This window comes from Rosa chinensis, chromosome 2 (assembly GCF_002994745.2).
Source record: "Rosa chinensis cultivar Old Blush chromosome 2, RchiOBHm-V2, whole genome shotgun sequence".
In the NCBI taxonomy this organism is placed as follows: domain Eukaryota; kingdom Viridiplantae; phylum Streptophyta; class Magnoliopsida; order Rosales; family Rosaceae; genus Rosa; species Rosa chinensis.
This window is the reverse complement of record NC_037089.1, coordinates 63,672,307-63,744,395: the sequence shown is the minus strand read 5'-3', so window position 1 is coordinate 63,744,395 and position 72,089 is coordinate 63,672,307. Positions and strand designations below refer to the sequence as shown.

General features: G+C 36.8%; 1 protein-coding gene across 1 annotated transcript; it reads left to right on the top strand.

The window, feature by feature from the left end:
* Positions 1-18,870: 18,870 nt before the first annotated feature.
* LOC112186516 (linoleate 13S-lipoxygenase 3-1, chloroplastic) lies at positions 18,871-23,277 on the top strand. The gene is made up of 8 exons (XM_024324967.2): positions 18,871-19,422; positions 19,518-19,798; positions 20,188-20,425; positions 20,538-20,867; positions 21,186-21,379; positions 21,547-21,848; positions 21,959-22,222; positions 22,338-23,277. Exons 1-8 carry the CDS (start codon positions 19,044-19,046, stop codon positions 23,092-23,094), a joined length of 2,745 nt encoding a protein of 914 aa, XP_024180735.1. The 5' UTR covers positions 18,871-19,043; the 3' UTR covers positions 23,095-23,277.
* The last annotated feature ends 48,812 nt before the right edge of the window (positions 23,278-72,089 follow it).

Genomic DNA, 72,089 nt, shown 5'->3' with positions numbered 1-72,089 from the left:
TACATGGATATTTCATAGGCTTTCAGTTAAGAGAGCATTGATCGCTCTTCCACCTAGGGATTTGTGAAAGAAGCCGAGAGGTCAAGCTATGGCAATGGACTGGGTGATGAAAAAGAAAATAACACAGCTTTTTTGAAGATGAATTGAGAGACCAGATCTAGGAGATAAGCTCTTTGATTCTACCAATTTGAGGTATGTGATTTTGTATTTTGAATCTATTGATTGAAATTATTTCTATGCTAGTAGTTATCTGATCTCAAATCTAAGAAGAATCGTGTTGAGAACTTCTTAATCACACCTTAACTTCTCATGAATTTGGCATATGTTAGAAGAGAAGTATTTGTGTTTTATGCAGATTCATTGTTCATATGCCAAACATTAATGGGATGACCAAGTTCATTCAAAAGAGAATGAATTAGATCAATTAGATCTGACACTATGTTCTTTATAGGATTTTATTCATTTTATTTTTCTTAGTTCTTCTTCAAAACCAAAAGACATGATATTTTCTGCATTAGAATGAAAAAGATTGGGATTTGTGTGTTTGTGCATGTTGGTATATCTGCTCTTAAAATAAATAATAAACTTGTGCACAGGAGAAAACATAAAGTAAGATTCATTTTATTTGGTATTTAACCTAACTATTGAATTTTATGTATTTGATCGATTCTATATTGGGTTGGTTGTTGTAATACCCCAGAAATTCGTTATTATTTTTTTAGAATTTTTCAGAATTTATTCGATGATTATTAGGACGAGCATGTAGTTCGGAGATGATGTGGAAGTATTTCAGACGAATAATTACTCGAAACATTTTATTTTCGAGGGGTCAAAAAGGTTGACTTTTTGTTTGTAGGATTTCTCTATTGACTTCCTTCATAAAAGTTGTAGAGCGCGTCAATACGAGTTCGTGGATATGTGGAACACGAAAATGGGAGTTAGTATGAGAAAGTTATGGTCAGCGGAAGTTTCTTCTATTTTTGGAATTACTATAAATAGAGGTTTTTGTTTTGGGAAATTTATAAGTTGTTATTTTTGAGAAATTCATAAGTTGTTATTTTTGGAAACTTCCGAAAATAGAAAGTCAGAAAAGCTCCGTTCTCTCTCCTCAATATTTTTTTTCATTCCGTGGCTGTATCGTACCTAATGTGTTTTAGATACCCTTATTAGTATCATTTGGAGCAAAAGATACATAAAAAATTCTATGTACTATGAGGCTTTTTCTAGTAGTGACTCGACCAATTACTGGTTGAAGCAGGTAAGCCTTTTAGGCAGCTGACTTAACCTTTTCATGCAGAAATGTAGCCAGACGATGAGAGATCCAACCGGGTTGGATTTGGCCTGAAAACAAGTTAGTAGTTTTTGGATCGGAGTAGTAGGTTTTTGGTTCACCCATAAATAGCTTTTGATTTACCGGTAGTAACATTTTTATTCACTAGAATAGCTTTTTAAAAGATAACAGTAACTTTTCTGGAGAATGAAGAAATTTTTTACTATAGTTATTTTCTACATGCAATGACAGTTTCATAAATGATACAAATTGAATATACATCGATATTTTTCTAAATATCAAAAATGCTAATATTTCTGAGGCATATACCGACCATCTCTCACGAGTCTCATCATGAAAACTTATCTCCAACAAATCTTCGTGCTTCATTGGTCTGAAATTGAAAATATTAAACATGACGCAATCAAAGTAACCTGGACTTATAACCTATAAACCCTAAATAGATAAAACAAGAGTCCACCAGAGAATATGAGAAAAGCTCTCAATTTTGATTAATAATAAAAATATGAAAAACCTAAATGGTTGCGGTCGTTTAAAATTGCTTATGAGAGTTTCTATTGGGACCTCCAAATATGCTCACTTGACCTCACTCTATTATGAATTATTAAATGACATATATAACCTACTATAAAATGACTATTAGGGACAATAATTATTTCAAAAAAATGGTTATATTTATTTTCTCTAGACTTTCCAATTCAATAATATTAGATTGCATTCTTTATTATTTTCCCTATCTATTTTCATTTTCTAATTTCACTACATACTCATTAAAGCATTCGTATATATATTTATTAAGAAATAAAACTATGATCAAGATAAAAATGTATGATATGCATATTGAACGCATATTGGTCACGGAGAACAAAATAAAATGTATTATGCCATAAATCTAAATCTATCCATTGTATTTGTAAAAAGAAGAAGAAGAAAAAAAAAAGAGCTAGCAAATAAAAAAAATAAAAAATATTTAAATAATTAATCATGAGGTACAAAAAATAGAGAAACATTAAGAAAAAATGATTAATCTTTATTTTTTTAACAGCTAAAAGAGGAAAAGTAAATAAAAAAAATCACATAATAGTTCAAGTTATTTTATTTTTATTAATTTTTAAAACTCAATACCTTGTGTTTTACTTTTTTTTTATTGGATAAGAGATTTATGTTGTCAAATTAAGGAATGGAGATGTAATTAAGATTTATAGAGTAATTAAATCATTGAAATGACTAAGTTTTTTATTATAAAGATCTTAGTTTGTTTGTAAATTAATTATATGAGTGAGGTTATTTGAGGAACTTTAGTGAGGTTTAATGAGCAAATTAAGTATTTGAAAATTTGATATGAGATGTAAAAAGCATAGAGGTCAAGTGAGTAAATTTGGAGGTTCCAATAGAAAAACTCATTGATTATATACTAGAAAAATTAACCATAGGGCTCTAAGGCCATCTCTAGTTGTAGGGGGGCTAAAATAGCCTCTGAGCTAAATTTTAGCCCTCAATAAATACTATTAGTGCAACTAGTAAGGGCTATAATTTCTAGTTTTCCTTAGAGCTATAAATTTAAATGCCCTGTTATTTGATTATTTTTCAAATATATAGTATTTTTAATTATACTACTATTTCTTCTCTAATATAATTATTTTTCTGATCAAATCTTATTAATTTTTTGGATTTGATTTTATAGTGCCACTTGTCACTTTGTAAGTAATTATTCATATTCTTGATTAGATTTTATATACTCTTATCCCTATGTCATCTTCTCAAAATTTTCAGATAGGATTTTACGTGCCACGTATCAAGTTATGATTCCTTATTGAGATTTTTGACTAGATGATCTGGTCATTAGACTGCATACATTGGTGGTGGAATAATAGTCGCACAGGGTGGCAAAGAAGTGGCAAAGAAGCTTCAACGGCAAAACTAAAAAACCCACCTTTTTTTTTAACCGCTGTTACATTTCAAAATGAAAAAAAAAAAAAAAAACCAACGGATACTTTTTCTAACAGCACACTGACATTAGTCAGCTACATATTTGCTTAAATCTCAAACATTGTTCTATTCAGTCATATTCATTTCATCTATCTGGGCCACCAATTTGGAGTACATGAAAAAATAGCCCAAGGTATATACAAAGGGCCACTTTTAGCCCAATCCTTAGCCTTATAGCCCCTCAAAAGCTTTATTTAGCTTAGCCCCCAATTGGAGATGGAAACCTTCATTTTTTTTTTGTCTATATCCACTCCTTAGCTTAGCTTTGGAGATGGCCTAACAACTAATTCTAAAAGCCCAAATATTAAATTCAATAGGAAAATGATTTGTGGCCTCAATGAGGCCTAAGATTTGTGGCCTCAATCTTAGATGTCATGTCATGTCATCTACACAAATCACCTATTTGTCAAATCATGCCATGTCATTATTGAGAAAAAGACCATCTTATCCTTCAAAAATCTAATGACTCTAAATTATTTTGGCTTTCTTCTAAAAAAAAAAAATTTGGCTATTTTTCATTTTTTTTTCATTACACTCATGCTTAGATTTAAACAACAATTTTTTTTTCTTCAATCAAGAGTAGAAAAAATTTCATGTAACTCAGTTAATAGATTTGCACATACATTCGATTAATAGATTTGTATAACACATGTATATGAATTCAACCTTTGTTAGGTTCCTGCAAATTTTGAAAATATAAGGTGAAAAATACATATTCATATGATTGTATTTATTCTTTTGTTCATTGTTTTCTCTTTATGTAGCTAGGGTTTAAACGTTAAATCTGAATTTTTTTTTTTTTTTGTCTTTCCCTTATATTTAGATTGCAGATGTTAATTAATGGCTGCTAAGGTGTAATTTTTTCGTACCTCTTAATTTAGACATAAGTATTTCTCAAATTCAATTAACTAATGCTATATTTTTGTGGATGAAATTAATCAATATTTGGAAAGAAAAGTTAACGTCTATTTCTTGACACATAATTCAATATATTAATGCCATTTGGGAAGAAAAATTAAAGGAAATAATTTAATTAAATGAAGAAAAATATTGATCAAAGAGTCTGTAGATATATCTCTTAAATTAATATATAATTAATAGCTGATATTTTTTTTTGTCATCTAATTAAATTCATTAATGTAATTGATTCACCCCCTAATTAACATCTAAAAGGAAATGTAGAAGGGTAAAGTTGGTGTTGAAATAGTATGATGTGGCAAGATATATTATATGGAATTGAAAATAAATTTTTATTTACTTATATGGCATGACACCTAGAATTTGAGGCCACAAATCTTAGGCCTCATTGAGGCCCTATATCATTGCCTAAATTCAAAACTAACTAGAAAACTAAAACTCAGCAGAAATAATAAAATGCAGTTGATGCCCTAAACAACCTCATAAGCCCGAAAAAAATCCATAGATCATGGCAAACCGATAAGTTTGACTTCTGGCACCGTTCCTTTCTAGAAAATATATAATAATTAGCAGTCAGACATCAAACACCAAATCTGCAGTGCGCTAGCTTTGCCTTTTCTTCGTTAAATCTGCTCAGCCATCCGTTCTACATAAAACATGTTGTGAAATTACATCAGTCATGTCCCACTCTTAGAGATTCCAAGAGACTGATGAGAAGCCAAGGCAGATGGTGCTAATTCACATTGGGCACCACCACATACCAGGTAGCTGCTTTTTATAAATGAGTCACATGTTTTCCATGGAAGAGCCGGACCTGTAGCTGTGGGAGATGGAACAAACTTATATTTCGTCCAGTACTAAATACTCAATGCAATGCATGTGTTCTTGGTCATGATAATGCATATAAGAGTTGTAATTATCCCAGAAAACTGCTCGCATGTCTCGCTCGATCACTCATTTTGCGATGCGGATTACGTACAGCAACGGCCGGTACAACGATGATCCAGCGACGACTAAAATCTATCTAGGTCGGTGGGATCGATGGAGCTAGGAAGACGACCGGCCTGCGCGATATTTGTTTTAGGGTTTACACTTGCAGAGTAGGATTAATTTTTGGTGAAGCGGTTCTTTGGATTAATTTTGGCCTCACTTAATTCGTGGACGGTGCTAGGTTGTGGAACTTGTGAGATAATAGTCATGATCTTTGACTTTTCTGGGGAAGAGTAATAAAGGCCGGAGTCAGTTTGTATTTGGGAAACACCGGCCCTAAGCCGATTCCTCAACGGTAGATAATAGATTTTACGCCAAGTTTGAGACCAGACAAAATTACAACTACCACGTCATTATCATGCCACCCAAATATGGTCCTAAACCATTTGTGGTCTTCAGTGGTACGTACCTCTATCATGTGGCAGCTCAATTTTTAATCATATAATGGATCCCACTCATATAATAAATTCATTTCTTATGTATACCGGGCAAATATTGTAGCATGCATACAAATTACAAAGCCATCCACTACGATTATTTTTTTGGCACATAAAAATTTAGGTAATAGGGAGACTTCCCTACACTACCAGAGTCAGGGCAAACCTACGACTTCAACTCAACAAGACTTATGAAACTGGCCAGTGTCCCAACCCAGCCCATTGATATGGAATTATGCATGACATTTTCTAGATTGCCCACCAAATGAGAGATTGTTGGTAGCGGGGCTCGAACTTGTGTGGGTTTACACCTCAAATCCGTCATTGCCAACTGAACCAACTCTCATTGGCTTAGCCATCCACTACATATTGCTACCTTAATTAAGGTATGTCCAGTTCGTTATGTGGTAATACGTAAATGGATATTCTAATTCTTAAATTCTTGTTTGGCTTGGAGAATAAACTAAGTGGATGAGAAAGATTTTAATGTTTGGTAATATTAGAAAAGTTATTGAAAAAGTTGATAGGAAAATTATAATTTATACAACAAAATAATAAAATATAAATAATTAATGTAAAGAAAGAGTGAGAGAAAATAAGTTTTGGGAGAATTTCATAAATGGTCACTCAACTATGACTCATTCGACACTTTGATCACTCAATTTTTAAATATATCACTTTAGTCACTCAACTATTACTCTGTCAATCACTTTAGTCACCCGAGCGGCATTTTGTCTCACTTTATCCAATCATTTAAATTCAGATTTCTCAATTTTTCACAATTGGTTAGACGAATCATTGACATTGTAGCAAATTTTTAATGAAAAAAATTAACGAAGTGACTAACTAAACAAGTGAATAACAAAGTTAAAGTTGAGTGACCAAAGTGATATATTTAAAATGTAAGTGATCAAAGTATCGAAAATATAAAAATTGAGTGATTATTTATGATATTCTCCTTTAAATTTTTTGAAAGTATGAGAAAATTCACAACGTGTTTAAGTATAATGTATTTGAGAGAGATTGATGAGAGAGATATGTTCTTATTATTGAGAATAGGAGCCCTATATATAGGGATTACAAAGTGCTAGTTCTAATGTTACAAGGAATACCAATCCGTGTAGGATTGGGAAATCTAGAACCTTCTCTCCTATTGCTACTCCTAGTTTGATAAGGCACACTAATAGCTGATTTCCTTCAACACTTTCTTTAACTTTTTATTTTAAAGGGTTTTTATCATAGGTGGGGTCTGAACTATGTCTGACCGGACTGAATGGTACCTGGACTTTTAAAATGATCAAATAAGTACCTGAACTTCCAAAACCACATCATTAAGGTACTTCCGTCTATATTCCGTTAATCCTCCGTTAATTGCAGGGATAAATCAGACATTTCACCCAAATTGACCACTAAAATGACTGTTATAACTTATAACCTCATCTGACATTTTGTCCATTTCCCTCATTTCTATCTTAATTTCCCTAAAAAAAATTGACTCTTCCCCCCAACACTATTCATGTAAAACTTTTCATCAAATTTTACCTCCAATTATTGTCTTTCAAGAAATAATAATCAACATCTCAACATCAAGTTTTCTTGAATAATTTTTGTTGTTCTTCAAAAATTAGCCTAACATAATGAAATACCAAAATAATTTTATTGTCTTTCAATAAATAATAATCAACATCTCAACATCAAGTTTTCTTGAATAATTTTTATTGTTCTTCAAAAATTAGCCTAACATAAAAATTATTTTGGTATTTCATTATGTTAGGCTAATTTTTGAAGAACAATAAAAATTATTCAAGAAAACTTGATGTTGAGATGTTGATTATTATTTATCGAAAGACAATAATTGGAGGTAAAATTTGATGAAAAGTTTTATTATGTTAGGCTAATTTTGGTATTTCATTATGTTAGGCTAATTTTATTATCGAAAGACAATAATTGGAGATAAAACTTGAATAATTTGGTATTTCATTATGTTAGGCTAATTTTTGAAGAACAATAAAAATTATTCAAGAAAACTTGATGTTGAGATGTTGATTATTATTTATCGAAAGACAATAATTGGAGGTAAAATTTGATGAAAAGTTTTACATGAATAGTGTTGGGGGGAAGATGACATTTTTTTTAGGGAAATTAAGATAGAAAGGAGGGAAATGGACAAAATGTCAGATGAGGTTATAACAGTCATTTTAGTGGTCAATTTGGGTGAAATGTCTGATTTATCCCTGCAATTAACGGAGGATTAACGGAATATAGACGGACATACCTTAATGATGTTGTTTTGGAAGTCCAGGTACCTATTTGATCATTTTAAAAGTCCAGGTACCATTCAGTCCGGTTAGACATAGTTCAGACCCTACCTATGATAAAAACCCTATTTTAAAATAAAAGTATGACGCATAAATATTGCATCTCAAGAGCCGAAGGGACATGTTCAGAGTGACTGAGCCATTGTTGACATCAAGGACGGTGTGATTCCCTGGCTGGTCAGTAGATCCAATCGGGGAAGTACAATTTACCTCAAGGTGGGACAGCTGTGTCCAGCGGCATTCCCAGCATCGATGACACGGGTTACTAGATTTTTTCCGGTCACGCTGGCTATGACCGCGCTGCATACTAAACATATATTATCACGGTGATTGCGTACCATCATCCTCGATCTGCAGAGGAATTGGTATAGATGTACGCAGATTTTTTCCATGATCTTATTTCAAAACAGAATGGAAACAAAGAAACAAAAATTATATGCAGTATGTGGAGGGATCCGAGCTCTAAGCTATTTTTCTTTTCCCAAACCGAAAAAAATGTCAACGAGAAGAGAATGACTACAGGAGGAGGACAACGAGAGTTGACTTTTCATGCATTTGAGTTGACATTACAAATATTAGCAAAACTGCAAAATATTATAAGAAATATAGTGATGCAAATAGCACATCTGCACATGCATGGTCGAGTCTGGTATGTACACGCATGACGAAACTATAATTAAAGAAGTAAATATACTACTAATTTTTTTCTTTGAATTTTTGATACCAGAGACCTCTTAGTTGTGGAACGTACGTGGTTGAAAGTTTCTTTCCGCTGGCTGGGATGTCTTTGATTAATATTTTCTGACCAGCCAAAGAGTCTATGAGAAAGTCTTTTATACTGTCCTCGTTCCAAGCTAGCTAACCTGAATTTGCCTTCTCATTTCTTTTTTAGTCTCGGTCAAACTTCAATATGAGTTGTTTGTCAATTGCAAGCTACGACACTCAATCTCAATGTGTACATGACATATTTAAAGGTCAAATATAGAATCTACCACAATTGTATGAACAGAAGTCTGTTGGCACTTTTTTTTTTGAGTTAAATATACTCCCTATACTTATAGAGTACGATGCGTATCCCGGTAGTCTCTGCTCCGAAATACCGATGACTGCAGCAAGAGGAAGCTCAAAAATTTCTGGGTTCGCCGGTGGGTTTTCCAGTTCCAGCCAAATCGCAGGGACGAATTGAGCGGAAATTGAGAGTTCATGGACTTTTTAGGTGAAATTCGAAGGTAAAAGACTGAAACGACGAAACCCTATAAGTATAGGGAGTTAAATACTTTTTTTTTTATATATCAGGAGTGAGGTAGCGAGCCACGTTGGTTTCGTTAGCAAGTTAGTAAGACACCCACCCAGTCAGTATTCGGAGCGAGGTCCACGAGAATATCCCAACAAAGCCAGACTAATCTCCCGCCTCAAGCGCACTAACCCTAAGACCCCTCAAACCTGCTGGCCACAAACTGGTGGGAGTTGGGATTCAAACTCTAAACATGGGGATTCCATACTAGGTAGCTCGACCAACCTTACCACACAAGGTGATTTGTTGGCATATATTTTAGTGTATATCAACTACATTAACAAATATTATTATTAATTTGTTGAAAAAGAAAAACAAATATTATTATTAAGCTCTTTTTACTCAAATTGACAAGTTGGACATTAGAAATTGAAAATTCTGTGCATAAATGACAATTATGAATTTCGATCAAGACCAATAATAAGTTGGTACGTACAAAAAGATTTTTGGGTAAGTTATAGACACATCAACTTTCAGAAGCAATAAATAGTTAATCTTCCATATTGAACAATAGCCTCTCTAATAGGGTTTGCTCGCGGAATCCCATCTGCGATCAAATTTTCCAAACCTGATAGCTCTTGTCATTAATAGGCTTGCAATTGCTTGCTTACTTTATGTTTTCGTTGTTGATCTGGTTGTACGAGGGATTCTGGCGTGGAACTGCTGGGGTTGCGTTGGGGATCTGTTGGGTGCTGGCAGCAGGCTGTTGGCCTTAGTGTTGAGACTGGAGTAAATCGCAAAGGAGAGGCTTGATTCGGATCCGCTTTATGGCTTTCACTTTTGTGGGTCGAAGGATGGTCGGGGTGGTGATGAACTTGATTTTTGTGCTGATAGTGGGCGTGGAGGATATGGCAATAGTGACGGCATGAAATTGGATCATTTGATTCATTTCTAGGCACGATCTGGTGTTGGTGACGAGGCAAATTACTATGACATTTTTCGGTCAAAAAATTTATTTTTGGGTATAAATTATCTATGTAGATGGAATTAAATTTTGTACAAGATAATTCAATAATCAAAGTGATTCATTCTTTAATTTCTTGAAATTATATCTCAAAGCAAATAGAGTAGCCATTGTCGCACTTTTTGTTAATCGGTGCATGTTAGAATACTTATGTTTAGTGGCGACTCCTGTTATTAATTATTACGGGACGTTCTCTCAATGTTTATTGTAATATGGGCAGAGCCTTAGGGTTTTCTGGGCAAAGTGTGGCAGCGACAGGATAGTTGGCTAGCACCGGCAACTCATAGTCGTGGCCGTGAGAAGCAGATCTTAGCATCTGCGATTGACAAAGGTTGGAGCGATCTGACTGGTTGGGAGCAGTTCTAGGTGACTGAATTTGCGGGGCGGATCGAATCGGAGGCGGCCCAGGGAGGCATAGGGAGGCCGACTTGGTGGGTTGTCGTTTCGCACCGACTTGGTATTCTGGCCTAGATAGAGCGGCGTGCATGGGCCGTGTTCTCCAGGTTGACTAGTTTGTCGGTGGGATTTGGCCGGTGTTTTCGCTAGTCGATGTTTGGCTGCAAAGAGGCTTTCATGATCTGATGGCCGGTTGGAAGGGTCGCCTGCCGGAAAGTTGGCCAGCGGCAGCAATGGCATGGCAGAGGACGTTTAGGGCTTCTGCTCACTTTGTTTGGGTTTGGGCTCGGGCGTTTGGGCCTGGGCTCTAACTTGAGCTGATGGGCTCTGTTTTGTGGGCCTTGAAGGAGGGTGTCTTGCCACCCTCATTTATCACTTAATGGTGAGGGTGGGCCTAGCCCAAGAGGTGGACTTTCTTGGGCAGTTGGGCTGATATCTGGTCCATGACCAATCGTTTGCGGATCATGACTTCTGTGGGAGTTGGTAATTATCTGGAATAAGATTGACATTTTTTCAAGCGGCTTATGGATAAGGAATTGCTCATATTTGTTTGGTAGGAAGTGGTTCTCTATTGGTACCGCAATTGTGCGCCTGGTTAATGGGGAGACTAGTAAATGATTTTGCCATAGAAGACACGAAGTTGTTCTTTGTTTATGAATTCGCTTTACAAGAGAGCTCAACTTGACTTGTAATGAGTTTACATTACTTAGATAGGAGTTTGGTTGTTTTTATTTAAAAAAAAAATAGTAAAGGCTTAAAAATATTGACGTTTTCGATCAATTAACTGCAGGGCATTAACCTTATCTTCCATTCATAGATACCTCACAGAGAGAATGAGCGCATGAATTACTTGTTGTTGTTAGACAGTGATCTGACGATTAAAAAGTGATACTAATTAATAGTCCCTACAAACTTACAACTTTGTTTGCTTATCTTATTTCTTATAAAAATTGGTCGACAAAGACAGAATATTCCTGCACGAAGGCATAAATGGTGCGCGTCTAAATCTGTGTCTAAAAATATCTGAAGAAATTCACAGACATGGGAATAACCTTGAAAGTTTAATTTTTTTTTTTTGGCATAGAAACTTGAAAGATTAATTAGAAACCGATTAATGAAATATAACCTTATGACGTACTTGTGAGTTTTTAATATTTTAAATAATTAAGTAGTGATTCAGTTTTAAGGACCTGGAATATATACGTACTGAAGACTTCTAGGGTTTGAGTGTTTGACCAATTAACTAGTTATGTTGATGATCGAACTACTGAAATATGTATAAACAAGTCCTCGTATCAGAATAACACTCGTTAGCACTACAACCTTCAAATCTTCAATGAACGACCGATTGGTCTCTCGTCAAATTTTTGACCAATGAATCGTGTGTAGTTAGCTTATTAAATATTATATTATATACGTCAACGTACTATTCAAAATGTGTGGCATATTTGTACCTCATGATAATAATACGAGAATACTTTAAATACATGTTGTGTCATTTGCGATTCTTATGAGGGGTTATTAACTATAAAAAAAAAGGTTTATGATCTATATATCAAAATTACAAGTTTAGGCGTGTAATTTTTGTATATTGCTTATTAAATTATCAAATTATTTTGGATATATTTGCTACATTTCAGTGAGTTTTAGCACTCTACTAGTGGATAGATTTTTTTTTTTTTTGGCATTGCTTATTAAATTATCAAAATATTTTGGACATATTTGCTACATTTTCAGTGAGTTAAATTATCTAATAGTTTTTTTTTTTTTTTATAGTTATTAACTTATTATGCTTGTCTAAATCATCATGTAATCCTTATTGTTATACAAAGTTGGTTTAGCTGTTCGATTCGAACTAGGTATTTGAACAATAATTTTCATTCAATCTTATATGATTCTTCATTATTTTCGTACCTTAAAACACAAGTGCATGTGCTTGGATAATGTCTAAAACAATGGATAATTAGCTCATCAATGGATAATTAGCTCATTATTCTCCACTGTCATAATACTTCATTACTGAAAGTGAAAAAATCGATTTTTTTATTTTTATTTTTTTAGACATAGTGTGATGTACATGCATGAAGGCTGCTAGAGCAAATTTTTCACAGTTTTCCTCTCCATTCTAGCAATATATGGTAGTTATCTAAGTAGCCTCTTAAACATGCATGCTCTAACTTAAACTCAAAATGTAGCCCTGAGCCATCTAATATATCCAAACTTGGTATCATTTCCCTCTTGGTACACTTTGAAAGAAAAGATTCTTGTCAATTAGTTCCAAGTCAAAACAATCAATTCTTATATATGGAACCGCACTGTCAAGTTTTTATATAACCACACAATTTTAAGTGTTAAGAAAATGGTAAATTTCTTCTATAGTACCTGAGGTATGACTAATTGGATACTTTAGTACATAGTCTTCAAAAAGAAGATAATTTGATACTTGAATTTAGACTTGGTTTGACAATTTAGTACTTCTATTAATTTTTTCTGTAAAATGTAAAGATAAAATTAACATTTAGAATATATGTATAAAATAAAAAAAATAAAAAACATGAGTTTGTGGGTCTTCATCATTTTTTGGGTTATGTTAAAGATGACATAATTGAATTTTATGTTTAAAAATTTTAATTGTCATGATTTGAACACTCACGAGACTACTTTCAGTGGATTAGACATAGTTCGATGGAGTAGTCTCGTGGGTGTTCAAATCATGATTACTATATTTTAAAAAAATAAAATTCTAATAGTTCACCTATAAGTATTAATTCATACCCATAAAATGATGAAGAACGACCATCAACCCACAAAACTAACGTTTTTTTTTTTTTAATACATATATTCTAAACGTCAATTTTATCTTTATATTTAACCCAACATAAGGAGTTTTTGTCTATTTACCCCATTTTAAAGGATTTTTTTTTCCCATTTACCCCATTAAGTTTTTTTAATTCCCTCTTACCCAAAACACTCTAAGGAAGTATTTCCTAATACCCCATTAAGATTTATTTTTTATTTTTTTTAATATCATTTTACCCTCACCCCTTTGTGACTGAGAGAGAGAGAGAGACCATAGGAGACTTTGCGGAAGCCCATCACCGGTTGCCGGAATCTGGTCACCTGTCGTCGGATTCCTGCCAACTTTCGCCGGATTTCAGTCACCGACTGTTGGAATCCAGTCACATGGTGCCGCCTACCGGATGGTATCATAGGTCGCCGGAAAGGTTTATTGCCCCAAATAGACGTCTATTGCCCCCCAATAGAACTTTCGGTAGCCAGAATAAGAACTAATCTTCCTAAAATTAGACAAATAAAATTTTATTAAAGAAATAAAACGAAGAGATTATATCAATTTAAAAACGTCTATTATCCTCCAATAGATGTCTATTGCTCCCTAATAGATATTCAAAACATTTTTTTCTTTCCTTCTTATTAGGGCACCCAGAAAATGATCTGGGCACCCACCGCTGCACCTTTCTTCACCGGTTGCAGGCCATCGGTTGTTGTTTTGATCCTCATCAATCGATCAAAACCGGAGCACGAAGATGTCTGAATGTCAAATCAGGCCCTCGGTTGTAGACTCGTAGCCGGTTGCAGGCCCTCAGTTGTAGACCCGTAGCCGGTTGCAGGCCCTCGGTTGTAGACCCGTCAGCAGTTGTAGGCCCTCGGTTGATGTTGTGAGGAGACCGGCGAGATGGAGATCAAGATGTTTGTTGGATCGTCAGAATTTGTAAGAGAGTGAGAGAGAGTGAGGCTTCGTGCAGGAGAGAGAGAGTGGAGGGAGACGACGATTCAGATCGGCTCGGCTACAGTAGTCGAAGAAACGACGATGTGAACAACACTGTTGCTTTCTGATGGATCAGCGCTGGGAAACACCATGAATCCTCTACCTACGCCTCTGGATCAGCGCCCGAAAATGCCGTCGCAGTGGAAATCCACTGGTATTGTGTTGGGGGGAGGGAGAGAGAGAGAGAGAGAAGGCAGGCTCCGGCGAAGGGATGGGATAGAGAGAGATTGGCAGTGGCTGCAATTTCTTAATTGAGTTGAGGGAAAAATGATCATTTGTTGTCAAATTGTGTAGTTGAGAATAAAAATCTGTTACTGGGGTAAGTGAGATAATTTTGATGTTTTGGGTCAAGGACCCTTAACAGAAAAATTAATAGAAGTACCAAAATGTTGAACATAGCCTGCGTCCTCTTTTAAAGACTAAATATCAAATTGTCTAATTGGCCATACCTCATACCATAGAAGGAATTTACCCAAGTTCTAATTAAAAAGTTGGATGCAAGGTTATACGTCTTTTTTCATTCTCATAAAGGCCGCATGATTAATTTGTATTGATAGTCACACACACACACACACACACACACACACACACACACACACACACGTATATGAGTAAGTGTCGTTATGACTTATGAGCACTGCTAGCAGTAGAGTGGAAAGTTCATGCTGTGAATTTGATGGCAGGACTGGCTAACTGGCGACTTGTGAGCTTTGCAGTCAGCTTAATCGCCAAACTAATAATCAATTACTTCATGATGATACAAAATACTAGAATTTTAGCACGCTATAAATTTGCCAATAAAAATTAATAGAATTACCAAAATGTCGAACATAGCCTGAGTTCAGGTATCAAATTGTCCTCTTTTAAAGACTAAATATCAAATTGTCTAATTGGCCATACCTCATACCATAGAAGGAATTTACCCAAGTTCTAATTAAAAAGTTGGATGCAAGGTTACCCAAGTTCTCATAAAGGCCGCATGATTAATTTGTATTGATAGTCACACACACACATATATATGAGTAAGTGTCGTTATGACTTATGAGCACTGCTGGCAGTAGAGTGGAAAGTTCATGCTGTGAATTTGATGGCAGGACTGCCTAACTGGCGGCTTGTGAGCTTTGCAGTCAGCTTAATCGCCAAACTAATAATCAATTACTTCATGATAATACAGAATACTAGAATTTTAGCACGCTATAAATTTGCCAATATTCTTTTGGTTTTCCATCACAAAAGGCAACTACGCAATCCACTATATGATCGAGATGCCCCCACCGATGAATTATCGATCTACTCAATTTTAGTGGCAACGAAATTCTAATACGTCCATGTCTGTCTCTAATTAATGGGTAACGAAACAGACTGGCTAGCTAGGACTAATTACTTTCTTAATCACATTAGTGCATCATTGAAAGTAAGGATCACTAGTACTGTCCAAAACTTGATGTAATATTTGCTAACAAATATGCGCACAAAACAAACACAGTTTATTGAAAGTATATACTTCGATTTGAATTATGGCACTTTCCCACAAACTAGGCTTTGCTATTTTCTTTCATGAGCTTGATTAATCAAATACAGAACCTTAGTTGTTATTAATTTTTCTTTCTTGATTAAAATCATGCATACTGAATTGTTTTACTTGCTCAATTGTCATTGCTTTCCTTTTTTAAGAAAACAATATCTTAAAAATCTTTTTTGTGCGCGTCTCACTTCGTACTTAATTATCTTTTAATTGTTGCTCCAAATGATAAAAACAAAATGCATTAATTCACTAAAGCATGACTTGATAGAAACTTGATATCTTTGAGTGCCTTCATTGCCTTTCATAACTCAAACATGAATTTTAATCTGTAAGTATACAGATGAATGAAATATAACTTTTTAATTTGCTACAAAATAAAATGTAGCTTCCACCAGTATCTTTTCTAAGAGCATTTTTAGCAATACTAGCTATTTTTGAGTTAAATTTTAGCTAAATTAGCTAAAAAGTCATTTTGGCTAGCCACTTTAGAAATACTTCTGCATCAGTGCTCTCTATTATAATGAGTTTTGAATTTATATTATTTTTTAAAGGAAAGTTGAATAGTTTAAATGTATTTAAAAATTACATAAAATAACTCAAAAGAAATGTTATAAATTATAGAGAGCCTCATCTCGCTCTCTATATTTAGGAGCGAGATAGCTAAAAGTTATAATGGAGAACCACTTAGAGCATCTTTAGCAATGCTAGTCATTTTTGAGTCAAATTTTAGCCAAAATAGCTAAAAATCATTTTAGCTAGCCACTTTAGAAATATGTCTGCATCAATGCTCTCTATTTGAGCTAGTTTTGAATTTATATGAATTTTTAAATAAAGATTAAATAGTTTAAATGTATTTATAAATTACATAAAATAACTAAAAATGAATGTTTTAAATTATAGAGAGTCTCATCTCGCTCTCTATATTTAGGAGCGAGATAACTAAAAGTTATAATAGAGAGACACTTAGGAGTCTGGTGCAGCTAGGGGTGGGTGCGGTGCGGTTCGGTTCGGTTTGGTTCGATTTGAGGCCCAAACCGCAACCAAACCGCTTTTTTTTGTTGGCCTATATATCAAACTGCAACCGCATTACAAAAGGGTTGAACTGATTATTTCAGTTACACCATTTTTCGGTGCGGTGCGGTTCGATTTTGGTTTGGAGCGATTTATTAATTTCAACTAGAAAGAGAGGACCAAAATCAAGTTTATTTGTCCCTAACAATTTCAATAAGGCATAAATAAATTTTGAATGCATGTAGAGTCCACACAAATCGGCAAATATCACCCAAATATCAAGCAACTTGCAGAAAGACCATAGCAACTTATTACACACACACACACATATCAATGATCAATCAAACATAGCAACTTATTACAAACTGAAAACCTAATCAAAAATGGATTTCTTATATATTGAACACCAACATTTTCATCAATAAAGAAATAAAAAAATAAATAAAATGTAATTAAAATAAATTCGGTGTGGGTCGGTTTAAATCGGGCGGTTTATGATCCGAAACCGCAACCGAACCGCTTTTATACGGTTCGGGTCGGTAACCGCATTTTCTGTACAAAATGCCCACCCCTAGGTGCAGCTACTAAAATATAGAAAAAGCTAAACATGCTCTCCAAAATAGCTAAAGAGTCAAAATAGAGAGTCTGCTAAAAATGCTCTTAGGAGTCTGGTGTAGCTACTAAAATATATAAAAAGTTAAACATGCTCTCTAAAATAGAGTCTGCTAAATATACTCTTAAGATGTAGAATTTCAGTGAATGATGCTGGTTTTTGAGCTAAACAATTTCGGAGTAGCTAGTTAGGGTAGCTGTACGTCTATACTCTAAATCCATCACCATGTTCAACCTAGCTGCATTTAAACATAATAGGAGGCAGACACCAATTACCAAAGATCCCCATCAGAATTCTAAGATACTCTGTGTTCAATATTTTGATGATAAGCGATATTCCACCCAAAAAAAAAAAATAAGTTGACTTGGCTGGGTGCACATGTGGTCCATCCATATCCTACTGGCAAATCTTGTTGGCAAATTCCATCCCATCATATTAATTGAATAATTCAACTGTTCATATTCTATTTTTTTGCACTACACTCAGACCACATTTACCTTAAAGTCTCACTTTTACTCCACTACTTTTCGGTAGATATGTGAAATGTGGAAAATTTGACAAATATATTAATAAAGTAAAATCTATATTTTATTTCGTTTGATTTACAAATTATACACTTAAAAAACACTATGATATTTTTTTTTCAAATACTTTAAACGACCACCTTTAGAGAAAATAATACTTACATGCCGAAAGATAGAAGAAAAAAAATTATACTTTTCTACCTGGTATCTTAGATTCTTTTTGCATTAACTAATGAACTTCTCATATGCTCACTCTTTAAAAAAAAAAAAAAAACGTTTATATGACATAAAATGCCACACATAATATACTTAACTTTCAAAAACAAACTTCTCTTGAATTGCATATTTATTGTTGGTTGATTTTCAGGAAACCGGTTCAAAAACCATTTCAGGGACATCCGATTTTGTCAAATTGACCGTAGACCGTCGGCTACCTTTTACGAGAATGACATGCATGCAACTTTTCAATGCACGGGGATACAGTTGCCATTTCCGCACAAGACAAGGAGACACTCGTCCGTTCAACTCCAATATATCTTGGTTTCTCTCCAGCTTCCTCACACCGCGTTCTTACTCGGAACCGGGAAACTCGTGTTTGACTCGGACCCAGTTCCTCTTTGAACTCTCTCTTTCAGTCTTTCTCTCCCAAATGAAAAAAAAATAATGCTTCCCAAAAAGTAAAAATACCCAAGGTGTTTTTCACAAGCAAAATTTTTCAAAAAAACGTGTTGGCCGGTGAGATCTAAATTCCATAATACCCACCTTTTTAGTCGTCATCCCACTATCTCTATAAATATAGCCAAGAGTGAAACAGACCAGCACATCAGACTCTCTTTTGCATATTCTTCATCTTCCACTTCTTTAACTACTACCCCATTTCTTAATCTCTCTTACCAAAAAGCAAAAGGCTCACTCTCTGAGGAGAGTTTGATTAGTTCAAAGTGAGTCTCTGCTAGTTTGTTTAAGAGAAGGAACTGATTAAGAAGATGGCTCTGGCTAAAGAGATCATGGGTTGTTCTATGATGGAGTACAAGTCTTCTTTGTCATCTCCATTTTTGAACCAAAACAAGTTTTTGATCAGACCCAGTTTGGTGAATCCTTCTAGGATGAGGAGGGATAATCTGGTGCATTTGAGGAAGGCTAAGAAGGGGGCTGTGGCTGCTATTAGTGAAGATTTGGTCAAAATTGTGCCTGTTTTCTCTGCAGCAGAGAAGCCTGTGAAGTTCAAGGTGAGAGCTGTGGTGACAGTTAGGAACAAGATCAAAGAGGATTTCAAAGAGGCCATTGCCAAACAGTTAGATGCTTTAACTGACAAAATTGGCAGAAATGTTGCTTTGGAGCTTGTCAGCACTGAGATTGACCCAAGTAAGCAACCTTCCTCTTCTGGGTACTTTGTTTTATGATACCCAATATTTAGAATCCATTTTGTACTAATTTTGGAATAATCTTTTTTCTTTTAGGAACAAAAGCAGCCAAGAAAAGCAGTGAAGGCGTTTTGAAGGACTGGTCAAAGAAATCAAATCTGAAAGCAGAGAGGGTGAATTACACAGCTGAGTTTGAGGTGGACTCCAATTTTGGAGTACCAGGAGCAATCACAGTTACTAATAAGCATCAAACAGAGTTCTTTTTGGAGACAATAACCATCGAAGGTTTCAACTGCGGTCCATTGCATTTCCCTTGTAATTCTTGGATGCAAGCCAAGAGAGATCACCCAGAAAAGAGAATTGTCTTCTGCAACAAGGTAGATTAGCTTGCATTTTTGGTCATGATCTGGAAAGTCAAACATCCTATAATTTAAGCCATTGAATATCTGCCAGTGACTAGTTAAGTTCAATATATTAAGTAAGTCTCTACGTCATAGAAAGTTGAATGGTTCATGAGCTTAGCAGCCTACCTGGCGGTTAGACAATTTTATTGGTTCATGTTGTTGTCTCTCTACCTTCCTCTTCTTCCATAGTTTCTGTCTGCTCCTTAATGGCCTGGTCAATTTTTGTTTTAGAATATGGTCCACCATAGTTAAGCCTACCAGCTACCTCTTTATACTTGTTAACAACTTTTTTTGGCAGCATAAAAGCTTTGAGAAAAGTATTGACCTTTGGTGTTTGTTGTGGTTACTTTTTATTTGAGCAGCCATATTTACCAAACCAGACTCCAGAGGGGCTTAAGGAATTGAGACAGAAAGAGCTGAAGAATCTTAGGGGTGATGGAAATGGAGTCAGAAAATTATCTGATAGGATCTATGACTATGCTTTGTATAATGACCTGGGGAACCCTGATAAGGGAATTGACCTTACTAGACCTACTCTTGGTGGTAAAAAAATTCCATATCCTAGAAGATGCCGCACCGGCCGTCTTCCAACTGATACTGGTATGTGTTCTATACCATATAAAATATTATGTTACAGACTGTTTAAATTTTGAACTAGCAACATGTAACATGTTACTTGCGCGTATTTAAAACTTGATGTGTTGCGTTACAGATATGTTAACCGAGAGCAGGGTTGAGAAGCCACTACCAATGTATGTACCCAGAGACGAACAGTTTGAGGAGTCAAAAATGGACACATTTTCTTTTGGGAGGCTGAAGGGAGTGCTCCACAATTTGATCCCTTCCTTAATGTCAAGCTTCAAATCTGACAAAGATTTCCGTGGCTTTGCCGACATTGACAGCCTCTACAGCGAAGGCGTCCTTCTCAAACTGGGGTTACAAGAAGAAATCCTAAAGAAACTCCCATTGCCAAAAATGGTCAGCAAATTCCAAGACTACAACCAAGGAATTCTCAAATACGACATCCCTCAAATTCTTAGCAGTGAGTTTCATCAATATGGTCTTAATCATGTTTACATAAAATAACTGCAGCAAAAATGACTTATGCTCCAAATTTTAGCCTCGCGCACTCCATTTTAGAGTGCAAAAAGTTTGAGTACATAGACTAAAATGGAGGTGCCTTTATTATGGCCACACTATTAATCTGTCATATTTTCTCAACCATCAAAGAAATAAACGTATAAAATTGTTGGTGCGCAATTTTTTGTGGGAATATATTAAGCCTGAAAAAAATTAATTAATTAAAGCATGATTAGTGGTATAGTTCTTTATTTAACTAAGATATAATTCCAATGTGCAGAGGACAAGTTCAGTTGGCTGCGAGATGACGAATTTGCCCGCCAAGCAGTGGCAGGGGTTAACCCATTGAGTATTGAGAGACTTGAATCTTTCCCACCAGTGAGCAAACTTGATCCTGAGGTTTATGGTCCGGTAGAATCTGCACTCAAAGAAGAACACATTTTACCTCATCTCTATGGCATGACTGTTCAACAGGTACTGCCCGTTATATCCTTTACTTCTTAAAAATCCTTTTACCTTTTACTAAGCAATGTTATTCTCACTTTTAGTTTGTCATTCTTATTTCAGGAGTATAATATTAATTTTCAAGTTCTAATTTACGCTAGTCTAATTTTGTGTTTTCTTATTGTTTTGTTTTGTAGGCACTGGATGAGAACAAGCTGTACATAGTGGACTACCATGACGTTTACCTTCCATTTCTTGATCGCATTAATGCCTTGGATGGGCGCAAGTCCTATGCGACTCGCACCATTTTTTTCTCGACACCCAATGGATCTCTCAAGCCAGTTGCCATTGAGCTTAGCCTCCCACATGCTGGACCAAGTTCAAGGGCTAAGCGTGTTTTGACTCCTCCGGTTGATGCCACGACCACTTGGTTGTGGCGACTCGCCAAGGCTCACGTCTGTTCCAACGACGCCGGTGTCCACCAACTTGTGCATCATTGGTACGTACACTTGGCTCAAAGTCGCAATTGTAATAACATACGACACCTTAAATTGTATAATCTTCAGTTACATATTTTTGTATGCTAATTGAATATGGCCTTGGTTGTAGGTTACGTACCCATGCTACCCTGGAGCCATTCATATTGGCAGCACACAGACAGTTGAGTGCAATGCACCCAATTTACAAGCTTTTGGATCCTCATATGAGATATACCCTTGAAATCAATGCATTGGCCCGACAAAGCTTAATCAACGCGGATGGAGTCATTGAGTCGTGCTTCACTCCCGGCCGCTATGCCATGGAAATCAGTGCTGCTGCCTATAAAGATTGGCGCTTTGACACCCAAAGCCTTCCAGCAGATCTCATCCGCCGGTATGTAACTACAAAAATTAACATTAACTCAGATTAATAATTTGACAACGTAACACATGAGACTGTATATTCCATGTTCTTTGTCTGATCTTAGATTCACAATTGTGTAATGCAGGGGAATGGCAGTGCCTGACCCAACACAACCCCATGGTGTGAAACTTGTGCTTGAAGATTACCCATATGGCAGTGATGGACTACTAATCTGGGGAGCAATTGAAAACTTTGTCCGAACCTATGTTCAGCATTATTACCCAGATTCGAGCCTAATCCGAAGTGACAGGGAGTTACAAGATTGGTACTCAGAGTCCATCAATGTAGGCCATGCTGATCTTAGCAACGAAACATGGTGGCCTTCACTCTCAACACCAGGTGACCTTGTTTCAATCCTCAGCACCCTAATTTGGCTAGCCTCAGCTCAACATGCTGCACTTAATTTTGCACAATACCCCTATGGTGGGTATGTCCCGAATCGCCCACCATTGATGAGAAGATTAATCCCTGAAGAGACTGACCCGGAATATGCTAACTTCTTAGCAGACCCACAAAAGTACTTTCTATCAGCATTGCCTAGTGTTCTTCAGGCCACCAAATACATGGCTGTTGTGGACACATTGTCAACACATTCACCAGATGAAGAGTACCTTGGGGAGAGGCAACAGCCCTCGACTTGGTCCGGCGATGCTGATGTGGTTGAGGCGTTCTACAAGTTCTCGGCTGAGATTAGGGACATAGAGAAAGAGATTGATAGAAGGAATAGCGATCCAACCCTTAAGCATAGGTGTGGAGCTGGAGTTTTGCCTTATGAATTACTAGCACCGAGTTCGGAACCTGGGATTACATGTCGTGGTGTGCCTAATAGTGTGTCAATTTGAGCTAAAACATTGGGTTCATATTGATGATTTACTTTATTATTTGAGAATGGCATTGAGACCGACCATTTCACTTTATTTTGTAATTAGATTATGAAGTGTTCTACGTGGGTATCTAGGGGATGTATATGTTTACTGGCCAATCATAATTAATCTTTTAGAAATTGTAATCAACCATTTTCTCTACATTTTCTGTCTATTTTTTGTCATTCGAAACTTGAATATACATTAGTTTTTTTTTTTTTAGGTGGGGCCAAATCAGCTGCCCTTAAGCCATAACTATTGATGAAATCATAGAATACAATGGGGGACCTGGTGCCTAAACCCCGTATGACAATAAGATTTGAGAGAAAATCCCGAAATAATATCAGGATTCCCTACTAGTCCTGTGTATTCTAACACGCACCAATTAGCAAAGAGTGCATCATTGGCTACTCTATTTGCTTTACAATTTTGGCGACATACCGGAAAGATAACGCTCACGCGGAGCCATAATACAATAATATCAACTTTCCCACTATGTTGCCACCGAAAAATAAATTCGGTAACATTGAATTTCATCCTGCCACTAAAAGGCTGCGACCATTTGACAATGCAAGGAACTCGCCACCGTCCTAGACCAGACATGGCACTCCAGGTGAGCGGATCGGGACAAAACCTACCTCGTCCTACCAAAAATTGATAGTGACTTATTAATGGCATAAAGCCAACAACTACTAGAAAATAAAAGCAACACTGAAAAGAAAAAACCAACAAGCAAGAGCCCAAAAGTTTGGTCCAAGCCTAAACAAAAATCAAGACTGCAAGGAGAAGGCTGCGGCCCATAACCCAGACCCACAGTTGCCTCTGCACACCTACCACCACCGTCGCACTGTTCTTCCCCCTCGGTAAGGCCTCCCCTGACGTGCCTCTAACATCGCACCACTATCCAAGGTTGAAATCGACTACCCAGCCCATCTCTCATACGAAAGCTCGGACCATCGCCGAACCAACCAACCCAACCAGCGTCGTTTTTTCTCAGACCAAAAAAATACCAAATCCGAACTTTTCCTATCTGGGATACTAACACCTATTGCACAGTGATCTCGAGCATCCACATACCTCGTCTCCCTTCCACAGTCAAACGACCGCATAGCCAGAGAAGAGGCTGGGGACGGTGTCGATCGATCCATTCGTAGCCCACCACTGCAAGCCACACCGATTCACCCTTCGCGAAGATTTCAACCCAGTTGACCCCATCAAACCACCACTGCGACCCCAACTCCTCCAATTTCCTTGCCATCATCTTGATCCGAGTTAGGACTGAGGACATCACCCCAAGCCAATCAGCCATAAAGGCTTTTGAAAACAAGCCCGTCAGACGACAGCGTCACTGGGACGCGCCGTCGGACGGAGGAAGAATTTTTTGTGAAGAAACCCTAGCGGGAGGATGGGAGATCAGGCCTTGAATATACATTAGTAACCACGCATAAAAGTTTGAATTTGTGTTGAATTTTTTTTTTTTTTATAAATAGAAGTTGATTGTTATTCAATATATCAACAACCAATTGGCCATAGCTTACAAAGCCTACATAAGCAATCCAGTAAAACATATCCAACCTAAAGCAAACTAATTAAAATCACTAGAAAGCTCACATTTAAGCAAGCCTGCCCAAGCATAAGAAAGTTTCGCCTTCTATGGAAAGAAATCGTTCAACTAGCCCTCACTTTCCAGTCATGCAATTATTGTACAAGCAAGAAACTAGAAATGTCATAGATAACTCATAAAAACTTAATCACATTAAAAAAGACTTAAGACCCCAAGCAAAGCAACTAAACAATAGCCAGCTCCTTCGCTTGCGAGTTGGAGCTGATATTTGCACAAGCATTGTTACCTTCAACTTTCTCATTGCTCAAAGTACGCTTATTCCTTCATCCAACAGGATTGCCTTTCTTCTTTAGAGTCCCCAGTGAAATCGGTGTCACGCCCCGAATTTTGAAATAAGGATTCAAATCCGAAACATGACTAATAACAATACAAATAACGTTATGAATTTTTCTCTCAGAAACAACCACTAGTTACACCTCTTGATATTACATAAACCAAATCCTCAAGTTACTTATTACAGCACACTCTCACCAAATGTAAAACACAAATGAGTATAATTCTCATCACAAAACAAATGCTATAAATCTAATACTAATACTCTAAACCGCACGATCACTGCCCTGATTCTCCTGACCTGTGAGATTACCTGCTACACAATTTGAATCGTGTACCGGGATTGCAACAACACAAACCCGGTGAGCTTGACAGCCAGTATGAGTAAACAAGAAAGAACTGTTGATTGATTTAATTACAATTATTATAACTCAAGTAAACAATCAACACACTCACAAGGTAACTCCAAAAATCACATAAACATAAAAGTAGGTATTTTTCGATACTCTCTTTTAAAACTCAACCAACAAATATTGCATCATTAATATGTGAAATAACATTAAAGCAACACATGCTTGATTTTCTTTTCACTAACACCTTCACATATTCAAAATATATCATAGATAGATATTTGATCAAAATAACATAAGTACATTTCTCTTTTTAGTGAATTTTCAGATTAACTGGTAACAAATCACAATTCCACGTATTAGGGTCCGACGTACTATACCCAAAACACGGGAAAACTAGGTTAACTGGTATCAAATCACAAATCCACATGCTAGGGACCGACGTACTATTCCCAAAGCATGGGACAACCAGGTTGACTGGTATCAAATCACAAATCCACGTACTAGGGACAGACGTACTATTCCCAAAGTACGGGTAAGCCGCAGCATACCAAAGACACAACTAAGGCATGTATACTCAAAGTAAGCACCCTTCCTAAGAGTATAATAGTACACTATCTGAAGGGACTAGAGCCCACAGCCTAACTCCTCATAACACCAAAACAGTTTTACCAGCACTTAAGCACGGGGTTGTTATAATCACCCGGCTTCACAATTGTACTTTTCAGACATAATCAATTTCACAACATACAATCTTTATAAATTTTAGATTGTATAAATGTATATGTACACCCATTTAAAGAGACATATTATTTCAAGACAAATCTTTACTTCTTAAAATAATTTCCACATATTCACAATTGGCCATATAAAATAGCTTTCACATCACATGATCAACATTTCATTATTCAACAATTAAATGGGAGATTAATAGCTTGAATAATATCCAATCAATTCTCAATCATTTCATCATACCAATCACACGCCAATCAACATATATATTTCACGTAAATATATATATACGTAATCATCCGCTCAGGAATGATCACTAATACCAACTATAGTTCAAGTATAAAAACCGTGAAATTCATTTGTATAATAAAATCATTTTACTTACCTATGGACCGTAGTTGATCAAGTCCATATGATTTAAAACAAATATTTATTCCATAAATATTTTCACACAATTACGACAAAAATAAAGTAATTAAATTTATTCAGTTCGTAATATGAAACACGTGAGGTTTACTCACCTCTAATCCAGCTGCGTCTTCTAAAATGTCAAATATATATTCCAAACGCTCTTCAACTCAAACCGTCAAGTACCTAATCAAGTATGGTCTTTGCTTAGTAAACGAAACACGAAATAAACTTAAACCACGATCCAAGGGTCGGATTCTAAAATAAAGACGATCCAACGGTCTGATTAGAAAATAAAGACGATCCAACTGTCGGATTTGAAAATAAAGACGATCCAACGGTCGGATTCGAAAATAAAGACGATCCAACAGTCAGATTCGAAAATAAAGACGATCCAACAGTCGGATTCAAAAATAAAGATGATCCAACGGTCAGATCCGAAAATAAAGATGATCCAACGGTCGGATCCGAAAATAAAGCTGATCCAACGGTCGGATCCTCACGGATAGCCCTTAGGATCATCCTCCAAAATTATCACGAAGATCCAACAGTCGGATCTTCCTGAATCATCCTTATAAACATCTCCACAAAATTTCATGAAAATCCGACGGTCGGATTTTCACGAATCGCCTTCCGAATCACTATTTCACAATTATACGAAGATCCAACGGTCGGATCTTCGCCCGTGACCTCACAAAGTCATCGGGACAGTCATACGATCAACATATTAAAATTTGAAGTAAAACCGATGGTCTGATCTTCACATATCGTAAACCGAAGATAAAACGTAAAAACGTTAAAACGTAATTCCACTATTTATCAACTTTTTCTAAAATAACCTTGTAATATATCAAAATGCTCGTATATATAGATGCGTAGGTCATCGTCCAGATAATATAAACTCAAAATATGGTACGACGCGCCGCCACAAGCGGTGGTCAGTGTGTGGTCAACATGGCGGTCAACGCGGCGGTCAACCACCTCCAATGCAAAAGTCGTCAACTACAAACTTCTTCAGAATAAAAGGGTGATCAACTTTCATACCTGGAGCTAAGTCTGGTTCGGCCTATATCGTCCTAGATCAAGCTTTGAAGTTTTGATTAATCAGGTGCGTCTGATCAGATTCCAGATTGAATCAGGGACATCAAAATCTTCAACTCGTGATCTTTCACTCCACACGAAAAATCGTCGAGCAAGGAGGATATGAGGATGATCAGGGGGAGGAGGAGATCACCAAAATGGGAACGATCGGCCCATGCATCGCCGGCGTCGAGGTTTTTCGGCCGGGTCTGGTTTCGCACGGCTGGGGTGTCTTCGATCCAGCTCTATGGGCGGCGGCGGGGCAAGGAGACACCATAGGACGACTGGACGGCTTGATCTGAGTGCAGGGAGGGCCGGGTCGTGGCCGGAGAACGCCGGGAAGTGCCCTTTTGGGCATTGTCGGGTCGGCGGAAACCCGACGGGTCTGAGGCCGAGAGAGAGACCGGAGGGACTGTTCCGCAAATTTGAAACTTTTCCGTCCTTAATGAAATAATCAGAATTTTTCCCTATTTATAGAAAATTCCCAAATTTCAAATATTCATAACTTATTCATACGAACTCCGAATATTGCGTTCCACATATGCACACGATCGTATCGACAAGCTCTACAACTTGCATGAAGGAAATTTTCCCAAATTCCATACGTATAAAAAGTCACTTTTTGAGATCCCCTAAATAACGTTCGATTTCGAAAATAAAATCGTTCGAACTACTTCCACAACTTCTCCAAGCTTCGTACTAGCTCCTAATACCGCGAAATCAATTCTAAAAATCCACGGAATTTAATTTGAATTTTTCGAGGTATTACAATCGGAACCTTCATCAACTCACCAAGTTGAAATTCTGAAGGAATGAAAGCCAACCAAGGCTTAAAACTCTTCTTTTTCACACCCAAGGGCTTTTCTGCATTTAGCCCAATAGCGACAAGGCCTTCTTCAGAAAACGGCCCAAGACCATGCAGCCACAGCCCCGTCCCATGCAGACTAGGCCCAAACCCATGCAGACCCGGCCCAAGGCCATGTTGACCCGTCCCAATCAACTCAGCGGTCAACCCTAATTCAAAATTAGGGTTTCCCGCCAAATTTTCCGAAACAACCACAGCTCCACTTGCAGCCATAGCCGCCGCTCCTATCATCGGCTCCACAGGCGAATGATTCCCTTCCAGTTTCGACATCCCTGCTGACGCTGAACGAGCTAGTCAACCCTGGCCCACCTATTGCCGCCATAAAAGCTAGGGATTTCGGCACAACCCTACGGTCCATCTCCAGATTTTCACTACCTGACACCGCCAGCGGCCACGCCTCCCCCTCCAGTCTCGGATCACAGATCCCCCCTCCATGCCCAAAGAATCCACATGACGTGCAAATGCTATGGAATTTCTCGTATTAGAGCTCCACCTAGATTGAAATAGTCAACGAAAATTCAAACTTCCATTGCGCCCATATCCGCTCAGGAACGTCTTGGACCACACGAATCCCTGGACCGTGTCTTTCCTCTGCACTACCCCCTGCTTGACTCAAACAAAAGACCCTAGAGCACGATCAATCAGCGTCAGTGCCTTCTCATTGCGCATAGCTATGAGCAGACCCATCACGGCCACCCAAACCTCAAGAAAGTGCAACAGTACCAGATCGAGAGCTAAAACTACATCATACTCAGCGAGCAGCAACATGGAATTGTTGTAGAACCATGGACCTTCTGAAAGAACCCGATTCAGCACCTCCCTATCCTTGAATTGGAAGACGAAGATGTCCTCCTCCTTTTGCCAAATCAGAACTCTCTCTCTTAATCCCCAAATGTTGGAGAGCGCCGCCGAGAACGACGGAATCACCACCGCCTTGTTGGACAAGAGCCGGCCATATAAGTAGAAAAATGAGTCGTGGATTTCATCCTCTCCTCCAGTAAGGCTCACAACGGCCTCCTCAGAAAGTACAGGAGGAGCCATCGTCTCCTCCGTCGTCATCACACAATCTCGATCAATTTTGAAGGCTAGGGCAAAGAAACCCTAGCAGAGCAAAAAGTAGACTCAAACTTTGTGTTGAAATTAAGAAAAGGAAGAAATACCAGGATTTCGACTATCAAATGGTCAAGGTTTGTGGTAGTCACTCTTGAGTCTTGAAAGTGAAAATAAAATTCAAATTATGTTACTCCTTTATTACATTAGCCTTTAGGTGGGATTTGAAACTACTGAAACGCATAGCAAAGAGTATGAATTCATAAATTTAATCCATGATCATGATCATTTATTGATTAGATATAGACCCGATAGCTAAGTGGTATCAATTTCAATGGTATTGCTGCTACTATTGCAAGTTTGCTAATCTTTTGGAGCTCTGTCACTAAGAAAAGTGAGTTTGATCAGAGGGCAATATTGGAAATTGAAGGGGTGCACTGAGCAAATTTGACATGGATGTGAACTCAGCTTTAGATGCTGAAGCAATTGTTGGCCGTCTTGGACTGATGTTTGCGAACTTGCCACTACTAGCAAAACAACAATTACCCACAGATTTTAATCTGTGGGTAATAAGACTATCTCACACGGATTTCAGTGTGTGATAGCTTTTACCCATGGTGCACGCACAGATTGGTATTACCGTGTGGTTTGGAGGGGGGTAATGCCCAATCTCACACGGATTATGTTGTCCGTGTGAAATACTTACGTGGGCCCCACTATAATTCCACAAATATAAATTACCGGAATTAGCTGCAATCCGTGTGAACAACTCTATTTCACACGGATTTCTGTGCCAAATACGTACTTATCTCACACGGATTTCTGTGTCAAATACATACCTATCTCACACGGATTATTCTGTCCGTGTGAATATTAGAAGTGGACCCCACTATCTTTCCGTAACTATAGATCACCGTAATGGAATGCATCCGTGTGAACAACTCTATTTCACACGGATTTCTGTACCAAATACGTACCAATCTCACACGGATTTCTGTGTCAAATACATACCTATCTCACACGGATTTCTGTGTCAAATCCTTTTACCCTAACTCTCACTGATTTCTGTGTGTAAAAGTAACAGCATGTTAAAAAAAAAATTTCTGCTAATTAATTTGCAACCTAAACATAATAATACTTTTATTTTTTATTAAAAAAAATACTTTTATTTTTCTACAATTTAAATATATTACAAATATTTACAATAAAATGAACAAATCCACAACCCAATCGAAAATATTCAAACTTTACATTCATAGCAAGATATTTTTTTACATTTCATACCAATGCTAATTAGAATAAAAATTAGTACATGATCATCAACAATGCAAGTACTACTAATTTCATTGTCTGCCCAAGCTGCAACATTCCAAGTGAAATGTGAAAAGTTTGGATGAGAGCTTGACATAACCGAAGTTTGTCTTCGATTACCGGTATTCGTCTGTATGGCAACCAAGAAAATGTCATAGAGTAACACGTCTCAAGCAAATTGAATATCAATATAGGTAGGTAGTTTCTGCAAGACCCACATTTGTGACAGTCCTACGATCATCATATCAAAATTACAAGTCTAACGGATGGTCCGATCTTCACATATCACAAATCGAACTATCAAAATCGATCGAAATTGTAAAATTCACAACTAAATCATACGATATCCAAAATTCACATGCTATATATCAAAATGATAGTATCGACATGTAGAATCTAAAAATGAGCAGAAACTTCTCTTGGGACCCCCGGAACTGGCCGAAAAAGGTCCCCGGAGTTACGGGCAGAGCCGCCACCGACCACCTCCAATGGTGTTGGGGCCGGGCTTCTCCGCTTCGTTTCATCATTTTGAGAAACATTTATAACTAGCACGAAGTCAGAAAATGAGTACAAGTGATCGAAAATTACCAAAACAGTCCGGTTTGGCCGGAAAAACTGCAGTTTCCGATAGCTGCTCCGTTCAACGTAAAAACGGTTGCTTCGGGTCCGGTCCTTCTTTCTGCATGTTCTACTCCTTGATACTAGTTCAACAAACTAAAGAACTCGAGTTTTGGTGGCCGGAGATAGGAGAAATCTCGGTTTGAACCAAAACGGCTGAAAATGGAAACGTGGTTACCGCCGCCGATACAGGCCGTGCCGCCGCTCAAGGCTACCACAGGCAGCTGCACAAGAAGATACGAAGCTGTAGGATGTGGTTTGGCGTCAAACGGTGGCCGGAGGAGGGAGAACGGAGCCGGAGACTCCATGCTCTGTTTTCAGCTCGGGGAGAGGAGAGAGAGAAATAGGGATCGATATGCTTCAGATTTGGATCAATGTGCTGGTTATAAGCGGAATTTCCACGGATATCCGTGTGAAATACATTTACCCTTGCTACTGATATCCGTGTGTATGGCTCAGTAATCCACAGAAATCCGTGTGTAGTACTACTACGGGAGGGAAATTGAATTTATTCCAAAAAAGTGAGCGGGAAAAAAATTTACCACGAAAATCCGTGTGAGCTACATATCTGTTAGTATTTCACACGGATTTCTGTTAGTATTTCTATTTCACACGGATTTCTGTGGCTTTTAAGTACAGTAAATCCCTGTGTGTTGTTATTTTGTGGAAAATTTTCTGGTTTTAAGTAGCATTATACACAGATATCTGTGTGTTTATAGTATTGCACACGGAAATCCGTGTGAAATACATTTCCCTTTACTACGGATATCCGTGTGTATGTACTTAAGAAATCCACGGAAATCCGTGTGTAATACTACTACGGGAGGGAAATTGAATTTGTTCCAAAAAAGTGAGCGGGAAAAAATTTACCACGAAAATCCGCGTGAAATACATATATATTTACCACTGATTTTCGTGTTTATTTATCTTGGTAATATATAACTGTCATGTTAATTATTGTTTACACTGAATTCTGTCTCTATTCTATTTTTTTCACACGGAATTTAGTAGCTAATTTTTCATTTCACACAGATATTCGTGTGTTGCTCATTTCACAGATAATTCTGTAATAAACACTTGTTGTAACGGAATTCTGTAGCTAATAGAGTTTTTCACACAGAATTCTGTAGCTAATGGTTCTTTTCACACGAATTTCTGTGTGTGTTACTTATTTCACACAGATGTCTGTACCAAAAACCGGTCAACCCTTTAAACGCTACTACTTCCCTAAGGGGAGCCGACCCTTGAGGAGATAAAATTTCAGAAATTGTTACATTACTTGATATAGCTTCTACCCATGAGAGCATGAGAGTTTACAGATCAAAAAAATAAGTTACGAGTGAGCGGTTATGAGCATATTAGTTTTATGTAGTCTTTAAAATTTAGGGTTGACCTACTAGATCGAAACCCAAACGACGACGAAAATAGCTGAAATTTTGAACACAACCATTTATTCTTATCATGATAACATCCTACGGTCGATTTTGATAAAGTCTATTTCCTACGCATTGTTGCTTATGGAAGGTATACTTTTCATTATAACTAATAAACTAGTTATACCACATTAGTAGACATATAAGAATTTTGTGCAATCCAAAAAATAAAAATAAAAAATTGATAAATTTGACATTACTCATCTATTTATAGCGTATTAATAGGTACGGTGTAAAAAAATTAACTCAATCTGCCGTTCTTTCAATATCAAATAAGTGGTGAACTTTATATACACATATACTTTTTCACACGGAATTCTGTAGCTAATTTTTCTTTTCACACGGATATCCGTGTGAGTAGGTTTTAGTTTTTACACAGACATCAGTTACTATTGTTTATGCACACGGATTTCTGTGTGTAGTCTCCTTTTTGGCTTTTTCACACGGATTACTGTTTCAACATTTTCACACGGAAATCCGTGTGTATTACTCATTTCATACAGAAATCTGTATCAAATACTTATTGTAACGGAAATCCGTCCCTCCATAATTCACATAACATAAAAAATTAATGATTTCAAAATAAACTAATTTATAATACATACAGAAATCCGTGTGAATTGTTTTTCACACAGATATCCGTGTGAAAATGTTTTAGTTTTTACACAGACATCAGTTACTGTTGTTTATGCACACAGATTTCTGTGTGTAGTCTCCTTTTTGGCTTTTTCACACGGATTACTGTTTCAACATTTTCACACGGAAATCCGTGTGTATTACTCATTTCACACAGAAATCTGTATCAAATACTTATTGTAACGGAAATCCGTCCCTCCATAATTCACATAACATAAAAAATTAATGATTTCAAAATAAACTAATTTATAATACATACAGAAATTCGTGTGAATTGTTTTTCACACAGATATCCGTGTGAAAATGTTTTAGTTTTTACACAGACATCAGTTACTGTTGTTTATGCACACGGATTTCTGTGTGTAGTCTCCTTTTTGGCTTTTTCACACGGATTACTGTTTCAACATTTTCACACGGAAATCCGTGTGTATTACTCATTTCACACAGAAATCTATATCAAATACTTATTGTAACGGAAATCCGTCCCTTCATAATTCACATAACATAAAAAATTAATGATTTCAAAATAAACTAATTTATAATACATACAGAAATCCGTGTGAAAATGTTTTAGTTTTTACACAGATATCTGTGACTGTTGTTTATTCACACGGATATCCGTTGATATTGTTATTGTATAAATTATTGTGGGCCCCATTATGCTCATTTCACACGGATTTCTGTCAGTATTTCTATTTCACACGGATATCTGTGGCTTTTAACTACAGTAAATCCGTGTGTGTTGTTATTTTGCTAGTAGTGTGCGGTGCAAGATGAATGATGTAGAGAGGGATAGTGCAGTAGTGGTTGGTAGTAGCGGTCAATAAGAATGAGGCGGATTGAAGGGGTTCATGTGGAACATGTTAACAGTGAAGCAAAAAGGTGTAGCATATCAATTTGCTCACTTTACCGTGAGTTAACGAGAGGAGTATGTGTGGTTAGATGGATCTCCTGACATTATTTAAGATGTTTTATTCGAAGACTGTGATACTTATGTCCAGAATTTTACCTGATATCCCCCAGTGTATGTCCCAAACAATAATAATATGAGCATGGAGTGATGGTTCTCGCATTGTCTGATTCCAATCCCATTAAAAAAAAAAGTCAAAATATATAATTCTTTTGGGCGATGCTCTGGGGCTTGGGTATCCAGCAATGCTCTAGGGTGTCAAAATCATCGTTGGTCGGGATTAACTTAGCCAGAATTCGATTTCATTCAACGTTTGGAGGTTTTCTTGTTGATTCTGATGATGTGGATTGCACTTGCAGTTGACTACGAAATTTCTTTAAGGAGGGTAGATTGTAATACCCCGAAAATCCAAATTATTTTCCGAGGACATTTTAGAATGATTTCGTAGTCATGGAAGGAAGTACGAAGCTTTGAGGAGTTGTGGATTTGGCTCGAACAATTTTATTTCTAAATCGTACGTATTTAGGGGCGTCTCAAAAAGTGACTTTTTATACGTATCGAATTTGAGAAAATTTCCTTCACAAAAGTCGTAGAGCACGTCGATACGAGTTCGTGGACATGCGGAACGCATAAATCGGAGTTCGTATGAGGAAGTTATTGCTATGGAAAGAAGTTTCCATTTTAGTATATATAGGAAAAATAAAAAAAAATGAATTTTTTTTGGTTTCCTTTTCCGGAAACCATTTCTCTCCCCGTTTTCTCTCTCATCCGCTCCTTCAGGATCGAACTTTTTCGACTGACCCGACCCGAACCCGGTATTCCGACCCGACTTTTCCGGCGAGCTCCGGCCACCTCCGGCGACGAAACTTTCCAGACAGGATCGCCTCCGCCGTCTGGTCGTCCCTCTAGTGTTCTCTATCGCCGATTCTCCTCCACGGCGGCACTGCAAGTCAACCCAGTTTGAGGAAAACGGACCCGGCTGGAAAACACAGCTCCGACGTCGGCAAGGCTTCGATTTTTCTTGGTTGAGCTCAGAACTGCCTCGCCGATCGATCCTTGGTGGTTTTTTGGATCGATTCACGTGAAACTCCGGTCAACTCAGTTGTGATTACTGTTCACGGCTTGTGAGGTAGTTTTCGATCCCTTAAGCTTGTTTTCTGACTTCGATCCAGTTATGAAAGTTCACAAGCATGCTTAGATGAAGAACTTTCATGTTGGGAGTTTTGTCTAATTTTGACTTTGGATGGGCGGCGGTGCCGCCACTGTGATGGTGGTTTCCGGAGACCTCCGGCCACCCCAAGGACAGTTTCTGTCCATTTTTGTGTTCTACATGTCGATATGATCATTTCGATATATTATACTCGTTTTTTGGATATCGTATGATTTAGTTATGAATTTTTACGGTTTCGATCGATTTCGATAATCCAATTAATGTTTTTAGAAGATCGGACCATCCGATGGACTTGTAGTTTTGATATGTTGATCGTATGACTGTCCCGGTGACCTTGTGAGGTCACGGGCGAAGATCCGACCGTTGGATCTTCGTATAATTGTGAATTAGGGTTTTGGAAGAGATTCGTGAGAATCCGACCGTCGGATTTTCATGAAATTTTGTGGAGATGTTGATAAGGATGATTCAGGAAGATCAGACCGTTGGATCTTCGTGATAATTTTGGGGGATGATCCTATGGGCGATCCGTGATCAGACCGTTGGATCTTCGTGATAATTTTGGGGGATGATCCTATGGGCGATCCGTGAGGATCCGACCGTTGGATCATCATATAATTTCGATCCGACCGTTGGATCGTCTTTATTTTTATTTATGAGTTGTTGGCTAAGTTATGATCATATTGGATTTAGGTGATTGACGGTCTTCCTTGGTGAGCGGTTTTGGCGTGTTTTGTGAAATTGAAGACGCAGCGGGATTAGAGGTGAGTAAACCTCACGCGGTTCATATTACGAACCGAGTAACTTTATTTAATTTATTTGTCGTAATTGTGTGAAAAATATTTATGAAATAAATATTTGTTTTAAATAATATGGACTCGATCAACTACGGTCCATAGGTAAGTAAAATGATTTTAAATTATACAAAATGAATCTCCTGTTTTCTTGTATGAATTATAGTTGGTATTAGTGATTATCCCTGTGCGGATGATTACGTATATATATATATATTTACGTGGATATATATATGGAATGGTGTGACATTGAGGTGTGTGTGGAATTTGGTGATTTAGTTATTATGAGTTGAGACTTGACTTATTGATAGGAGCATTTTAATGTGATATTTTAATAGTTAATTCCTCACATTTTGCTTAGTTAATTCCTTAACGAATCGATTTTTAACTCAATTTCTATTTTCTTAGGTACATTGGAGTAAATGATGGTGAAATGAGCATTATGTCCACACTTACCTACAAATGGTGGAGATAAAATTGAAGTAAATGAGTAGGAAATCCATCATCATCATCACCCAAAAATATTCCATGTTTTAGGGTGTAATCATCATGTTTTCTCCATCATTTCTCACACTAATCCACCATCATCATCACCCAAAAACATTCCATGTTTTAGGGTGTAATCATCATGTTTTCTCCATCATTTCTCACACTAATCCACCATCATCATCTCCCAAAAACATTCCATGTTTTAGGGTGTAATCATCATTTCTCTTTCTTTTCCATATTCTACAAATCACTTTCATACTCCACTTTCATTATTTTTCTTCCACTCATCATTTCACTCTTCTTTTTCTTCCCTATATAAACACCTTCTCCTCTCATTCTAACACACATTCCTTCATCCATTTCATCTCCTTGTCTCACCATTTCCTCTCCATTTTCCTTAGAAATTCCTTCATCCATTTCATCTCCTTGTCTCACCATTTCCTCTCCATTTTCCTTAGAAATTCCTTCATCCATCTCATCTTCTTTGTCTCTCCATTTCCTTTCCATTTTCCTTCTCCATTCTCTAGTTGCAAAGTTCTGCATTTTCAAGCAAGGAGAGGAAGAAGAAGAAGGAGCCGTGAAGATCATATCCTCCATCATACACCTTGAAGGCTTGCTTCCAAGATTCAAGATCCAACCATCTAGCTCTCCATCTCCATCTCCACTCACGGTGTAATTCGTTCCTTTTCCTTGTAACCTTTTTGGTTTCCTTGTTTGATTTCATATGAACTTGTTTCTAGTTAACAATAATGTTTAGGGCAAAGTTTAAGCCCAATTTCTATGTTTAAATAAAGTTTTTGAATTCTATAATTGTGATTCTAAGTTGCTTATGTGAGTTTGTTCGATTAAATTTGCTTTACAGAAAACTTTTATATGTTTATCTTATTTGGGTCGACACTTATAGGATTTGCATGTAATTGGTGCTAGGTTTAAGAACATGAAATCGACTTTTCGTTTTGTGTAACTTGAATCAAAAGTAGTAAAGGTTCTGGACAAGAATCGAATTTAATTGAAGAGGATTGCAATTAGGTGGACTTTTCCATAACTAAGTTGTACACTTGAGTTGATAGCCTTTCTCTATGTCTAATGCGTTGAACATGTCATGATTGACTAGCTTTCTAGGGCTTGATTGCATGTTTGATAGGATTAATCTAGGTGCTTTCGCTTAGGTTAATTAGCATTGAAAAGTAAAATATGGGAAATCATTTGCTTTCGAATGTTTCACATGATCAACTCCTCTCTCATGACTTGGAAGAACAATTATAGGGTTTGAATCAAATTTGATTACATGGAATTGATTTTGATCTTTGTTCCTTGCGTTCCACCCTTGTATATATGTTTTTACGTTTTCTTTATTTTATTTATTTTAATTTTAATTTTAAGAATCCTAACCCCCCCTTATTTGTGTTTACTTGTATATATTTATTCTTTATTTTATTTTTGTAAATAATACTTTATTATTTTAATTCTTTATTTGTTTATACAATTGTATATATTTATATTCTTTATTTTATTTTTGTAAATAATACTTTTCTTTATTTGTTACACAATTACAGGTGTACCCTCAATCCCCGGAATAGAACGATCCCTATTTGCTTATACTACTAACGATATTTCAGGGTTAAATTGCGCGCTCATTTCGAGCGCGTCACTTATCACATTTATACGTGACTTATCGTATTTATACGTGACTTATCACATTTATATGTGACTTATCGTATTTATACGTGACTTATCAAATTTATATGTGACTTATCACTTTTATATGTGACTTCCTGTATTTATACGTGAATTACTATATTTATATGTGATGATCATGATCACTGAATCATGTGAATTTTATGATGGACATTGGGGGATGTATAGAGTGTTGGAATGTAGTGCTCTGAGGACGGGGAGTCCGAAGAACGCCGGTTAAATAATAACCGAGATGTAGTGCTCTGAGGACTGGGAGTCTAAAGAACGCCGGTTAATTAATAACCGAGATGTAGTGCTCTGAGGACAGGGAGTCCGAAGAACGCCGGTTGAATAATAACCGAGACGACAGGTAACAAGGTAGTTAGAACTCTAACGTTGTTGGTGTTGGGTCCAAACAGTTAGGATGGACCAAAGTGGTAGTATTATGGGTAGAGAATTGTGGAAATGTATTCGTTGGGAATTTTCCGTGTTTTGTTTTGATGTTTCCTTGCAGATGTTGAGATTGTTGATTTTTACTTGAGTTAAAGATAAAATAAACGTGTTATAAAATCAACATTCCTTTCTTGTTTACTCATACGAGCTTTGCAAAAAGCTTACCGGGTTTTGTGTTGTTGCAACTCCCGGTACACTATTCAAATTGTGTAGCGGGAAATCTTGCAAGTTAGGAGAATCAGGGCAGTGATCGTGCAGATTAGAGTATGGTTTTAGTTTTACAGTGATTGTAATAGTGAGGTGAGTGATGCTCAATTTGAGCTTTATATTTTTACTTTGTATAAGTGAGTTGTAATAATAAATTTGAGATTTGAAATTTGAGTGTTTTGCGTTGTAGTTATATTCATGTTCCGGATTTGAATAAAACTTATTCAAAATTCGGGGCGTGACAGTTTGGTATCAGAGCGTAAGGTACATATTTGGTGACGTGTCAATACATTCCGAGTGATGGCCCGTCTGCAGCGGATCCCCATCGTGTACTCGTCGGTATTGGCTAAGTCATTGGGTATGTGTGGGTGTTGGGAGTCGTTTAGGCCGCTAAGTCGTTTTAGGAAACGTGAATACCTTCCCTGTAGTATTGACTTGGTTAATATGGACTTGTATTTGACTTATACTGTGTTTTAAGTGTTATACGTGTATTAGCCAAGCATACTATACTTCTTAGGTGTTGGATATTCGAAGGAGTAGTACTTAGAACCAAGGTTTTAAATATCGGTATTTTCATATCTATCGGTACTTTGAAAAAGGGAGATATCGGATATATCGGGGATATATCGGGGATACAGTGTACGAAAATATCGTTTTTGAAAAAAGTCAATTTATTAGAAATTTAGAACTACATATAAATACATATGAATGTAAACTTCATCTACATCCAAAAAGAGACTCTAGGCGGTTGAAAAGGCTCTCGCTGGTCTACAAAATGCAATAATCAGACCAAGACATATGACCCATATAGTGCGAATTGTAGTGATGAACATGATAGTTAATAGATCTCTTTAGAGCTGCCGACTGTTTCCCCTATAAGGGGATAATAAGGATGAACCCAACTAGATGACTGATCATATACTTCTCCATATTGATTATATCCATAAGCATCATAACCAAATTGATTGTTGCCTTCATGAGATTCATTTGAGATCCCACTGCGCTTTGTGCCTAAACTGATAGAGTCAAAACTTAAGGCAATTGAAGAAACATCAGATGGGGTACTTTGATCATCAGTTGCACCTCTAGTCCTCCTCCCATATCGGGTCTTCTCTTCAGCACCATGACCAGCTGTTCTCACTCCGTGGTCTTCATCTTGGGTGGCATGATCAAAATTACCTTCACAGGTAAATTGGAATCCTTCATCCACAGAAGATTGTCCATATTCATATCTTTCACCTCCACCACATGTTCCGCTTCCACCCTCTCCACCATCATCAGAACTATCTGGAGTTGCTGTACCACCCCACGCATCATTACTATCTGAATTATCTTATGGGTTTTTAATAACTTCTTCAGATAAGACTCTGTCTACGTTGATTCCAGCATTAGTTGCAGTTTCTACAACTTGTGGAAGATGTCTTCCAACTTCATCATCGAGGTGTGCAGGCATAATCCAATCATGAAGTGGATCAATGCCATTATCAAGCGGCTCGCTTGCAACATGAAGTAGATATATATAGTTGTTTTCATTGACCACATTATTCTTTGCCTGTTTATCTCGCAGCCGTAGCTTCATGTTGTAGTAGCAGTATACAAGCTTTTCCAACTTCTGATATGCCAAACGGTTCCTTTGCTTGGTATGAATAATAGCAAATGTACTCCAATTTCTCTCACACGCAGAAGAAGAAGCCGTTTGTCCCAAAATACGCATTGCAATTTTCTGCATGTTTGGTGCAGAATACCCAAATTGTGTCCACCAATCAGCTGTAAAGCTACTACAATGAGTTACTACTATAATAGATCAACATTTTCTATTAAAGAAATTATATGTGTGTGTTTTAATGTATACATATACGGATATACCACAAACCTGTATTTTTTGTTTCTCTTGTTTTTCTTGCTATGGTTGACCCAAATGATTCCTTTGCATCTCTAAAGCATACAATCTACATAACCATTTGAAAAGAGAAGAAAAGGGAAGAAAAGGTGGGGAAGGCCGGAGGGGACGACAGAAAAGAGGAGAAAATGGGAGAAAAATAGAGAATTGTCGGTTGCAGTTTGTTATATACTTATATATATTATATATGTTTGATTTTTTTTTAGAAGTACTATAACGTAGTCTATATATATAATCATCTTTTTTTATTTTTATAACGTAGAGAATTACTGAGTTTTTTTTTTTTACCTCAAATTTTACAGATATTTCTTCACTTTATCGGGATATATCGCAAATATCTAATATATCGGGGATATTTGACGATGTCGGAGAAATTTCGTAGAAACGGTGACAGATAAGATATTTACCCCCATAAATATATCGGTCCGTCGAAAAAAGGAGATATCGGGGGATATATCGGATATATCGCAGAGATTTTGAACCTTGCTTAGAACCGTAGAGTGTCTTGTAGGTTCGTATTTGAATAATTTCATTTGCCGTGAGTAATAATCTTTAAGGAATGGAAGATTGTTTTATGGAAGTGAAGTTCTTTTGGATGTTGAGGTGTTTGGATGAAGGCATGATGTTGGCCTATGCACATACCTTGTGTGGTTATGAGTATAAATCGATAGTGAGTTTTCCTTCTTAAGTTGGACACACAGATATTGTTGAATGGATTCGTGACTCATGTGGAGTTGTGAGTTGTGTTGCAGTTAGGGAATGAATTATTGTGATTAACTCTTCCTTGTGTTTGTAAGTTGTTGAGCAGGGTTTAAGTTGTGAGAACGGAGTCTGATCTCGTGTTTGAGTGATTGAGACGAACGACTATATATTTGAGGTTGTTTTGTGTTTTAAGTCTAAGTAGGCGGGACACTTAAAGTTTTGAAATAGAGTTGATTTTGGTTGATAGATAATGGGGAGAATTAGAATCAACTCTTTGATATTGATCGTGGACGAGAGTGTGTGTCTTTGTTTATTGTTAGGTGAATTTGGTTAAATGCAATTTTGGGTATTGATTTTGGTGACATGAATTGGTATCCATAGTGGTTCAAGTGAATTACTATGCGGTATAGAGTTGATTCGATGTATGAATCGTGAAATCTTAGGGTTTGAATTGAGGTATGTTGATGGAGCATTTAATTGATGAAATGGTTGAGATTTTATAAGTGTTGTAAGTTTAACTCTAAGGTGAGGGTTTTCCTAGTCAACTCAGGAAGCGTTTAGCTTTATTAATCTCTAATTCTAGCGACAGAATTGTTTGTGTTTGGTTTGACTCAATGATGCTAGCTAGACTATTGTGTGACTGATTTGATTGTTGGGTTTTGGAATAATTGTTTTGTGATGCATTATTATGAATAAGGCGTGCAACATAGTTGATGAAGGTTTTGAAGGAGCAAGGAGTGACCAAGGTTCGACCCTTGGTGTCGTTGTTGGTTTAACAAAAAGAAGAAACGACATACATCCAATCTTATTGATTTAATTATATTACAAAATAAACAAACAGAGGACTACACTATTCTAAGCTAGGTCAGCGGCTCCGAATGGATTGAGGCTGAGCTCAAGAGAAACAGGTGAGCCACTGTTGTAACCGCCTGAGCCACCTGAATAGTAACCAAATACGTTAACTTCCTCGGATGTAGTCTTCGGGTTACCAAGGATGTCTTCACCGTGCTCAGGGAACAGAGGAAGAGTCTCGACCTCCTGGTGATCTCCTCCTCGTCGTTCCATGAATGATTGTAACCCAAGGGTTAGATCGATCGATCCATCATCACCAGTAGAATCGGTGGAACCGAAGTTGAGATCTATGGATCTGCCACCATCAGTAGAACTTGTGGATCCAAATTTGAGATCGAGGGATCCACCAACCCGAACGTTCCGAATTTCCTTCAACTTCTACCTCTCACGAGCCTTGAGGTTCTGGAACTAAAAGAAGACGTTCTTGTTCTCGATCTGCCCATACGGTTTCAGATGGAGACAGATCCCTTGAATCTGCTCTGGAGTTGGGTTTTTAAGCGCCCTGTCGTAGTAAAGCTCCTGGAGGATTCTTAGTTGAACTGGTGTGGGAGTCCACCGGTTATTGGTTGGTCTGATTGGCGTGTTGTGTAATACCCCGAAAAATCCAAATTAAATTCCATGGATTTTTATAATTGATATCTCGGTATTAGGAGCGAGTACGAAGCTTGAAGAAGTTGTGGAAGTAGTTTGAACGATTTTATTTTCGAAAACGAACGTTATTTAGGGGCCCGCGAAAGTTGATTTTTTATATGTACCGAATTTGGGAAAGCTTCCTTCATAAAAGTTGTAGAGCTCGTCGATACGGTCGCGTGCATATATGGAACGCAATATTCGGAGTTCGTATGAATAAGTTATCAATATTTGAAATTTGGGAATTTTCTATAAATATCGAAAAAAATCCGGAATTTTCATTCAAGGACGAAACTTTTCTTTTTTTTGCGAAACAGTCCCCGAAAACCTCCGTTCTCTCTCCTCTCCCACGCGGCCGACCCGTCTGACCCGACCCGGATCCATCTCTCACGTCCAGCCTCCTCCGTCGCGGACCCGGCCCTCCCCAAGGTCGTCCAGCGCCGTCCAATCGCCCTGTGACTTCGCCTTGCCCCGCCGCCGCCCACAGAGCTGGATCGAAGCCACCTTAGCCGTGCGAAACCCGACCCGGCTGTAAAACCTCAACGCCGGCGTTTCACGGGCCGATCCTTCCCATTTTCGTGATCTCCTCCTCCCTCTGATCATCTTCATATCCTCCTTGCTCGACGATTTTGAGTGTGGAGTGAAAGATCGCGAGTTGAAGATTTCGACGTCCATGATGCAATCTGGAATCTGATCAGACGCACCAGATTAATTCAAACTTCAAAGCTTGATCTAGGACGATCTAGGCCGAACCAGGCTTACCTCCAGGTATGAAAGTTGATCACCCTCTTATTTTGAAGAAGTTTGTAGTTGACGACTTTTGCATCGGAGGTGGTTGACCGCCTCGTTGACCGCCGTGTTGACCACCCACTGACCACCGCTTGTGGCGGCGCGTCGGACCATATTTTGAGTTTATATTATCTGGACGATGATCTACGCATCCATACGAGCGTTTTGATATATTACAAGGTTATTTTAGAAAACGTTGATAAATAGTGGATTTACGTTTTAACGTTTTTGCGTTTTATCTTCGGTTTACGATCTGTGAAGATCAGACCATCGGTTTTACTTCAAATTTTAATATGTTGATCGTATGACTGTCCCGATGACTTTGTGAGGTCACGGGCGAAGATCCGACCGTTGGATCTTCGTATAATTGTGAAATAGTGATTCGGAAGGCGATTCGTGAGAATCCGACCGTCGGATTTTCGTAAAATTTTGTGGAGATGTTTATAAGGACGATTCAGGAAGATCTTACCGTTGGATCTTCGTGATAAATTTTGGAGGATGATCCTAAGGGCGATCCGTGAGGATCCGACCGTTGGATCATCATATAATTTCGATCCGACAGTTGGATCACCTTTATTTTCGAATCCGACCGTTGGATCACCTTTATTTTCGAATCTGACCATTGGATCGTCTTTATTTTAGAATCTGACCGTTGGATCGTTGTTTAAGTTTATTTCGTGTTTCGTTACTAAGCAAAGACCATACTTGATTAGGTACTTGACGGTTTGAGTTGACGAGCGTTTGGAATATTGTTATATTTGACCTTTTAGAAGACGCAGCTAGATTAGAGGTGAGTAAACCTCACGTGGTTCATATTATGAACCCAATAAATTTAATTACTTTATTTTTGTTGTAATTGTGTGAAAATATTTATGGAATAAATATTTGTTTTAAATCATATGGACTTGATCAACTACGGTCCATAGGTAAGTAAAATGATTTTATTATACAAATGAATTTCACGGTTTTTATACTTGAACTATAGTTGGTATTAGTGGTCATTCCTGAGCGGATGATTACGTATATATATATATTTACGTGAAATATATATGTTAATTGGCGTGTGATTGGTATGATGAGATGATTGAGAATTGATTGGATATTATTCAAGCTATTAATCTCCCATTTAATTGTTGAATAATGAAATGTTGATCATATGATGTGAAAGCTATTTTATATGGCCAATTGTGAATATGTGGAAATTATTTTAAGAAGTAAAGATTTGTCTTGAAATAATATGTCTCTTTATATGGGTGTACATATACATTTATACGATCTAAAATTTATAAAGATTGTATGTTGTGAAATTGATTATGTCTGAAAAGTACAATTATGAAGCCGGGTGATTTCAACAACCCCGTGCTTAAGTGAATTACTGGTAAATGTGTTTTGATGTTATGATGACGATTAAGCTGTGGGCCCTAGTCCCTTCAGATAGTGCACTATTATACTCTTAGGAATGGTGGTACTTTGAGTATACATACTTTGGAGGGTGTCCTTGGTATACTGCGGCTTACCCATGCTTTGGTATTATGGACCCTAGCATGTGGATTCCCGTGCTTTGGTATTATGGACCCTAGCACGCGGATTTATGATTTGTTACCAGTCAACCTAGTTTTCCCGTATTTTGGTATTATGGACCCTAACACGTGGATTTATGATTTGTTACCAGTCAACCTGGTTTTCCCGTGTTTTGGTATTATGGACCCTAACACGTGGATTTATGATTTGATACCGGTTAATCTGAAAATTCACTAAAAAGAGAAATGTACTTATGTGAAATTGATCAAATATCTATCCATGATATATTTTGAATATGTGAAGGTGTTATGTAAAATTGATCAAATATCTATCCATGATATATTTTGAATATGTGAAGGTGTTATGTGAAATTGATCAAATATCTATCCATGATATATTTTGAATATGTGAAGGTGTTGGTAAAAAGAAAATCAAGCATGCATTGCTTTAATGTTATTTCACATATTAATGTTGCAATATTTGTTGGTTGAGTTTTTAAAAGAGAGTATCGAAAAATACTTACTTTTATGTTTCTGTGATTTTTGGAGTTAGCTTGTGAGTGTGTTGATTGTTTACTTGAGTTATAATGATTGTAACATAATAAATCAACAGTTCTTTCTTATTTACTCACGAGCTGTCAAAAGCTTACCGGGTTTTGTGTTGTTGCAATTCCCGGTACACTATTCAAATTGTGTAGCGGGTAATCTCACAGGTCAGGAGAATCAGGGCAGTGATCGTGTGGTTTAGAGTATTAGTATTGGATTTATAGCATTTGTTTTGTGAGGAGAATTATACTCATTTGAGTTTTACAATTTGATTTGGTGAGAGTGTGCTGTAATAAGTAGCTTGAGGATTTGGTTTATGTAATATCAAGAGATGTAACTAGTGGTTATTTCTGAGAGAAAAATTCAGAATGTTATTTGTATTGCTATTAATCATGTTCTGGATTTGAATCCTTATTTCAAAATCCGGGGTGTGACATGTTGGCACTACTCCCGGCTGCTTGGTTGTTTCCTCCATCCTCGACTTGTTACTGGGCTTGTAGTTCCATTCGTTGTTGGGTTTGAAGCTCCATTAGTTGCAGAGTTCGTGGTTCCATGGTGATGGGTTGAGAGAAAGTGAAAATTGAAGAACAAAGTTGTTGAGTGTTTAAGGGAAAGTGTGGTTAAATGATTGAAGTTGATGAAGTGGAGTTGGGGATCTGAAGTTCTCAGATGAAGGAAGAGATTGAATCTTTCATATGGAAGAAAAGATCTGAGAGAGAAGGATTGAAGATTGGGAGGAAAAGACTGGAGATTGAGAAGAGGAAAGCTGAAGAGTTGAGAGAGAAAGGGCTGGAAACCTTTGGAATGAACAGTTGCCCTCCCAGAATGCACCTATTTATAGAGCAAGGTGAACAGATCTCCACCGTTGGATGAACGATCCCTGTGATTCATTCTACGCGTTGGATTAAAGTCGCCCTGAAACCCGGAAAAGTTGTTGACGCGTGTAGAGCGCGTAGGGGGACAGGATGAATCTCGAGGCGCTGTGGCAGACAACTTTAGCCGAAAGTGAATTTGACTGCCATAAATCACGGAAGGGATAAGCCGTGGCAAGTGGGCCGTACCTGGGCTTGTCCCGGATCAAGGCCCTCACTGTAGCTGTGGGTGGAGGCACGATGGGCCGAGTTACAGAAACAGTTTTGGATATGATGGGCCGAGTTTCAGAAACAGTTTTGGATATGATGGGCCGAATTTCTGAAACAGTTTTGGATATGATGGGCTGAGTTTCTGAAACAGTTGTGGATATGTTGGGCCGGGTTTCTGCAACAGTTTTGGGAGTTTTGGGCCGGATTGTTGAAACAGTTTGAAACAGCTTCGTTTAAATAAAAGTATTGGTATGGATAGTAACGTGAGCAGCTCATGCTCGAGTGGTTGAGTGTGGAGTTTGTGTACAAGAGGTCTGAGGTTCGAACCTCGTTTCTCGTTTATTTTTATTATGTTCGTTTATGACATAATAAGTATAAAATTTGTACGCATTATATTAAGCACAGCTTGTGCCCCAGTGGTTAGGGGCAAGGTTTTTGAGCAACAGGTCAAGGGTTCGAAACCTTGCATCCCCTTGTATTTATTTTTATGTCGCTTTTGACATAATAAATATAACACATGTGTATATATTATTGAAAGCAACTCTTGCTTCAGTGGTTGGGAGCAAAACCTTGGTGTAGGAGGTCTGGAGTTCGAACATTACCTCTTGCATTATTTTTGAATCGTGTATACGCTCAGTATACGGACATATTTTTATACGTCGAGTCATATCCTTGGTGTTACGCTTAGTATACGTACGTATTTTTATACATTGAACCGTAATTCTATAGATTTCTACAGTTTGATAAAGTTGGAGATAGTATAGTCAAGCGTGGTAGTTGAAGTAAGAATTGTGGTGATCAAGTTTGGTGCTTGGTTAGTGTTCTGTATAATTTAAAGAAAACTTTAATCGGGAGAAATTGTCTCACGATTAAATTTCGGGACGAAATTTCTTTAAGGAGGGTAGATTGTAATACCCCGAAAATCCAAATTATTTTCCGAGGACATTTTAGAATGATTTCCTAGTCATGGAAGGAAGTACGAAGCTTTGAGGAGTTGCGGATTTGGCTCGAACAATTTTATTTCGAAATCGTACGTATTTAGGGGCGTCTCAAAAAGTGACTTTTTATACGTACCGAATTTGAGAAAATTTCCTTCACGAAAGTCGTAGAGCACGTCGATACGAGTTCGTGGACATGCGGAACCCGTAAATCGGATTTCGTATGAGGAAGTTATGGCTATGGAAAGAAGTTTCCATTTTAGTATATATAGGAAAAATCAAAAAAAATATTTCATTTTTTTGGTTTCCTTTTCCGGAAACCATTTCTCTCCCCGTTTTCTCTCTCGTCCGCTCCTTCAGTATCGAACTTTTTTGACTGACCCGACCCGAACCCGGTATTCCGACCCGAATTTTCCGGCGAGCTCCGGCCACCTCCGGCGACGAAACTTTCCAGACAGGATCGCCTCCGCCGTCTGGTCGTCCCTCTGGTGTTGTCTATCGCCGATTCTCCTCCACGGCGGCCCTGCAAGTCGACCCAGTTTGAGGAAAACGGACCCGGCCGGAAAACACAGCTCCGACTCCGGTCAACTCAGTTGTGATTACTGTTCACGGTTTGTGAGGTAGTTTTCGATCCCTTAAGCTTGTTTTCTGACTTCAAGTTCACAAGCATGCTTAGATGAAGAACTTTCATGTTGGGAGTTTTGTCTAATTTTGACTTTGGATGGTGATGTCGCTCGAAGCGAGCGCATAATTTAACCCTAAAATATCGTTAGTAGTATAAGCAAATAGGGATCGTTCTATTCCGGGGATTGAGGGTACACTTGTAATTGTGTAACAAATAAAGAAAAGTATTATTTACAAAAATAAAATAAAGAATATAAATATAGACAATTGTATAAATAAATAAAGAATTAAAATAATAAAGTATTATTTACAAAAATAAAATAAAGAATAGAAATATATACAAGTAACAAAATAAAAAGGGAGTGGGGGTTTAAGAATTATAGAATTGAAAATTAAGATAAAGAAAATATAAAAACACATGTACAAGAATGAAACATAAGGAACAAAGATTAAACCCAAGTTTATCATTGAATTCGAATTAACCCTACATTGTTCTTCCAAGTCATGTGAAAGGAGTTGATCATGTGAAACATTCGAAAGCAAATGAATTCCCATTTTTTACTTTTCAATGCTAATTAACCTAAGCGAAAGCACCTAGATTAATCCTATTAAACATGCAATCAAACCCTAGAAAGCTAGTCAATCATGTCATGTTCAACGCATGAAACACATAGAAAGGCTATCAACTCAAGTGTACAACTTAGTATGAATAAGTTCACCTAATTGCAATCCTCTTCAATTGAATTCGATTTTTGTCCAAAACCTTTACTACTTTGATTCAAGTTTACACAAAACGAAAAGTCGATTTCATGTTCTTAAACCTAGCACCATTCATATCAAAACCCTAAGTGTTTCGAACCACATAAGATAAAAATACAAAAGATATCTATAAAGCAAATTCAATCGAACAATCACACATAAGCAACTTTGGAATCACAACATAAGAATCGAAATTCTTTATTCAATCATAAAATTTCAGAATATAAACCTTGTTCAAACATAAATGTTAACTAAAAACAATTCTCATGAAACTAAGCAAGATTACAAAGAAAGAGGTTGAATTACACCGTGAGATGGAGATGGGGATGAAGGATGAAACGTTATGGATTCTTGAATCTCAAAAGCAAGCTTCAAGGTGGAGGATGGATGATGATGCTCACGGCTCCTTCTTCTTCTTCTTCTCCCTTGCTTGAAACGTTGAATGCACTAGAGGATGGAGAGAAAATGGAAAGGAAATGGAGAGACAAAGAAGATGAGATGGATGAAGGAAGATGATTTGAGAGTGAGAGGAGAAGTGTATTTATAGGGAGGAAAAAGAAGAGTGAAATGATGAGATGAAGAAAAATAATGAAAGTGGAGTATGAGAGTGGTTTGTAAAATATGTAAAAGATGAGGTAATGATGAAAGCAAAGCATGAAGGTGAAGAAATGTGGAAGTGATGATGATCTTTTAGAGTAGAAAAATGTATCCAAGGAGAAAGAAATGCTTTCTTCATGTGGGTGGGAAACATGAATATGTGGTGTTGAGCTGTTTTCAAGTCAGTTTCTGCCCCTTTATTCCTTCAATTATTTCTCCAACAAGACTTCATTATATGCCTTCGACTTCTTCATATGAAATTTTCCTCTATGAGTGTAGATTACTGTGGTAAAATTTCAGAATTTCTTGCCATGTGGTTGGGCCGGAAATGCTGCTGGACCTCTTACAGGTCCAGTTTTCCGGTTTTGCTTCTGTAGAGAATTGGGCTGATTGTTTGAAGGCCTTCCACTCATATTTTTCTCTGGTACTCTTCATAAGAAATGATCATTTGGGTGTCTAGAATGGATCTGGAAAGTTTCAACTCATTTGAAGTTCGGATGGTTAGTCTGCCACTCCTCATTTCTTGTCTAGCTCGCTTTCTCAGGCCAAAATGCTCATTTTAGGGCCAAACAGCTCATTTCATCATCATCTACTCCAATGTACCTAAAAAATAGAAATTGAGTTAAAAATCGATTCGTTAAGGAATTAACTAAGCAAAATGTGAGGAATTAACTATTAAAATACCGCATTAAAATGCTCATATCAAATTCCCCCACACTTAGCTTTTGCTAGTCCCTTAGCAAAACAAAACAAAACAAAAAAATCCAAAACAGAACAAAGACTGGACAAAAAAGCAAGTAAATGACTCTATTGCTCCTAACTGTTGTCTCAGAGACTCCAAACTCATGGCTTTCACGTTAAACACTTAATCAAAATCACAAAGATAATTCCATGGTTAATAAACCTGTGACATTCATATGACTAAGCAAGATATGGAGAACTTAAGTTATACAGTGAATGATAGCATGTTTCGAACAAGTCCAATCCAAACTCACAGGGCATACTCTCGATTTTTCTCTCAGAAATGGCTATGCTTAAAAGCTTCACACTCAAGTATATGCAAGAGAACAAATTGTAAGGCAACAAACAGTTTGCATATTTCATCAATAAACACATTTTGTGAAGAATTTTTAAAGACCTCATGAAATGACTAAGTGCACAAATGGACCTAAACCATAAGCTCGACTGCGTAACTGACTCCACTAACCAAAGACTGCCCATCTCAAGGATCAAGTCAGCACTTAAAACAGGTTGTAATGGGGCTAAGCTAGGGTTTTCGAAATGAAGATTAAGGATACAAAAAATCCTAAGGACCTAGCAGAGCATATATATAAGGATCACCTTATGTCATCATTTTTGTAGACCAAAATCATTGTTTTGGGCCAAACCTTCACTCTAACCAACATGGGAATGGACAAAGGCATAATTTTCAATTTTGAGCCTTCTACAAATTTGAAAGTCCAAAACCACACTTCAACAATTTCCCAAGAGTTTTCTTTTCAATTTTTCTTCTCTTTTGCCTCTTTTCTTTCTTTTTTTTTTTTTTTTTTTTTCAAGGCAAAAATTTTTCTTCTTTTTTTCTTCTTGGATTTTCCCCACCCCACACTTGTCTTTCATCGTCACCCCTACATACTATGTCATGCTCTACTAAGTCCTTAAGACAAGGGTAGAGATATCATGTACTAAGCTCATGGTAGGGTAGTGAGGGTGATGAAACAAAGGTTTTCAACGTAGGCTCAAAGGGGTTCATTCTAAGGAGTCCCACGACGGGCACAATTGGGGACACATGCTTGTTTGGCTTTGGTGGTTACCCTAATGCCTTCTATCCTATCCAGGATCAGTGCATATTATGGCATACAAGTTTTGACAGTCACAACAGTCGAGTTCTAGTATTCTCTAGTCCATTAAAATCTATGGCACATGATCATTGGATTTTCAAAGAATGATGAGGTTTTGCAAATATAGCCACGAAATTCTGGAATTATCAATTAAGCACTCGAAAAGAAAGTATTTTAGCTCAAAAACTCACTTTGGGTCAAATGAATTAGACTTAATCCTAGCATGCTTAATGAACCAAGTTACAATCCTATCTCAATTTTTCATACAAGTATCACAATGTCGATTAACCACAGAATTCAATTAAGTCCTATTTTGATTGTGAAAACCTTCAGCCATGAATTCAGAGACATGTTCATCCTAGACGTTAGGAGCATCCTAAGACTCAAAAACAAAAACAAAAGTAACAAAATTTTTTAAAATTTTTGACATTTTTCGATTTTTTTTTGTATTTTTTCAATATATATGACTCAAGATAAAAGTGTAAATCCCTTCCCCCACACTTAAATATTGCATTGTCCTCAATGTAATCAAGAATAAGCATGCAATGAAACACTTAAGCATATAGGGATGAAATTTACGAAAATAACTACTAAAACAAATAAGCAAAAACGAAAAATAAAAGATAAGGATAAAGAAAGCAAATCTGATTTGCATGGGTTGCCTCCCAAGTAGCGCTTAGTTTTAATGTCTTCTCAGCCTAGACGTGGTTTCCTCTTGTCCTCAGTTGGTGGAACCTTCAAAGCCTCCCTTTGGGTTTGGAATTGTATTGCTTGGAAGCTTACCACTCTCATGAAACTTGGTCATGAAGTCCACCACTTGTCCCATTTGCTTCTTGAGCTCTGCAATGTCCTTGGTATGGTTCTGTTGTCCTTGAAGCAAAGTCCTACGGAGATGCAGACAAGGCTTAGTATAGTGTAAAAAATTTTAATTTTATATATATATATTTTTTTTATATTTTTTTTTGTAAATAGCTGAATTTAAAAAGACATGAATAAATGCAGTTTTTTTTTTTTTAATATATAGGACTCAAAAATAAAAGACAAAAATATATATAGGACTCAAAATGAAAGACAAAAATATAAATCCCTTCCCCCACACTTAAATATTGCATTATCCTCAATGTAATCAATTAAAAACATGCAATGAAATAAGTAAGCATAGATAGAAGACATTTACGAAAACAAATCCTAAAATAAAAACTAAAGAGAAAAATTGAAAAATAAAAGAAATAGGGAAAAAGATACAAACAGTACCCAACCTATGACCCACTAGTAACTTCAGTACCCAAGTTTTCAAAACTATCACTTTAGTACCCAGGTTATCTAACCCGACCCAACTTTAGTACCTGGAGCCGTTAACTCAGTAACGGCGTCTGACAAGTGGCATATATTGAAGGGTAATTTTGTCTTTTCATATTTAATTCATTATTTTTATACATTGTTTTTTTTTTTTACCTCTTCTTCGCTCTCTCTCTCTCTCTCTATAACCATTATCAAAGACCAAAAAAAAAAAAAAAAACTCTTCCAGCAGCCCCGCGCCTCTTCCTCTCCAGCCCAGCCTCCTCCCCCCGCCGCAACCCCTGCCGCGAAGCCCCACAGCCGGTATCATTACAAAGCTGTCCAGATCGGTGGGCTTCCTCTTCCACCCAGACCGGTCGGCTTCCTCTTCCAGATCGACGCTGCCCAGTTCCGGTGTTGTTACCAAACTCCGGCGTCGTTGCAACACACCCAGACCAGCGTCCAATCGGTTCTTCAGCTCGGCTACTCTGCTGCTGTCCAGCGTCCAATCGGTTCTTCAGCTAGACCACCCAAACCCTTCCTCGACTTCTTCTGACTCCCACTCCCACTTCATCTTCCTCGAATTTGAAAAGCAAGAACCTGCAATACCTTGTAAACGCCACAAACCCATTAAGCACAGATATTGTAGGCTCAACATCCCCCTCGTGATTCGCAATCTGCTCCTCCAGAACCTCAATCTCATGTCTGCATCTCTGGCCTCCTCCAGTCAAAATTTGTACCCCGTTTCTGTATTTCCTACCCAGTTGTTGGGTTTTGTTGTACTATGTTTTGAATTAATGCAAATTCTTGGTTTTGCTTCATAACATGTTTCTTTGTTTGTTGGATTTGAATGGGAATGAGATGGAGAGAGAACATCAGTTTTCTGGGTTTCAATGACAGGAAGAAAGAGAGGCGCAAGGCGCGGAGGGAGATGTACGCGTGGGGGGGGGGGGCTAGGCGATGCGCAAGGCGAGGCTGGGCAGCGCTCGGCCTGGTGTGCTGGTCTGGCTGGCTGTGGGGCTTCGCGGCAGGGGTTGCGGCGGGGGGAGGAGGCTGGGCTGGAGAGGAAGAGGCGCGGGGCTGCTGGAAGAGTTTTTTTTTTTTTTTTGGTCTTTGATAATGGTTATAGAGAGAGAGAGAGAGAGAGAGAGAGAGAGCGAAGAAGAGGTAAAAAAAAAAACAATGTATAAAAATAATGAATTAAATATGAAAAGACAAAATTACCCTTCAATATATGCCACTTGTCAGACGCCGTTACTGAGTTAACGGCTCCAGGTACTAAAGTTGGGTCGGGTTAGATAACCTGGGTACTAAAGTGATAGTTTTGAAAACTTGGGTACTGAAGTTACTAGTGGGCCATAGGTTGGGTACTGTTTGTATCTTTTTCCCAAAGAAATAGGGAAAGAGAAAGCAAATCTGAATATATTCTTAATTGGGTTGCCTCCCAAGTAGCGCTTGTATTTTACGTCTTGCAGCCAGACGGTACCTACATTAAATAAAGTTAGTAACTATAATTAACAAAGAAATAAAAACAAGTATAACTATTAATTACAAACTAGTAGTATAATTAACAAGTATATTGTACATAAGACACAAGTTAAGTACTCAAGTGAGTATAAAACGTGAAAAGTATTTTTACAAGTTTAAAGTGTCAAACAACAAAATAATTTACATGTATAGAGTATTCACAAGTATTTCTTTTATTATAAACATTATTGATATCGAATCAAATTCCAAGCGGTAAATCAAGTGGACGTGCGGCCCAAGTATAGTTGCCTAGACACAAACTCCCTTTCAAATCGTTTGGGCAACCTTACTGAAATGGCCAGGTGGGGGAGGACGAACACGAGAGGAAAAATCCATTTTGGCATGAGTTACTCCCACATAGTGGTTTACGCCCATTTGCAAGCACTTCTGGATTCAAAAACCCGTCATGAACATTGTCCCCTTCCTAGACACCATTCCACATAGGCTATACTTACTAAGATGAAAAAGTTCATAAGTGTGAAGACAGTTCAACAAGTGTTAATAAAGGCCGCCCTCAACCTTAAGGGACCTGAGCTAGGTACCAATAAGGGGTTTAGGCCAATATTAACAAAAGAGACTTCACCTATTCCTCTCAATTTACAACCTACAATTAAAATTCGTGTTCAATAATATAAATAACATCCTAGTTAATTTAAACTAATTTTCAAAAAAATTTTAAACAACAAATATATACAATAAATGACACAATTTAGCAAGTGATTTTTCAATCCCCGGCAACGGCGCCAAAAATTGATGCGCTCAAAGCAAGCGCATAATTTAACCCTGAAATATCGTTAGTAGTATAAGCAAATAGGAACGTTCTATTCCGGGGATTGAGGGTACACTTGTAATTGTGAAACAAATAAAGAAAAGTATTATTTACAAAAATAAAATAAAGAATATACCAATTCCTGAAACCATTTCATCTCCTTGTCTCACCATTTCCTCTCCATTTTCCTTAGTCACCATTTCCAACACACACATTCCTTCATCCATTTCATCTCCTTGTCTCACCATTTCCTCTCCATTTTCCTTAGTCACCAATTCCTTCATCCATTCCATCTTGTTTGTCTCTCCATTTCCTTTCCATTTTCTCTCCATCCTCTAGTGCATTCAACATTTCAAGCAAGGCCAAGGGAGAAGAAGAATTGCCGTGAGCATCATCCTCCATCACCATCCTTGAAGCTTGCTTTCGAGATTCAAGAGACCACATCCTCAATTCGTTCATCTCATCTCCATCTCACGGTGTAATCCGATTCTCCTTTGTAACCTTTGCTTTGATTTCGTTGGTTTTGTTCTAGTTGACATATGTGTTTGAATGAATATTAATTTCTGGAATTTTATGATTAATTGAGAATTTTCAGATTCATATTATTGTGATTCGAAGGTTGCTTATGTGGGTTTGTTTAATTAAATTTGCGTTATAGATAACTTTTGTATTTTAATCTTATGTGGTTGCAAACACTTAGGGTTTTGATATGAATGGTGCTAGGTTTAAGAACATGAAATCGACTTTTCGTTTTGTGTAAACTTGAATCAAAGTAGTAAAGGTTTTGTGCAAAGACCGAATTTAATTGAAGAGGATTGCAATTAGGTGGACTTTTCCATAACTAAGTTGTACACTTGAGTTGATAGCCTTTCTCTATGTCTAATGCGTTGAACATGTCATGATTGACTAGCTTTCTAGGGCATGATTGCATGTTTGATAGGATTAATCTAGGTGCTTTCGCTTAGGTTAATTAGCATTGAAAAGTAAAATATGGGAAATCATTTGCTTTCGAATGTTTCACATGATCAACTCCTCTCTCATGACTTGGAAGAACAATTATAGGGTTTGAATCGAATTTGATTACATGGAATTGATTTTGATCTTTGTTCCTTGCGTTCCACCCTTGTATATATGTTTTTACGTTTTCTTTATTTTATTTATTTTAATTTTAATTTTAAGAATCCTAATCCCCCCTTATTTGTGTTTACTTGTATATATTTATTCTTTATTTTATTTTTGTAAATAATACTTTATTTTTAATTCTTTATTTGTTTATACAATTGTATATATTTATATTCTTTATTTTATTTTTGTAAATAATACTTTTCTTTATTTGTTTCACAATTACAAGTGTACCCTCAATCCCCGGAATAGAACGATCCCTATTTGCTTATACTACTAACGATATTTCAGGGTTAAATTGCGCGCTCGCAATTTAACCCTGTAAAATGTCATCGTTAGTATATGGTAAATAGGGATCGTTCTATTCCGGGGATTGAGGGTACACCTGTAATTGTGAAACAAATAAAGAAAAGTATTATTTACAAAATAAAATAAAGAATATAAATATATACAATTGTATAAACAAATAAAGAATTAAAATAATAAAGTATTATTTACAAAAATAAAATAAAGAATAGAAATATATACAAGTAAACACAAATAAGGGGGGATTAGGATTCTTAAAATTAAAATTAAAATAAATAAAATAAAGAAAACGTAAAAACATATATACAAGGGTGGAACGCAAGAAACAAAGATTAAACCCTAGTTTATCATTGAATTCGAATTAACCCTACATTGTTCTTCCAAGTCATGTGAAAGGAGTTGATCATGTGAAACATTCGAAAGCAAATGAATTCCCATTTTTTACTTTTCAAAGCTAATTAACCTAAGCGAAAGCACCTAGATTAATCCTATTAAACATGCAATCAAACCCTAGAAAGCTAGTCAATCATGTCATGTTCAACGCATGAAACACATAGAAAGGCTATCAACTCAAGTGTACAACTTAGTATGAATAAGTTCACCTAATTGCAATCCTCTTCAATTGAATTCGATTTTTGTCCAAAACCTTTACTACTTTGATTCAAGTTTACACAAAACGAAAAGTCGATTTCATGTTCTTAAACCTAGCACCATTCATATCAAAACCCTAAGTGTTTCGAACCACATAAGATTAAAATACAAAAGATATCTATAAAGCAAATTCAATCGAACAATCACACATAAGCAACTTTGGAATCACAACATAAGAATCGAAATTCTTTATTCAATCATAAAATTTCAGAATATAAACCTTGTTCAAACATAAATGTTAACTAAAAACAATTCTCATGAAACTAAGCAAGATTACAAAGAAAGAGGTTGAATTACACCGTGAGATGGAGATGGGGATGAAGGATGAAACGTTATGTATTCTTGAATCTCGAAAGCAAGCTTCAAGGTGGAGGATGGATGATGATGCTCACGGCTCATTCTTCTTCTTCTTCTCCCTTGCTTGAAACGTTGACGTCGCTTGTGGGAAGCGCGCAATTTAACCCTGAAATGTCGTTAGTAGTATAAGTAAGTAGGGATCGTTCTATTCCGGGGATTGAGGGTACACCTGTAATTGTGTAACAAATAAAGAAAAGTATTATTTACAAAAATAAAATAAAGAATATAAATATATACAATTGTATAAACAAATAAAGAATTAAAAATAAAAAGTATTATTTACAAAAATAAAATAAAGAATAGAAATATATACAAGTAACAAAATAAAAGGGGGGGGGGTTTAAGAATTATAGAATTGAAAATTAAGATAAAGAAAATATAAAAACACATGTACAAGAATGAAACATAAGAAACAAATATTAAACCCAAGTTTATCATTGAATTAGAATTAACCCTACATTGTTCTTCCAAGTCATATGAAAGGAGTTGATCATGTGAAACATTCGAAAGCAAATGAATTCCCATTTTTTACTTTTCAATGCTAATTAACCTAAGCGAAAGCACCTAGATTAATCCTATTAAACATGCAATCAAACCCTAGAAAGCTAGTCAATCATGTCATGTTCAACGCATGAAACACATAGAAAGGCTATCAACTCAAGTGTACAACTTAGTATGAATAAGTTCACCTAATTGCAATCCTCTTCAATTGAATTCGATTTTTGTCCAAAACCTTTACTACTTTGATTCAAGTTTACACAAAACGAAAAGTCGATTTCATGTTCTTAAACCTAGCACCATTCATATCAAAACCCTAAGTGTTTCGAACCACATAAGATTAAAATACAAAAGATATCTATAAAGCAAATTCAATCAAACAATCACACATAAGCAACTTTGGAATCACAACATAAGAATCGAAATTCTTTATTTAAACATAGAAATTGGGCTTAAACTTTGCCCTAAACATTATTGTTAACTAGAAACAAGTTCATACGAAATCAAACAAGGAAACCAAAAAGATTACAAGGAAAAGGAACGAATTACACCGTGAGTGGAGATGGAGATGGAGAGCTAGATGGTTGGATCTTGAATCTTGGAAGCAAGCCTTCAAGGTGGATGATGGAGGATATGATCTTCACGGCTCCTTCTTCTTCTTCCTCTCCTTGCTTGAAAATGCAGAAACTTAAAACTAGAGAATGGAGAGAAAAATGGAGAGGAAATGGTGAGACAAAGAAGATGAGATGGATGAAGGAATTGGTGTGTGGAAAAATGGAAAGGAAATGGAGAGACAAAGAAGATGAGATGGATGAAGGAATTGTGGGAAAATGAAAACTAAGGAAAATGGAGAGGAAATGGTGAGACAAGGAGATGAGATGGATGAAGGAATTGGTTTAGGAAATGGTGACTAAGGAAAATGGAGAGGAAATGGTGAGACAAGGAGATGAAATGGATGAAAAAGGTGGCCGCTCCTTCTTCCTTGCTTTCTTTTTTTTTTTTTTTTTCAAGGCAAAATTTTTTTTTTTTTTTTTTTCTTGGATTTTCCCCACCCCACACTTGTCTTTCATCGTCACCCCTACATACTATGTCATGCTCTACTAAGTCCTTAAGACAAGGGTAGAGATATCATGTACTAAGCTCATGGTAGGGTAGTGAGGGTGATGAAACAAAGGTTTTCAACGTAGGCTCAAAGGGGTTCATTCTAAGGAGTCCCACGACGGGCACAATTGGGGACACATGCTTGTTTGGCTATGGTGGTTACCCTAATGCCTTCTATCCTATCCAGGATCAGTGCATATTATGGCATACAAGTTTTGACAGTCACAACAGCCGAGTTCTAGTACTCTCTAGTCCATTAAAATCTATGGCACATGAGCATTGGATTTTCAAAGAAAGATGAGGTTTTGCAAATACAGCCATGAAATTCTGAAATTATCAGTAAGCACTCGAAAAGAAAGTATTTTAGCTCAACAGCTCACTTGGGTCAAATGAATCAGACTTAATCCTAGCATGCTTAATGAACCAAGTTACAATCCTATCTCAAATCTTCATACAAGCATCACAATGTCGATTAACCACAGAATTCAATTAAGTCCTATTTTGATTGTGAAAACCTTCAGCCATGAATTCAAAGACATGTTCATCCTAGACGTTAAGAGCATCCTAAGACTTAAAAAAAACAAAAACAAAAGCAACGAAAAAAAATTTTATAATTTTTTTTTGACATTTTTCAATTTTTTTTTGTATTTTTCAATATATATGACTCAAGATAAAAGTGTAAATCCCTTCCCCCACACTTAAATACTGCATTGTCCTCAATGTAATCAAGAATAAGCATGCAATGAAACACTTAAGCATATAGGGATGAAATTTACGAAAATAATACTAAGTACAAATAAGTAAAAACGAAAAATAAAAGATAAGGATAAAGAAAGCAAATCTGATTTGCATGGGTTGCCTCCCAAGTAGCGCTTAGTTTTAACGTCTTCTCAGCCTAGACGGTACCTACATTAAATAAAGTTAGTAACTATAATTAACAAAGAAATACAAAATAAAAACAAGTATAACTATTAATTACAAACTACAAGTATTAACAAGTATATTGTACATAAGACACAAGTTAAATACTCAAGTGAGTATAAAACGTGAAAAGTATTTTTACAAGTTTAAAGTGTGAAACAACAAAATAATTTACACGTATAGAGTATTCACAAGTATTTCTTTTGTTATAAACATTATTGATATCGAATCAAATTCCAAGCGGTAAATCAAGTGAACGTGCGGCCCAAGTATAGTCGCCTAGACACAAACTCCCTTTCAAATCGTTTGGGCAACCTTACTGAAATGGCCAGGTGGGGGAGGACGAACACGAGAGGAAAAATCCATTTTGGCATGAGCTACTCCCACATAGTGGTTTAGGCCCATTTGCAAGCACTTCTGGATTCAAAAACCCGTCATGAACGTTGTCCCCTTTCTAGACACCATTCCACATAGGCTATGCTTACTAAGATGAAAAAGTTCATAAGTGTGAAGACAGTTCAACAAGTGTTAATAAAGGCCGCCCTCAACCTTAAGGGACCTGAGCTAGGTACCAGTAAGGGGTTTAGGCCAATATTAACAAAAGAGACTTCACCTATTCCTCTCAATTTACAACCTACAATTAAAATTCGTGTTCAATAATATAAATAATATTTAAACTAAGTTTTAAACAATTTATATACAACAAATATATACAATAAATGACACAATTTAGCAAGTGATTTTTCAATCCCCGGCAACGGCGCCAAAAATTGATGCGCTCAAAGCAAGCGCACAATTTAACCCTGAAATGTCGTTAGTAGTATATGTAAGTAGGGATCGTTCTATCCGGGGATTGAGGGTACACCTGTAATTGTGTAACAAATAAAGAAAAGTATTATTTACAAAAATAAAATAAAGAATATAAATATATACAATTGTATAAACAAATAAAGAATTAAAATAATAAAGTATTATTTACAAAAATAAAATAAAGAATGGAAATATATACAAGTGAACAAAAATAAAGGGGAGGGGGGTTTAAGAATTATAGAATTGAAAATTAAGATAAATAAAATAAAGAAAATGTAAAAACATATATACAAGGGTGGATCAAAACCACATCCATATGCAAGAAATCCAATTACAATTCATATAGTTGATTTTAAATGTCATGAGAGAGGAGTTGATCATGTGAAACATTTGAAAGCAAATGATTTCCCATATTTTACTTTTCAATGCTAATTAACCTAAGCGAAAGCACCTAGATTAATCCTATCAAACATGCAATCAAGCCCTAGAAAGCTAGTCAATCATGACATGTTCAACGCATTAGACATAGAGAAAGGCTATCAACTCAAGTGTACAACTTAGTTATGGAAAAGTCCACCTAATTGCAATCCTCTTCAATTAAATTCGATTCTTGTCCAGAACCTTTACTACTTTGATTCAAGTTTACACAAAACGAAAAGTCGATTTCATGTTCTTAAACCTAGCACCAATTACATGCAAATCCTATAAGTGTCGACCCAAATAAGATAAACATATAAAAGTTTTCTGTAAAGCAAATTCAATCGAACAAACTCACATAAGCAACTTAGAATCACAATTATGGAATTCGAAAACTTTATTTAAACATAGAAATTGGGCTTAAACTTTGCCCTAAACATTATTGTTAACTAGAAACAAGTTCATACGAAATCAAACAAGGAAACCAAAAAGGTTACAAGGAAAAGGAACGAATTAACCCTAAATTCCTTCATCCATCTCATCTTCTTTGTCTCACCATTTCCTCTCCATTTTCCTTAGTCACCAATTCCTTCATCCATTCCATCTTCTTTGTCTCTCCATTTCCTCTCCATTTTCCTATACCAATTCCTTCATCCATTTCATCTTCTTTGTCTCTCCATTTCCTTTCCATTTTCCTTCTCCATTCTCTAGTTGCAAAGTTCTGCGTTTTCAAGCAAGGAGAGGAAGAAGAAGAAGGAGCCGTGAAGATCATATCCTCCATCATCCACCTTGAAGGCTTGCTTCCAAGATTCAAGATCCAACCATCTAGCTCTCCATCTCCCCTCACGGTGTAATTCATTCTTTTTCCTTGTAATGATCTTTTGTTTTCCTTGTTTGAATTCATATGAACTTGTTTCTAGTTAACAATAATGTTTAGGGCAAAGTTTAAGCCCAATTTCTATGTTTAAAAAGTTTTCGAATTCTATAATTGTGATTCTAAGTTGCTTATGTGAGTTTGTTCGATTAAATTTGCTTTACAGAAAACTTTTATATGTTTATCTTATTTGGGTCGACACTTATAGGATTTGCATGTAATTGGTGCTAGGTTTAAGAACATGAAATCGACTTTTCGTTTTGTGTAACTTGAATCAAAAGTAGTAAAGGTTCTGGACAAGAATCGAATTTAATTGAAGAGGATTGCAATTAGGTGGACTTTTCCATAACTAAGTTGTACACTTGAGTTGATAGCCTTTCTCTATGTCTAATGCGTTGAACATGTCATGATTGACTAGCTTTCTAGGGCTTGATTGCATGTTTGATAGGATTAATCTAGGTGCTTTCGCTTAGGTTAATTAGCATTGAAAAGTAAAATATGGGAAATCATTTGCTTTCGAATGTTTCACATGATCAACTCCTCTCTCATGACTTGGAAGAACAATTATAGGGTTTGAATCGAATTTGATTACATGGAATTAATTTTGATCTTTGTTCCTTATGTTTCATTCTTGTACATGTGTTTTTATATTTTCTTTATCTTAATTTTCAATTCTATAATTCTTAAACCCCCCCTTTTATTTTGTTACTTGTATATATTTCTATTCTTTATTTTATTTTTGTAAATAATACTTTATTATTTTAATTCTTTATTTGTTTATACAATTGTATATATTTATATTCTTTATTTTATTTTGTAAATAATACTTTTCTTTATTTGTTTCACAATTACAGGTGTACCCTCAATCCCCGGAATAGAACGATCCCTATTTGCTTATACTACTAACGATATTTCAGGGTTAAATTATGCGCTTGCTCTAAGCACATCAATTTTTGGCGCCAAAAATTGATGTCGCTCGAAGCGAGCGCATAATTTAACCCTAAAATATCGTTAGTAGTATAAGCAAATAGGGATCGTTCTATTCCGGGGATTGAGGGTACACTTGTAATTGTGTAACAAATAAAGAAAAGTATTATTTACAAAAATAAAATAAAGAATATAAATATAGACAATTGTATAAATAAATAAAGAATTAAAATAATAAAGTATTATTTACAAAAATAAAATAAAGAATAGAAATATATACAAGTAACAAAATAAAAAGGGAGTGGGGGTTTAAGAATTATAGAATTGAAAATTAAGATAAAGAAAATATAAAAACACATGTACAAGAATGAAACATAAGGAACAAAGATTAAACCCAAGTTTATCATTGAATTCGAATTAACCCTACATTGTTCTTCCAAGTCATGTGAAAGGAGTTGATCATGTGAAACATTCGAAAGCAAATGAATTCCCATTTTTTACTTTTCAATGCTAATTAACCTAAGCGAAAGCACCTAGATTAATCCTATTAAACATGCAATCAAACCCTAGAAAGCTAGTCAATCATGTCATGTTCAACGCATGAAACACATAGAAAGGCTATCAACTCAAGTGTACAACTTAGTATGAATAAGTTCACCTAATTGCAATCCTCTTCAATTGAATTCGATTTTTGTCCAAAACCTTTACTACTTTGATTCAAGTTTACACAAAACGAAAAGTCGATTTCATGTTCTTAAACCTAGCACCATTCATATCAAAACCCTAAGTGTTTCGAACCACATAAGATAAAAATACAAAAGATATCTATAAAGCAAATTCAATCGAACAATCACACATAAGCAACTTTGGAATCACAACATAAGAATCGAAATTCTTTATTCAATCATAAAATTTCAGAATATAAACCTTGTTCAAACATAAATGTTAACTAAAAACAATTCTCATGAAACTAAGCAAGATTACAAAGAAAGAGGTTGAATTACACCGTGAGATGGAGATGGGGATGAAGGATGAAACGTTATGGATTCTTGAATCTCAAAAGCAAGCTTCAAGGTGGAGGATGGATGATGATGCTCACGGCTCCTTCTTCTTCTTCTTCTCCCTTGCTTGAAACGTTGAATGCACTAGAGGATGGAGAGAAAATGGAAAGGAAATGGAGAGACAAAGAAGATGAGATGGATGAAGGAAGATGATTTGAGAGTGAGAGGAGAAGTGTATTTATAGGGAGGAAAAAGAAGAGTGAAATGATGAGATGAAGAAAAATAATGAAAGTGGAGTATGAGAGTGGTTTGTAAAATATGTAAAAGATGAGGTAATGATGAAAGCAAAGCATGAAGGTGAAGAAATGTGGAAGTGATGATGATCTTTTAGAGTAGAAAAATGTATCCAAGGAGAAAGAAATGCTTTCTTCATGTGGGTGGGAAACATGAATATGTGGTGTTGAGCTGTTTTCAAGTCAGTTTCTGCCCCTTTATTCCTTCAATTATTTCTCCAACAAGACTTCATTATATGCCTTCGACTTCTTCATATGAAATTTTCCTCTATGAGTGTAGATTACTGTGGTAAAATTTCAGAATTTCTTGCCATGTGGTTGGGCCGGAAATGCTGCTGGACCTCTTACAGGTCCAGTTTTCCGGTTTTGCTTCTGTAGAGAATTGGGCTGATTGTTTGAAGGCCTTCCACTCATATTTTTCTCTGGTACTCTTCATAAGAAATGATCATTTGGGTGTCTAGAATGGATCTGGAAAGTTTCAACTCATTTGAAGTTCGGATGGTTAGTCTGCCACTCCTCATTTCTTGTCTAGCTCGCTTTCTCAGGCCAAAATGCTCATTTTAGGGCCAAACAGCTCATTTCATCATCATCTACTCCAATGTACCTAAAAATAGAAATTGAGTTAAAAATCGATTCGTTAAGGAATTAACTAAGCAAAATGTGAGGAATTAACTATTAAAATACCGCATTAAAATGCTCATATCAGATGGGCGGCACCCCACTGTGATGGTGCTTTCCGGCGACCTCCGGCCACCCCAAGGACAGTTTCTGTCCATTTTTGTGTTCTACATGTCGATACGATCATTTCGATATATTATACTCATTTTTTGGATATCGTATGATTTAGTTATGAATTTTTACGGTTTCGATCGATTTCGATAATCCAATTAATGTTTTTCGAAGATCGGACCGTCCGATGGACTTGTAGTTTTGATATGTTGATCGTATGACTGTCCCGGTGACCTTGTGAGGTCACGGGCGAAGATCCGACCGTTGGATCTTCGTATAATTGTGAATTAGGGTTTTGGAAGAGATTCGTGAGAATCCGACCGTCGGATTTTCATGAAATTTTGTGGAGATGTTGATAAGGATGATTCAGGAAGATCAGACCGTTGGATCTTCGTGATAATTTTGGGGGATGATCCTATCGGCGATCCGTGAGGATCCGACCGTTGGATCATCATATAATTTCGATCCGATCGTTGGATCGTCTTTATTTTTATTTATGAGTTGTTGGCTAAGTTATGATCATATTGGATTTAGGTGATTGACGATCTTCCTTGGTGACCGGTTTTGGCGTGTTTTGTGAAATTGAAGACGCAGCGGGATTAGATGTGAGTAAACCTCACGCGGTTCATATTACGAACCGAGTAACTTTATTTAATTTATTTGTCGTAATTGTGTGAAAAATATTTATGAAATAAGTATTTGTTTTAAATAATATAGACTCGATCAACTACGGTCCATTTATATGTGACTTATCATATTTATACGTGACTTATCACATTTATATGTGACTTATCGTATTTATACGTGACTTTTCACATTTATATGTGACTTATCACATTTATACGTGAATTACTATATTTATATGTGATGATCTTGATCACTGAATCATGTGAATTTTATGATGGACATTGGGGGATGTATAGAGTGTTGGAATGTAGTGCTCTGAGGACAGGGAGTCCGAAGAACGCCGGTTAAATAATAACCGAGATGTAGTGCTCTGAGGACGGGGAGTCCGAAGAACGCCGGTTAAATAATAACCGAGATGTAGTGCTCTGAGGACGGGGAGTCCGAAGAACGCCGGTTAAATAATAACTGAGATGTAGTGCTCTGAGGACTGGGAGTCCAAAGAACGCCGGTTAATTAATAACCGAGATGTAGTGCTCTAAGGACAGGGAGTCCGAAGAACGCCGGTTGAATAATAACCGAGACGACAGGTAACAAGGTAGTTAGAACTCTAACGTTGCTGGTGTTGGGTCCAAACAGTTGGGATGGACCAAAGTGGTAGTATTGTGAGTAGAGAATTGTGGAAATGTATTCGTTGGGAATTTTCCGTGTTTTGTTTTGATGTTTCCTTGCAGATGTTGAGATTGTTGATTTTTACTTGAGTTAAAGATAAAATAAACGTGTTATAAAATCAACATTCCTTTCTTGTTTACTCGTACGAGCTTTGCAAAAAGCTTACCGGGTTTTGTGTTGTTGCAACTCCCGGTACACTATTCAAATTGTGTAGCGGGAAATCTTGCAGGTTAGGAGAATCAGGGCAGTGATCGTGCGGATTAGAGTATGGTTTTAGTTTTACAGTGATTGTAATAGTGAGGTGAGTGATGCTCAATTTGAGCTTTATATTTTTACTTTGTATAAGTGAGTTGTAATAATAAATTTGAGATTTGAAATTTGAGTGTTTTGCATTGTAGTTGTATATTCATGTTCCGGATTTGAAAAAAAGTTATTCAAAATTCGGGGCGTGACAGTTTCCTCCTCTCCCACAACCTCAACAAATAGCAAAACCAACTCCAAACAATATGTTCTCGTCTCCAAGCCATCATCAAAATCGAATCCCACATGCTTAATAAATTCCCCAAATCATGAATCAATCAAGTCATACAAATCTACACCACAATCAATAATGATCCAAGTCTCTCATGGACAATAAATGAAAGGATCACAGTACCTTACTCATTATCAAAATCAATTCAACAATATATGATAATTTATATCTTCGAGAGAAAAACTCGAAATGATAAATCAATCAATCAAATCAATACTTCACCCAATGCCACATCATCCAATATATATATTCCACGTAAATATATATATACGTAGTCACCCACACAGGAATGACTACTAATACCAACTACAGTTCACACGTAGTAAAAACCGAGAAATTCATTTTTATATACTTAAAAACTCATTTTCTTAAAATCATTTTTCAAACATAACAACTAAATGTAATTAAAGAAATTCCGTTCGTAAATGAACCATGTGAGATTTACTCACTTCTAAACTCCCGCTGCGTCTTTTTACAGTTCAAAATCACAATCACAACCATCCTCCAACTCAAACCGTCAATCACCTAATCACATTTAGTCACAACTTAGCACACAATTCATAAAACGCACTTATACGAAGATCTAACGGTCGGATCTTCACCCGTGACGACACTAGGTCATCAGGATAGTCCTACGATCTTTATATCAAAACTATAAGTCCATTGGGCGGTCCGATCTTCACAGATCACAAATCGAACGATCGGAATCGATCGAAATCATAAAATTCATAACTTAATTATACGATCTCCAAAAATTACAAACTATATATTGATATGCTTGTATCGACGAGTAGATCGCACTGAGGAGCAGAAACTGCCCCAGTGATGGCTGGAAGCCGCCGGAAACCACCACCACACTGGCGGCACCGCCACCAAACCAAAGTCAAAATTAGACAAAACTTTCAACATGAAAGTTCTTCATCTCAACTCCAATTGAAACATTCATGACTTGCACAAAGTCAGAATCAAAGCCATTTGGCCGGAATTTACCTCGCAAGTTCAGAAATTCGAAGAACCCTAGATTCCCAATCTTCAAAATTCGAGCTCCACAGATCAAATCGCAGCAAGCCTTCTTGGATGTAGGTTCTACTTCCTCTGGGCTAGAAAAGCCCTTAAAGAACTCGAGCTATAGTGGCCGAAGGTGGGAGAACCAAGGCCGGCGATTTGAGGCGATTTGCAGCTCCACCGTGCAACTTCTCAGCCTTGTAGCGTCGTCTACGGTGTTTCCCACAATGAATCACCACCACAGACGTGTAGAGGGGACTGAGGATTCCTTTTGGAATAGAAGCAAAAGGTGGCCGGACGGTGGAGAAATCGGCCGGCGAAGGAGAGGCGGAAACTTGGTCTCGGGGAGAGAGAAAGAGAGGCCGACTGCACCAAAAATAGAAACCCTACTATTTTTGGAAATTTCCAAAAATAGCTAGGTATATATATACCCAAAATGGAAACTTTTCCAAACGCAATAACTTATTCATACGAACTCCAATTCTTGCGTTCTGTATATCCACGAACTCGTATCAACGCTCTCTACAACTTTCGTGAAGGAAGTTTTTGGAGAAACTCAACGAATAAAAAGTCAACCCTTTGACCCTTTGAAAATTAAATGTTTCAAGTAATTATTCGTCCGAAACACTTCCGCTCTGCCCTTGAACCATGAAATCGTACTAACAAACACTTTATTAATTCAAGGAAATTCCAAGACATTAATAACGAATTTCCGGGGTCTTACAATTAGAGCATGTGGCTACGAACCACGGTGTCGGAGGTTCGAATCCCTCCTCTCCCACAACCGACCAAAAAGGGAAGAACCTTTCCCTTTGGGGGTAGGAAAATCATGATTGGGATAGCAGACCCAAAGCTATGGAATTTGTGTATGGGTCTTTTGTCGAAATGGAATGGCATTACTTTTTCTTTTTATTTATTTATTTATTATTTATCATTAATGTGGGTTAATTAAGTATAGTATGCCCGGCATGAATCAACATACGTTTTACGCCCCATAATTCTTTTTTTTCATATATATTACATAGTCATTCACTCAGGAATGCCACTAATACCAACTATAGTTTGCAGTTAAATAAATAACTCCAAAAAAAATAAGGTAACTCCCTTTGTAAATGAATATTGTGTGACTACTTACCTCTGAATCCTACTGCGTCTTCACACACAAATCGAGATAAACACTTATTGTTGTAATCCGCTCAACACACTTTCCACGTACCTAAGACTTGAGCCAATTTGGCCTACATTGCCGCTGCAAGCCAAAATCCATTGTTCACTGAGAATCAAAGCTCCTTGGGTGAAAATCGATCAACACCACCACCATTGATCGAAAGAGATGCTGCCAGTCGGAAATCGGAGTGGTCCGTTGTGCTCGGTGGCTCTCCGGGCAAGCAAGTTGAGGGGAAACAACGGCGAGGTGGTGTCGATCAAGTCTGTGCCGATATTGCCGCCTAACGTCTTCGGAATTGGAAACTAGAATGAGTCGGTAAGTCAGGTCAGTCGGGTTTTTGGGATTCTTAGGGTTTCGGCTAAGAGAGAAAAGAAGGGAAGAAAGGTTTCCAAATTTGGAAATTCTGGAATTTATGATATTTTTCCGGAAAACCCCTATTATACCAAAATTTCTGAAAATGAGAAGTTCTTCTGTTGACCATAACTTTCTCATACGATACCCGATTTACGTGTGCCGCACGTGCACTAATGCGCTAAAAGCAAGCGCATAATTTAACCCTGAAATGTCGTTAGTAATATAAGTAAGTAGGGATCGTTCTATTCCGGGGATTGAGGGTACACCTGTCATTGTCAAACAATTAAAGAATTAAAATTAAAACAAAGTATAATATTCACAACTATAAACATTATTTACGAAAAAATGGGGGATTTTGTTTTTGGATTTTCGAAAATAAAACTAAGTTAACAAAATAATTAAAATGCAAAAACATAAAATACGAGTGGAATGAGAGAACAAAGATCAAAATCGAAACATATGATTAAAATTGATTCAAACCCTAATATTGTTCATCTAAGTCATGAGAAAGAAGTTGATCATGTGAAACGTTAAAAGCAAACAATTTCCCATATTTTACTTTTCAATGCTAATTAACCTAAGCGAAAGCACCTAGATCAATCCTATCAAACATGCATTCAAGCACTAGAAAGCTAGTTAATCATAACATGTTTAATGCATTACACATAGAGAAAGGCTATCAACTCAAGTGTACAACTTAGTATGGAAAAGTCCACCTAATTGCAATCCTTGTTAATTAAATTCGATCTTTGTACAAAACCTTTACTACTTTGATTCAAGTTTACACAAAACGAAAAGTCGATTTCATGTTCTTAAACCTAGCAACAATTATGCAAAAACCCTATAAGTGTCGACCCAAATAAGATTAATACACAAAGGATATCTATAACGCAAATTTAATTAAGCAAACCCACATAAGCAACTCTCGAAGAACAATGATATGAATCTGAAAATATCAATTAATCATAAAAATTCCAGAAATAATACTTTGTTCATACATATATGTCAACTAGAACAAAACCAACGAAATCAAAGCAAAGGTTACAAAGGAGAATCGGATTACACCGTGAGATGGAGATGAGATGAACGAATTGAGGATGTAGTCTCTTGAATCTCGAAAGCAAGCTTCAAGGATGATGATGGAGGATGATGCTCATGGCAATTCTTCTTCTCCCTTAGCCTTGCTTGAACTCGTGGCTTGCTCTAGAGGGTGGAAAGGAAAATGGAAAGGAAATGGAGAGACAAGGAAGATGGAATGGATGAAGGAATGTGTGTTATGGATTCAGAAATTGGTCCTTAAGAGTGAGAGGAGAATGTGTTTAAATAGGGAAGAAAAAGAAGAGTGAAATGATGAGATGAATAAAAATAATGAAAGTGGAGTATGAGAGTGGTTTGTAAAATATGTAAAAGATGAGGTAATGATGAAAGCAAAGCATGAAGGTGAAGAAATGTGGAAGTGATGATGATCTTTTAGAGTAGAAAAATGTATCCAAGGAAAAAGAAATGCTTTCTTCATGTGGGTAGGAAACATGAACATGTGGTGTTGAGCTGTTTTCAGGTCAGTTTCTACCCCTTTATTCCTTCAATTATTTCTCCATCAAAACTTCATATTGGGCCTCTGATTTCTTCATATCAAATGTTCCTCTATGAGTGTAGATCATCCTGATAAATTTTCAGAGCTTCAATCCATGTGGTTGGGCCAGAAATTCTGCTGGACTCCTCACAGGTCTAGTTTTCCAGTTTTGCTTCTGCAGAAAATTGGACTGATTGTTTGAAGGCCTTCCACTTCTATCTGGATCTTGCACTCTTCATATGAAATGTTCCTTTGGGTGTCTAGAATGGATCTGGAAGGTTTCAGCTCATTTGAAGTTCATTTGGTCAGGCGGCCGCTCCTTCTTCTTTGCTTGGCTTGGTTTCTCCTCGGAGTAGGAATATGTGTAAAATTGATCTTTTAGTACATTTCACCTTCATCTACTCCAATGTACCTTCATCTTTGCTCCCCTTGGTGTTCGCAAGCTCCTCTTGGTGTGCGCGAGCTCCTCTTTCCATTTATGAGTTCATTTCCACTTTTTAGCTCAGAAGTCCTGAAAATAGAAACTAATAAGAAAAATAGAACTTTCCTAAACTGAAAATGGAAACTTTCTAAAAATGAAAAATAGAAACTACAAAATAGAAACTTTCTA

Excerpts from the sequence above, each read along its gene's own strand:
- LOC112186516 (XM_024324967.2), top strand. The coding sequence starts at position 19,044 with ATGGCTCTGGCTAAAGAGATCATGGGTTGTTCTATGATGGAGTACAAG. Across the intron at positions 21,380-21,546 it reads ATGGCATGACTGTTCAACAG|GCACTGGATGAGAACAAGCT; the intron begins GTACTGCCCGTT and ends TTTGTTTTGTAG. Across the intron at positions 22,223-22,337 it reads CCAGCAGATCTCATCCGCCG|GGGAATGGCAGTGCCTGACC; the intron begins GTATGTAACTAC and ends TGTGTAATGCAG.